The 57,420-nt window shown below is 41.0% G+C and overlaps 3 protein-coding genes and 1 long non-coding RNA gene across 19 annotated transcripts; 2 read left to right on the forward strand and 2 right to left on the reverse strand.

Annotated features, from left to right (window-relative positions):
* Nucleotides 1–4,137: 4,137 nt before the first annotated feature.
* On the forward strand, nucleotides 4,138–5,816 carry LOC144990920 (uncharacterized). Its single transcript, XR_013654784.1, has 2 exons — nucleotides 4,138–4,859; nucleotides 5,467–5,816. It is a non-coding gene; the product is annotated as an uncharacterized LOC144990920 (long non-coding RNA).
* Nucleotides 5,535–16,693, reverse strand: LOC144990919 (uncharacterized). Of its 16 annotated transcripts, none has more exons than XR_013654783.1 (9): nucleotides 15,450–15,980; nucleotides 15,237–15,308; nucleotides 13,245–13,323; nucleotides 13,082–13,169; nucleotides 9,782–12,966; nucleotides 9,621–9,709; nucleotides 8,390–8,527; nucleotides 7,841–7,970; nucleotides 5,535–6,212 (listed from the first exon to the last, which is right to left on the reverse strand). XR_013654783.1 is itself a non-coding variant. In XM_078944173.1 (6 exons), exons 1-6 carry the CDS (start codon nucleotides 16,507–16,509, stop codon nucleotides 12,672–12,674), a joined length of 546 nt encoding a protein of 181 aa, XP_078800299.1. In that variant the 5' UTR covers nucleotides 16,510–16,693; the 3' UTR covers nucleotides 11,648–12,671. The 16 variants fall into 16 exon arrangements, 4 of the variants coding, with proteins under 4 accessions (XP_078800299.1, XP_078800301.1, XP_078800302.1 ...); XR_013654780.1 differs by having other exon boundaries at nucleotides 13,268–13,400; XR_013654781.1 differs by having other exon boundaries at nucleotides 13,245–13,400.
* An 11,255-nt stretch (nucleotides 16,694–27,948) lies between these two features.
* Nucleotides 27,949–37,744, forward strand: zgc:153993 (apoptosis regulator BAX). Its single transcript, XM_004066802.5, has 6 exons — nucleotides 27,949–28,286; nucleotides 32,306–32,354; nucleotides 33,389–33,550; nucleotides 34,691–34,823; nucleotides 35,191–35,295; nucleotides 35,600–37,744. The coding sequence occupies exons 1-6, from the start codon at nucleotides 27,953–27,955 to the stop codon at nucleotides 35,696–35,698; spliced, it is 882 nt and encodes a 293-aa protein (XP_004066850.4). The 5' UTR covers nucleotides 27,949–27,952; the 3' UTR covers nucleotides 35,699–37,744.
* A 6,462-nt stretch (nucleotides 37,745–44,206) lies between these two features.
* fgf19 (fibroblast growth factor 19) lies at nucleotides 44,207–52,551 on the reverse strand. Its single transcript, XM_004066803.5, has 3 exons — nucleotides 52,238–52,551; nucleotides 52,042–52,145; nucleotides 44,207–46,390 (listed from the first exon to the last, which is right to left on the reverse strand). Exons 1-3 carry the CDS (start codon nucleotides 52,443–52,445, stop codon nucleotides 46,076–46,078), a joined length of 627 nt encoding a protein of 208 aa, XP_004066851.1. The 5' UTR covers nucleotides 52,446–52,551; the 3' UTR covers nucleotides 44,207–46,075.
* Nucleotides 52,552–57,420: the final 4,869 nt, after the last annotated feature.

Below are 57,420 nucleotides of genomic sequence, written 5' to 3' on the forward strand. Positions count from 1 at the left end.
AGATAGTGTTCACACACGCATACTTATGCCTTAAAACCAACTAGTGTGAAATATTTCAGTCATTCAGTCATGCAAGCTATTAGTGCAAAGGTGAGCTAACACCAGTGCTCAGGTGAGGTTTTATGTTCTTCTAAAATGGATGGTGGAACATGAAAAGAAGGAGGGAGAGTGCCCAGCCATCCACACCCCAAGACCCCCACCGCAGCAGCAGCGGCAGCCGGAATCCCCCCAACGCCACACGGGAACCGGCAGGGAACAACCGCCGCCCGGGCGACCAAGCCCGCCACCCAGGCCAGGGCCAGCAGGGCCGCCGCAAGGCCCCCAGAGCCAGAGGCCAGGGAAGCACGGAGGGAAAGAGAGCGCCGCCCCAGCCCAACCAGGAGAGCAGCCCCCCCGCCGCGCCGGGAGAACCCAACGCAGAGCCCCACCGGAGAAGGACGCCCACAGCCCCAAACGAGCACCCCACCACCACCCAGGAGTTCCGGGCATCCCCCCGCCCCAACCCCAGGTACGAGCCAGGACCCCCCAAGGGAGACCCGCTCCGCACTCCAGGCAGCCATCCGCCCGGCCCACGGTTGGTCCAGGGAGGAGCGAGGCAGGGGGCCCGCCGCCCCCGCCCAGGAGGGGGGAACCCCAGGGAAAAAAAGAGGGCCCACAAGGGGTGTTATAAATATGGCCCGACCAGGCTCGGCCACAGTTGGAAATTTGGCGGGGCCCAGCACTCAGGAGCAAGGACCAGAACCCACCCCCCAGGAACCAGACACCCCCGGCTCAGATGTAATGTGAACTCCCCCACCGCGCGGAGAGAGCACCGCCGGGCCCAGGAAGCCGGCACCCCGGGGACACGGCCGCCGTTGCAAAGGGGCCCGCACCCCCCACCAGGGAAGAGGCAGGGGACAGATGGACCCAGGTCCCACCTTCCTTGCAAAATGTGTGTGCGTGTATGTGTGTTTGAGATGGTGTGTGTGTGCATGTGTGTGTGTTTATGTTGGGATGTATATATTGAGGGGGGAGGGGTGTGTGTACTAAGGGGGGTGCAGTTAAAATTGGCGGGTAGGGCACTAAGGGGACATCTCCTGATTACTCACAGTGACGTCCCCTCACCCTCCCCACCAAGGGGCCCTAAATGTCTAAGGTGCGGTTAAAATTGGCGGGTAGGGTGCTAGGAGGACATCCGCTGCTTGCTGGCAGTGATGTCCAAGCACCCCCCCTACCAAGGGCCCTACATGTCTAAGGTGCAAATAAAACCGAAAGAGGGGGGGCCCACTCCATACGGCAACCATAGGAGGGGGGCCACTGCCTAGTAAACCCCCCCCCAAGGCTCATCGCAGGCTAAGCCCCCCACCCCCTCACCCTATTATGAGGTTATATGAGGAAGGGGGTAAGTTGGGGACAGCTGATAGACTGTCCCCCGGTGGTCAAACAGCTGTCCCCCGCCCCCCCCCCCAGCAAGGGGGCCAGGCCCACCCAGCCCAGGGGCCCCACCCCCGGAGGCGCCGACACCCCAGGCCCAGCACCACCCCCCCCCCACACAGAGAGAGAGGAGCCAGAAAGCGCCGGCCCCCCCTGGAGCAAGCCCAGGCCCCCACCCCCAAACGCCGGCCCTAGAAGAGCTCTGGTCAGGCCTCGACGGGACCGAGGCAGCCAACCGGCCGGGGAAACCGCCGATGGCCTCAGCGGAGACCCCGACCCGTCAACCCCCCCTGCCCCGTACCAATAGTGGACCCCCCCCTCCCCCAGAATGCCCCCCCACAGGTCAGGGCCGACAAGACCCCCCCCCCCCCCCCCCCAGACCCCGCAGCCGAAGCGGAGGACACCCAGAGCGACCGGGGGCCCCAAGAGGGTTGTCCCGTCCTGCCCCAGAGCCAGGGAAGGGCCGATCCCAGCCCCAGGCGTAGATGGGAAGCCCATCCAGCGCCGCTGGCCCCCCCCCCCGAGCAGCGCCCCCCGCCAACCCCCCCCAGCACAGGAAAAGGGACCCCCCCCCAAGCCAGGCCAGACCACCACCCCACCCCCCCCACCACGCACCCCCACACCCAAGCCCAAAGGACCACGCAGCGCCCCAGCCCGCCCCACCCAGGCGCCGGACCCGATCCCCCGACCAACGGAGCCCCCAATAACCCCCGCCAGGCACCGGAGGCTTGCGGAGACCTGCTTGCCAAGCTGTGAAGTGGATAATTTTTTTGTTTATGAGGATGTCTGGTTTGTTCCAGATGGGTGTCATTTTGCACGGTTGAATTGATGATTTTGATATTTTGAGAAATTCCCACCAGGCTGTTAAAGTGGCATTTATATTAATACTTTTGAAACAATCCTGTTTTTTAACTATTTGGCTAATAAATGGAAGATCTGACAGGTTGATCTTTCCACATAACGCCTGTTCCAAGTCTAACCATGAGTTGGTTTCTGGGTTATTTTTTAACCATTTTAAGATATATTGTAATCTATTTGCAAGAAAGTAATTGTGGAAGTTAGGTAATTCTAATCCTCCACAGCTTTTTGCAGATTTTAAAGTTTTTAGACTAATTCTTGCAGGTTTATTGTTCCATAGAAAGCTTGATATGGATGAGTCTAATGTTTTGAACCATTTTAATGGCGGTTGTGTGGGAATCATTGAGAAGAGATAATTAACTTTGGGTAAGATTTTCATTTTTACCGTGGCTACCTTTCCCCATAAGGGACCAAGGCAGGTTGGTCCAGCGTGTTAGATCGTCCTGTATGTTTTTCAGTAATGGGGTGTAGTTTAGCTGCACCAGTTCTGAAATTTTGGGGGAAAAATAAATACCTAGATATTTTATATTGCCTGATTTGACTGGTATTGTGAGTCCTTGCTCCGCATTACTGTTCAGTGGTAATAAAACAGATTTATTCCAATTAATGGAATAGTCTGATATAGAAGAGAATTCATTAATGATTGTTGCCGTTTCATTTACAGAATGTATATTATTTAAAAACAGTAATATGTCATCTGCATAGAGACTAATTTTATGATGGCTGTGTTTGGTTTTAATTCCTTTAATACTCTCATTCTGTCTTATTGCTGCAGCTAGAGGCTCGATAAATATTGCAAAAAGAGAGGGGGAGAGTGGGCAACCCTGTCTAGTTCCTCTTCCAAGAAAAAACCTGTTGGAAGTCTGTTTATTAGTTCTAACTGATGCATTGGGGTTGTGATATAATATTTTGATCCAATTGATGAATGATTCTCCAAACCCAAATTTATGGAGGGCAGCAATGAGGAACTTCCAGTTTACTCTATCAAAGGCTTTTTCAGCATCCAGTGATAGTATAGTCATTTCCTGGTTTTTGATGGTGGCAAAGTCTATTATGTTAACGAGTCTGCGGACATTATCATCCGAGTGTCTGCCTTTGATGAATCCAGTTTGATCAAAGTCAATTATGTGAGGAGTGACTTTTTCTATTCTCTGTGCTAGTGCTTTGCAGATAATTTTTACATCTGCATTAATTAAAGAAATGGGGCGATAGCTTGAAGGACTCGTGGGGTCTTTGTCTGGTCTTAGAAGAAGGATAATGTTGGCAGAGTTCATGTTAGGTGGTAGAGATTGGCTTTCATTGATAAATTTTACCGTTTTATAAAACGTTGGTGCCAGTTGTTCCCAGAATTCCTTATAAAACTCTGCAGGAAAGCCGTCAGGCCCTGGTGCTTTACCATTAGGCATAAGTGACAGAGCTTCATGAAGCTCAGACAACGAGAGCGGAGAGTCTAAATTTGTGATTTGATCTTCGTTTAACTTGGGCAGGTTTATATTGTTGAGAAATGAGTTGATGCTTTGTTCTGATGGATTGACAGATTCTCGCTTTCAGTTGAAGGGGTGTGGATTTCCAATATGCTCACTCCTGATTGGCAAATGATTCTATGAGTTGTCATAGAAACCTTGATTCAGACCGACTTTTACCAATCACTGCTTACTGACATGGTCTGGCTCCAAATTGCGGCGTCCATGTTGCAGAAAAATGGCAACAGAATTAAATTCATTTTGGAGCTAGAAGTAAACCATTTTTTACGGGTGACATCACGCTTACTTAATCCCATTTTCATTGCATGAGCTGAATACAGAACGTTCTGATCAAGCAGTTCTGCAAAGTAACCTCCTTCAGCATGAACACTGATCCTCTCTATTCAACCCAGTCTCATCCTAAAATGTGTAGTAGCTACATTTGTCCACATGGAAATGCGTGAGAGTTTTACAAAAACGCCCCCTAAACTGTGAGGGGGATACGTTTCATTTTTCTATTCATTTTCTACGAGCCTTCTCAGGATCACGTGACTTTGGAGGTTTGGCCTGCCGTGAGCAAAAAACATGGCGGATGCACGTTCATTTTTCGGTGGAATATCCCATAAAACAAGATATTTTGAGGACTAATTTTTATTTTGACAACATTTCTAGTGAGAAATATACCATTTTCTTTTAAAATATGCTTTCATTTTGGACATACAGTTTGTAGTTTGCTTGTTTCGTTCAACTTTTTCTCCCAAAGGCTCTGTTACGTTGGAGAAACACGTTAACTTTCATTCATATCTGCAGACGTGCGCGTGGGTCACGTGACTAATATGATTCTCTTTTTTTCCCGCAGAAAATGCCATAAAATAAGAGTGATTGTGGACTAATTTATTTTTGAAAACATTTCTAGCAGTATATATCCCCTTTATTTTCATAATATCCATTCATTGCAGACATGCAGTTCGTAGTTTGTTTGTTACGTTCAACTTTTCCTCAAAGGATCTGAAGGCGTTTGATCTTTCAGCCGCATATATTTTTCCATAAATATATGCGGGCTGACGTGGGTCACGTGACGTGACCTGAGTTTCTCTTTTTTCATATAGAAGATCTCGTAAAAAGGTACGTTGCTATTTATTAATTATTTTTATTTACATTTCTACGGACCCGTGTATAGGTTTCATGCTGTGTAGTTGCGACTTTGAAGGACATTTAAACAAACCGGAAGAATGTTGTTCATGAACGGACTGGAGAGTTCTCTAAATTTACTTAGCGATTTTTTTATTCAATAATCTTTTACATGTTAAAGTATTCACACTACAAGTCTAAATGCTGTGTACAATGTCTGATCTTTCCCATCATATCTGTGGGCTGACGTGGGGTCATGTGACGCGAGTTTCTTTTTTTTCCCGTGGAAAAAAAATCTCGTAAAATAAGATCGTCTGAGGTTTAATATTTAGGTTTAACAACATTTCTAGGGACCGATGTACTCTGTCGTAACGCCCATGCAAGCGTATTTTTTCAACATCAACTGGTTGAGTTAAGAAATACACTGTAAATAATAAAAAAAAAGACGTTTGGCTCTAAACTGGTTTTGTGATTGCTCCCAGTCCCACGTTTATCGGGAAGATTAAGTTTTAAAAATAAGCCCAGCGACAAACAGGTGTTTATTTTTATTTTTTATAGAAATTAATGTTTCCATTGCTAATGCAAACTTTTTGTTTTGCAGGTACTTAAAGAAACAAAACATCAAATGTTTTTCAGAGCGAAGGTATCATGTCGCATGACAGATTGCAGTTGTTTTTTATACAAACTTTATTGACTGTAACAATTCAAAACAACAATTCCAAAAAGCAACAAGAAAGAAACAAACCAGGGGATTATTATGAATTTTTTCACAAAAACATTGAAACTGACGCACAGATTGAATGTTTTAAATGCTTTCTTATTGTCAGAGTTTCTTATTGTGTTCATGTTTTGTTTGAACTCATTGATAAAGTTAGAAAAATGGGGGGTATGATTTATAACTTTGTATTTATGAATGTGCCATATGAATAAAAATAAAAAAAGGTTAATGATGTAGAATTGTTCTTTTTTATGGGATGGACAGTGGGTGAGGCACGACAGATTACAGTAAAACAGTCAAACTGCTACCACAATAGCGTTGAACTTCTGTTGAGAATAATTCATTCATAAATCTGTCTATATATTAGAATATCAGCATCTGGATCATTTACGTCTATTTTAACATAAAAGGGTCTAAAAAGAACTAACATCAACAAACAACAACTACTAATAAATATTATAGGAAATAAGGAAACTAAGTATAAAAAAGTAAAACAAAATAAATATACATATTATATTATTTATTATTGTAAATAAAAAAAATAAACATGTCCGACTAAGAGTGGGGGTTGAGGGCGGGGTTTTTTTGTCTCTTTTTTGGAATCCAGCGTAGAGGCCATGACCCCCCCCCTGCAAGAAAAGTAGAGAAGGTTCAATCAAACAGTGATAGACGATGGGCTACAGTTTGTTCACTCAGTGCTTACAGGACGACTGTTTTTAATTTGATTAGTGTCAATTATCCTTTGTAGGAAATATTAGTATTATTCAAATATTTATGAATAATTACAATATTACATTGATTTTTAACGCATAGCACAAAAGCATCAAATAATCAATATCTAACAACTCGTAGAACATGAATAATAAAACTTGGACATGCATCCATCATCTACCCCTTTTGTCCTTTTATTGACAAAATTAGAAAAGATTTATATAATTTTAAATAAACAAAAAAACAAATTAGGCTGATTATTATTTGGACTTATTTATTTGCGACCAAGCAAAAAAACTGATGGAAATTCATGTTGAAGAGGCACGTTGCTGGATTGTCCGCACGTATTTTAACCATAACCCCGGCTTCTTTACTTGCAAATAGGCACTTCAAAATAAATAAATAAATTCATTAATAATATATACAACATAAAACATGACTAGCACTCCATTAACTCCATCTGGGTTTCATAAATAAAATAAAAACGTTTACCACTCAAAACAATCATCAGAACTCTAACACAGTAAATATGCCAAACAAATTAATAAAAAAAGCATTTATATACATTAGAGTTCTACTTTAAAATAGTAATAATGTAAAATAAAAACTGCTCCTTTTTTCTTTAAATGTCCTCATTGCATATTAATCTTTTCCTACAATCACACGGCTGCATTCTGAAAGATGAAAAGTGTAAACTTGTTTAAGAGATGTTTAAGAGGACTACTGTAAACTAAGATAAATGTGTTAGTTAAAATAAAGTAATAATGCATAGTTATTTTATAATAAAAGACTAAAAAAGGCAAATTAATAATACAAAATCCAAATCTTTACAAATTCTGCAAGTATTTTGTCGTATTACTTTTTACTGGTGGAAATGCAAAGAAAAGCGACAACTTAGAAGAACTGGTTTGAACATGAATTATTGCACAAAGACGGAAAGGTGGGCGTGTCTCCAGGAAAGAGATCCTCATGACAACCAACATGATTTTTGATACGGAGGCTGATGCTTCAAGGAGAAAAGAAACGTCAACAGCCAGTGCTGATCAGAACACAATCCAATGTTCTCATCATTTGAATAAATCCTGAAATGTTCATCTGCTGGTGTTTGTCTACATTTCTTGATGAAGTTTTGCTGCAAAATAAACCCATTAACCATCACTGTTCTGTCTGTGATGGAATAAACGCCAGGGCTACTATGGGAAGATATACGGTAGTCAACATTTTCTTGGAAAGGATTCTTTTTAAATAATATTTTATAGAATCTTTTAATAGTGTGTAAAATGTTTTTAACTACAAAGCATTTTAATTGCATGTTATATGTTTTATATCAACTGTAATGCCCATTAAAAAGAAAAGCTAAAGTAAACTTGAACTGAATTATTTCTTTCTTATTAAATATTTGAGGAAAAGTGTAAAAATAACCACCAGATGAATAATTCTGTATTTTCACATTTCTTTGGAGAAACATTTGTTGAGGATAAAAAAACACAGGAATTTCTTAAAAACATATCATTTTTGCTAACTGTGCAGAAAAATAAGATTGTACCAGGATAGTTAAATGTCAGGAGTTGGGACACTGGTGGACGGCTGTGGGGCTGAAGTGGTGAGAGGATGGATGTCTGATACGGTTGATGGTTGGACGGCTGAAGCACTGGAGGGCTGCTGGTTTTTCCAACCTTAATGGATGAAAATGATGAAATGATTAGTGTGGTTGTTTTGGTGAGACATGACCAGATCTGCTGACGGTTCAAAAATGACAGTTTCTAATCAAACTAGAGTTCATGCAGATAGAAAATGTCGTGTCATCAAGCTTCCATGAATAATGAGGAACAACAACAGACTGAGGTGAATGTAAAATTATTATTACCAGTATACCTGATACAAGGCCTTCATCCAGTCAAAGCACGTTTCTGCTTGATCAGGTAACTTAGGGCAACTTAGGGGGCACAACATGTGTGTGGTAAGAGGCGGGACTTTTTGGCAGGTTTGGCAGCAATTTTTGTATCGTCATCGTCAAAATTTAAATTATCATACAACACTGTGAACAGATCGACAATTGGTTAATTACCCTGAGTCACAGATGGTAAATACATACCAATACAGACACTTCATCACATGTGAGGCTTTCTCTTTTGGCCTGAAATCTTTGTAGCCCGTCTTACATTTGGATGTTTTGGCGGCCACAGCGATCACAGTTGATGGAAGACGTTGTCGAGCCTCGTGGCAGATTCAGCTGAAAATAGGAAAAGCAGAATTTTTATGTCTCCAGTTCCCCATTCTGATAAGATTTGGGGAAAATATTGCCATATTAATGACAATTAATGGTTGTTAGTTTTACAATTAAATTAAGGTAGCAATTGAAGTCTAACAGTTTTGTAAGAATGTGCAGGTTATTATTTCTGAATTTTAAAAAGAAAAGTTATAAAAAAAGGTCATGAAGACTTGGTTTTGAGCTGAAGATGTCTTTCCTCTTATCCAAAATGATTTCTGGAATAAAACTGGTAAAAAAGCAGTTTGACTGGATCAGAGAAAAGGTCTGAGCGAGTGTGACGTCACCCATTTCCTTCCAGATCCATCATAACAAATTCAATTCTGTCGTCGTTTCTCTGTGATACAGACGTCACCACGTTGGAGCCAGTTGACAGTGATTGATCTGAGTATCAATTCTATGGCAACTACTGTCACCAATCAGGAGTAAGCTTGTTGAAAGTCCACACTGCTTCCACTGAAAGTGAGCTTGGTGGAATTTGTCAAACAAACATTCAAGGTGGCACATGCTATTACTGAGGCATCTGTTGGTCAGTCTATAATTTGAATAACTTGTGATAAAGAAACAGTTTTGTAAAACAAATAACTGGAATTAGCAAAAACATGTTGAAAAGGGTATCACAACAAGAATGGTTAATCTGACCCATAGAATGACTAACTAACAGCTGTTTGTTTCTCTTTAGAAGTCTACAGGATTTTGGCTCCTTGGAGCCAGCGGGTACTTCCTGTTTGGAACGTGAGGGGGAGGAGTCAGTCAGTCCAGGTCTCTGAGACAGAGACTGTTTTAAAATATTTACAAAACCAAGTCCAGATGATCGTTGTTACAACGTGTGTGTAAATTTGGAGAAAAACCCTAAATAGGTCAATCATAACACTTTAATATATCAGTAAATTACTGTTCCTTTTTTTGCCGGGAAACCGGCGGTGGCGCGAGCGCTGCCATAATCATTAGCTAATGTAACCCCGATTCTCACAAACCTCCCTTCCTCTGCTCCACCACAATAACTATACAGTCGAAACAAATAATTAATACATTTTTCTATGATGATCATAGTAACCTGCAGTCGTGTTACGTTCAGTCTCTCGATGGAGGCCGTATTTTTAAGCACCGCTCTGCCGTCACAGTGATAACAACAGCTGCATTCATCTGTCAGATGAAAATACATTCAGATGACCATAAAGTATTTTCATTAATGCCTCTTGTGTTTACATTTCTTACCTTTGAGACTTCTTTAGCTCGTGCAGAGATGCAGAACGCGCGACAACCAGATTACCTTTATTGACGCCCAACACCCACCGACCGGCGCGCGGATACGTGGGGGTGGGGTGGCTTAATGTGCACGGCGCGCACGCATGCGTATTTGCACTAAAATTTTCACATGGCCTCTTTGACATATAAACCAAACATTTCTATCATTTGTGTCTAAATTACGTGCATTAAATAACACAACTTGATGTGTGTCTGTCATAAAATATTCCATGTTGGGTCTAAATCAGATAAGCATTGTTCATCACATCAAATATTTACATATTTACTGTATTATACTGTTTTCATATATTTATTACTTTTATCATCTAAATTTTCCTAAGATTTATGAAAAAATGAAAATCAGACACTGAAAAATAGGGTTTGCTTTATCAGTTTATTCTGCATAATGGAATGTTTGGCTCAAAACTGAGCTCTTTGGCGTCAACTCAACCATTGGTTTGGAGAATTGCTACCTATGACCCCAAGAACAGCTTCCCCACTGTCAAACATGGAGGTGGAAGCATTATGCTTTGTGGCTATTTTTCTGCACAGAGCTACGTCACCACGTTGATGGAGCCATTAATGGAAAATCCTGAGTGAGAACTTCCTACCCTCCTTAAGCAAGGACCCTTCAAATCAGTCATGGATGGGTCTTCCAACAGGTTAGTGACCTAGAACCTACAGCCAAGGCAACCAAGGAATGGCTGAAGAACAATCATATCAAGGTCATTGAGAGGCCCAGCCCATGTCAATCCTATGGAGAGATCTCACAGTTGCCAAGCAACAGCCACCAAATATTCATGATGTAGAAGGGTCAAAAGAAGGGCAAATACATTTATATAAATTCTTTCAACTTGATTTCTTTCTAGGTTTGCAATTCTGCACAACAAACAAAGGCCAAAAACTTTTTTTCCTCCAAATAAAGGGAAAAACCTTGAAACTTCATGCGAGTATTTGGCAACTGCCATTTCCCAAATCCTGCTCATACTGGACCCACATCTCCATGTCTTGGATATAAGTAATTAACTTGCCAATAACAAAGACTTATTAAAGGTCACTGAGGTGAACTTTGTAGACAAGTGCGGAAACTGTATAGTGTAAGGCTGATCGGCAAATAAGACCATGAAAGTCATCTTGGACTATAGTAGGCACAGAGGAGGGTTCACAGCTTCCCTTTCCTGGGCATCCCCATCTCAGCTGATCTAACTTGGTTTCCTAACATCCAGGACGTTATCAACAATGCACATCAGCACGTCTGAAGCTGCTGGCAACCTACCGCTCAGCCAGTCCAACTGCATCATGGTCTGGCTCTCAGATCAAACTGAAGAAGAGCAACAGAAGCTTCAGTGCTGAAGATACTGGAGCAGATCATCGGCTACCCCCTTCCCTACCTGTCATCCTGTCTGAGTAAATGAACGTGTCAAGGACAGCACCCTTCCTGCAGCTAACATACTGATACACATATCACTCCACACTTCTAATATTCTTAATTTCTCATGTCATTTACCCCTAATTTAGGATAACTCATTGTCATTTTGTTACATTTTACTTCAGTCTTGCTACAATTAAAATGTAGTCTGTACCCTGACAAAGGATTTGGAGATGCATAGCACATTATATGAGTTTAATAGGTCAGTGTTTCATTCTAAGGTGTTGGACATACAAATCAAAGGCCAAACGTTTGAGATAAAATGAGAAGTGTCTTCAGCACAGGTGTGAGCACTGAAATGTTTAGCTAGTGTTGTAGAAACTTGAACGGAGGTAAAAAACAATGTAATTGTTGAAATTTAGGTTGAAAAACCCTTCATTGGTGCAGTTCAGAAAAAAAATCTCTCATTTCAATTAAAAGTCATTTATTGGTACAAAAATGAAATGAGGTTTTCCTTTATATAAGCCTTTTTTTAGGGGTGGAGCTGGGGCTTGAACTGCAGAAAGTCTCCTCCTCAGCAGACAATTAGTCCCTCATGTTCTCTCTCCATCAATGATTCTGTGCTGCCTAAAAATGAAATGAAGAAGAAAACACATAAATGCCACAAGCCCTGGACATCCATGCAGATCACAAAGAGAAACCTCCTGGCTTTGCGGGGCAGAACCATCCAAAAGCTGGGAGGAGAGCTCTTCAACCACACTTCAAGGACCTGCAGTGCTGCTGGACTTCACCAACCACAGTCTGGTCAGCAGCATGACATCCTAGAGCCTTTAGTTCTTTACCATGGCACCATAACCTGCAATCCATCACATCATGCTTGATCAGTTATGCAACAACTTTAGAAAGTGTAACCCTTGTGCTATCCTAGGCACTTTACCATTGGGAGTTGGGTCATCTAGACCCACTAGACAGTGCTCTGAACCTTTTTTCTTCAATGATTTGTGATCTTCAGTGGTGTCCATGGATTACATGAAATCTTTCCACCTTTATCCACCTTTGTCATGGTAGGGAGAACACGTCAATGTGAGGGTGGGGTCACAAGATAGCACAAAGGTTACAAAAGATTTTTAACAATTGTTGATGACAGCTGATTCTTGTTTTCCTGATGCTCAGACAAAGCCCTTCAGTGTTTTTCTCTGGGTCATTTTGATTGGTCCTTGTGGGAAGAGATTAATGTATTAATAATACTGAAGAAATCAAGAGATATTCCACATCAACAGCATGAGAGTAACATGAAAGAAACAAGCCAACATTTATCTACAACATTACCACAGTCTTTACCTGGAGGTATCATTCCGTTCACGTCTGCTCCAGCTTTTCTGACTTCCGCTTGTTCCAGCCACCGGGCTGAACGGCGAGGATGTCTGTGCAGAATGAAAGGATCAAAATGTATTAAACTGAGAAAACAAACTACACAAAAAGGATGCATCTTCAATGAGTATTGATCACGCTGGGGAGACTACGTCTCTCAGCTGGCCCCGGGGTCCCCCAAGAGGAGCTGGAGGAGAGGGAAGTGTGGGCATCTTTGCTTAGACTGCTGCCCTCACAACCTGGTTCCTGATGAATGGAAGAAGATGGATGCATGGATGGAACATGTTCAGGCCTTTCAGCAAAACTCCACGACGGTAGACTGCGATCCTTCCTCATTTACTTTGCCAGAAGACTTGTTGGAGGACTCTGGTGCTGCCACAAACTTTCCTGCTCCACATCTCCCATCTCCAGGATTCTATCAAAACAAATAAATGTCGTAAATTAACATGATGATATGACACAAAATACAATAAAACATATATGCAGGCATGTTCATTTTCTTAAGGAAGAGGCCATGAAAATAACCTTACATATTCTATTTCCCCATGAATGCAGTTCACAAAGGAGGTCACCACAGTGTTTTTGGTCAAAAACGCATCTTCCAAATAACCACTGAGCCTAAAAGAACAGAAAAGTTTACATAAGAAAAACATTTACCATCAAAAATGTAGGTGGAAAAGAATTTTACACAACCCAGTTGGATCTCAAAACAGTACATTTAGCAAGTTCCATCCACTGCTACAGCCAACATGGAGGGAGAGCATGCAGGACCCTGAAACAGATGAACCTGACAGCTTCTGATCAGTCCAGGAACTATTTGTGCATGTTGTCTCAACATAACTGACCAGTCTGAGAGAGGAAAGGGAAAAAAACACGAGGTTCTTTTATGTATATACATACATACAAGAATCAGGAATCAGACATTCTGTTGGAGTGGGACTTTAAGTCCCACTCCAACAGAATTTTTAGCTATTATAAAATCGTTCCCAGAGTTTTTTTTAATTACGATCATTTTGTTTTTTTAAGACATTTTTCTGCAGCACAGCAGCTCATAAGAATTTCACCTCAGAGCTGTGGTGCAGATGTTTGCCTCTGCTAATTTCCCATAAACCATTTGTTGATTCTCTCTCCCGCTAGCTTATAGCACCTCACAAGCCCTAGCCGACATTAGCATAGCAAAAAAAAAAATCAATGAGCAACATTGGAGCTATCCATGTGTACACTTTTGAGCCAGATACCAGCTCAGACAAGGGAACTCAGGACATTAATGGATCTACCGGTATTTGTCTGCAAGTGGATGCATCAGAATTGGAGCGGAGTAGAGACTTTGGCCCATTCATGGCAGTTAGAGCGTCACAACTATAAGCTTTTTGAGACAGTTTCATCTTCTCCTGATCCATTGAGATTTGAATAAATACTCAGAAACAGTTTTAATCTTATATTATTGTGTATGTGTTTATATTTTTGTTAATGTTCTCAATAAAGAGAAAAATGTTTGATCTTAAAAACATGACTTCCATTGGAGCGGCTCTTTAACTTTGTTGACAATGCTAGGATAAATACATGTGGTCAGCCAAATCAGCCATAATTGTTTAGACCAGGGGTCTGCAGCCTGAGGCTCCACAGCCACATGTGGCTCCTTGACCCCTCCTTTGCGGTTCTCTGACAAAAAATAAAAATGTTTTTAATTCAAACAAATATCCTATTTTTCAGACGACACAGCGCATCACGCAAAACAAAACAGTCAGATAAGTCAAACTTTACTCAACTTGGTGATCTACTCAACAGTTGAAGCAAAGTATTACTGTGCCAGGCTCCTGACTACAGTACCCATAATGCTTCAATAATCTATCAAGCGGTGATGCACAATATTTTAAGAAATTCCAGCATTTATGAAGAATTTTTTTAAACCTGACAACGTACCACAAAAAATCAATTTGAGGTCAATACGCACAATTTAGAGGGCCTATACCATGCTAGCCATTTAGAATAAACTATTTCCTTGATCTCTGAGGCTCCGCCTTTCTCTTCTTGTGGGTGTCGCCTATTTCATGACATCAACCTAGAGTCGGCGTCGGCAGCGTTTCTTCCACCCAAACTTTTGCAAAGATGGATGTGAATATTGTGCAATGAAAGCATTTTGCTGATCACCACTAGCTCCATTGAGAAAGTGGGCGTGTCTGTTAGCCTGGAGGCGGTTTTAGCTGCACAGGCTCTTCCTAGAAGAGGCTGCTCCTCACTTATGATGACGTCACAATGTGAGGACCCTCTTATTGTGAATTGGGAGGGGCTGGTGCTCAGAGGGTTTCAGAGGAATGCTGAGAGATGCGTGAATGGATCAAAATACCGCTGTGGATTAGTTTTTGTGAGGAATTAACATTATAATACACTTTAAAATTTTAAAACGTTGATGTTGCATGATATAGGCCCTTAAAGAAATACTGGCTGAGATGTACTAACAACATAAAATCTACAATGTGTAAAAAAAAAAGCCTTTGTAAACCCCAGTAGTTATCCAGTTTCCAAAATAACATAAATGCAAATGAGTGTTTGATTTTCTAAAGGCTGAAGAGACACCTTGTGTGTCCTACTGAGTTCTGGACAGTGAGACATTTGAAAGGCTCTTAGCTGTTTAAAGGGCTGCAGACCCCCGTTTCTGGCTAAATGACCCAAAAGGAAACTTACCTCTGCGGAGACCACGTGACGTTTCCGCCCCCGTCCTCTATACAGAAGAGGCCTTCACCGTGATCCTGCGGCCTTTTAAATTTAAGATGGAAAAACGCCTCGTCATTCAACGTTAATCCTAAACAGCCAACACGTTTTTACTAAAAACCCATCTCTGGTTTCCCAAATCTAAACATTACATTTCTACAGAGAAAAGTTCAAAGCATCGCCCACCTTCCAGCTGTCCAAGAGTTCTTCAGCCGCGCGCCTTCCTGCGGGTTCATCCGGGGGTTTCCGGGGGAGTGGGGTGGGGGTGCCCGTATGACGCTGCGTTCACTGGCTTTTCGAAATGCGCACTTCATGTCAATTGGGGCAAATTGAAGGCTTAAAAGCCTGTTTACTTTAGATAATATATCCTATTTAATATATCCTATTTAAAACATTATTGAGAATTACTACAGGAAACAGTGATGAAACCTTTTTTAACAGATAAATTAGAGCACTTCATTGTAATTCTATAATATATGAGATACGTCAAAAAATTGACAGTTAAAGAAAAAAGAATATAATAGATCCTAATATTTTATAAACTCCATCAAAATAATTGTTTCATCTCATTTATCATAATATTTATAGTTTTTTTTTATCACACACCATTAGACTCGTAGTGTAAATTTTTCCGGTTTGTTGTCACATGTCAATCATAGCCTGATCGCCGCAACAGCAACACGGAACGAGAGAACCTATACACGGATCCCTAGAAATGTAAATAAAACAAATTAGTAAATCGCAACGTACCTTTTTACGAGATTTTCCACAGGAAAAAAAGAGAAAGGCACGTCACGTGACCCACGTCAGCCCGCATATATGAATGGAAAAGATCAGACGCTTACAGATCCTTTGAGGAAAAGTTGAACGTAACAAACAACTTCATGTCTGCAATATTACGAAAATAAAGGGGATATATACTGCTAGAAATGTTTTCAAAAATAAATTAGTCCACAATCACTCTTATTTTATGGCATTTTCTGCGGAAAAAAAGAGAATCATATTAGTCACGTGACCCACGCGCACGTCTGCAGATATGAATGAAAGTTAACGTGTTTCTCCAACGTAACAGAGCCTTTCGGAGAAAAAGTTGAACGAAACAAGCAAACTACAAACTGTATGTCCAAAATGAAAGCATATTTTAAAAGAAAATGGTATATTTCTCACTAGAAATGTTGTCAAAATAAAAATTAGTCCTCAAAATATCTTGTTTTATGGGATATTCCACCGAAAAATGAACGTGCATCCGCCATGTTTTTTGCTCACGGCAGGCCAAACCTCCAAAGTCACGTGATCCTGAGAAGGCTCGTAGAAAATGAATAGAAAAATGAAACGTATCCCCCTCACAGTTTAGGGGGCGTTTTTGTAAAACTCTCACGCATTTCCATGTGGACAAATGTAGCTACTACACATTTTAGGATGAGACTGGGTTGCTCTATTTGTGCTGTAAATGCAGAGAAACCAAACTCTGGTTACTTGAATGGTATCCATTAATAACACTAAGTCGCTTTGATTCAAACAAATATTTAATCAAGTTAAAGTCAAAAGAGATCCAGATAATTAGCAAGCATGGAACAGTGATGGGGTGAGAGCTTTAAAATGCCCACCCCTGCAGGAGGGCTCACTCTTTGTCAAACTGAGCTCCTCCATCTGAGGCCTGGGAGCTTCTGGAGGATTTCAGCTGTTCCTTAGACGGTGCTTTTCTGACGCCGAGACATTGTTTCCCGGGTCTGGCAGAGTTCTTCTAGTTGGGGTGGGGGCACAGTTCATGCTCTGAACCACTAAACTGATCACCAGTGCCCACTTAGATGCTTGTAAGGCAGCGTAGCTACAATCAGTGTGTGAATGTGTGTGCATGGGTGAATTGGGCTAAAAAGGACTTTGGGCCTTGTAGCAAAGTGCAAAAGTGCTATAGAAGAAGATCATTGGCCGACCTGATCAACCGCCTGGGCCACTGCAGCCGAAAAGACTACTGGGCATGCTTTAAAAAATACAGCAAACTAGGGCTGTGCAATTGATTGATTGATTTGAATTTGTTGTTTTAGACTATTTATTTTTGGGAAAATCTGGATTTTATTTTCCCAGCTCTCTTGCGCTTCAGTTGTTTGGAGTAAAGTCAGTCCGCTGGTCTCTCGCAAAGCGCAGATGTGAAAACAGCAGCAAGCAAAGAGGAGCTACTTCCACGAGGCTGAGAAAAAAAAGCAGCGGACATGTGAGGATTTTTAACAGGATCCAAGAACTGGAAAATAAACCGGTTGGACTCACAGCAGCAACAGAAAGTTGAATAAAAAGTGTTGTTTTGGAGACAGCGGTGTCTTACACACTGATGTTACTGTCACAGGTGTGGGAAGAAATGAGGATGCTTGATATTAGCCAACTTGTAATTTATTTGGCAGCAAACGTTTGATACATTTTGGCAGTGAAAACAGTCAAACAGAGTCGAAAACAGTATACTCTGAACATGAAATGCAGCATCTGGTGTCTCACACTGCCATCTAGTGGAACATAACAAACTCGTTTTGACTTACAACATCTATGTCGTCTATTTACACTGTAACTAACTTAACTTAAAAGTATCATGACATCCCCTCTTTTAATAACAAACTTGCTTAACTTTAAAAGGGACAGTATAAGTTTATCTACTCATTAAACATTAGTGGTATGCGATTAATCCTTCCAGATCTATTACTGCGGCTTCTCATCTGATTTCCTTCCTTGTTGTTCATCACTGGGGGTTTCTCTTTTGGGTTCTCCACATCTCCTGACTTTTGTGGGTAAATAAGAGTGGTCTTCTCCAGTGAGCCAGATAGGGTAGATGTGGTTGCTTCTGGTGAGTGATGTGATGAAGAAGTTGGTCTTGATTTATCTATTGGAGAGGATTTGAACTGCCGATTCCCACTGGGTGTCAGTGTGTCTGGGTTTCAGATGTTCCCTTGTCTTGTGGTAGGTTTTCCCTTCAATGTCAACAAGGTATGTCCTGGGCTCTCTTATGGGATTAGGCCTGTTCAAGATAGCTCCTGGCTCCCATTTCTGTTTTAGCGTGTTTCTCACATGTACTTGTTCTTTGTCCTGAAGGTCACTTCTCTCGTTCCCAGCACGCATGCCATTAAACACTTGCTGCTTCGTTCGCTTTGCTCTGTTCATCTTCAGGTGGTCGTCAGCGTGTGGATGGTGTGACAGAAGAGCTCCTTTGCTTATTGGCAGTAAGGATTTTAGTTTTCTGCCATTTGGCAGCTCATATGGTGATGACATATTGTCGTCCAGTGGTGTTATTCCATCCATCTACGGTGCTGTGTAACGGCACGTGTTATCCTACTGTTATCCTACTACTGGCACTTGGTGACCACTATGAAGGATGTCTAGAATGTAATTTCTCAGTGCCTCTCGAATGACAAATTTCTCTCATTTCAGGATGAGACCATCTTCCAAAACAAGATCACATCTAAATGTCCAATATTCCCACAGTTGGGGTGGACACTGCTTCCTGTATTGAGGCCAGCATTTGTCTATGGCAGGGGTGCCCGCACTTTTTTGGCATGTGAGCTACTTTAGAGACAACAATGTCTTAAAGATCTACCTACCTATACACTGTGTGTGTGTGTATTTATATACAGAGAGAGAGAGAGGGAGAGAGAGAGAGAGAGACACTAAAATACTGTTTAATGAACATATTATTAGGAACTGTTAGTACATGAGTTGTTTATGTACTGATAATTCAAAAACTACACAGTAAGAGTACACAAATATTGGTGAGGAAATACTTTTGTATTAATAGATGAGGCGTTTTATTACAAAAACAGAAAGCAGTGACTGTCGTTTTTCATACTCTGCTGTAAACCATGCAACTGGCGGAGCATGGCATCTCTAAAGTGTTGCTGGCTCCGTGGCCAGCGCTCGAGAAGCGCATGCCACAGGAAAACACTGCTGCCTCAGTAAGCTCGGATCCATTGGGCGGGAACTTTGGAGGCACGCGAGGAGAACCGGGCATCCAAAAAACACCCCAGTGGGCCACAGTGGACTTCTGCCGGGGACGTGACGTGCCGTGGGGCAAGTAGCGACTTTCCGATGCAGACAGAATTTGCGATCTGTGTCCTTAAACACGGAGGTGCAGTGACTTATGTTATCAGAAGATGCTCGATTAGCCGTTCTGCCTGTCAATTAAGTCGCGTAATTCTCAGTGAGGATTTTAATTTGCTGACAGAATTTTTAGAAATATGTTTTTATTTGTTTGGTTATTTATCTTTGCTGGCCTGCGATCTACCCTCATGTTCTTGAAGATCAACCGGTCGATCACCATCAACGTAATGAGCACCCCTGGTTTATGGTATCTTTAAGCATATTTATTGTCGAGTCATGTGCCATTGCTTCTCTGACGTAGTAGTAAATTTGAAATGGACATCAGACTGGTGGCTTGATGTTGTTTCTTTTTTTGTCTTCTGGCAGATTTGTGACAGAGCATCTGCCAACTGGATTGACCGCCCTGGTTTGTATTTAACTTCAATGTCAAATTTAAGACATCTGAGGATGAATCTCTGGAGTCTTGTGGGTGTGTCTCTGCAAGGTTTTTCTTCTATTACTTGTCTTCTAAGCAGGTAGTATTCAAACTTTTCTAGTTCAAACATAACTGTGAGGCACTCCCTCTCAACGTTGGAGTATCTGGACTCTGTGAGGCTCAAACATCTCAATGCCGTACAGACCATTTTTTTCTTGTCCATGCTGATCAATTTGCCTGCTGATCCAGGGTTCTGGCATCACACTGCAGGATGGTTACTGTATTTGGGTCAGAGTCATAATAGCTGATCAGTTGCTTTGTGCACAGTTCTTTTTTGACCTCATTGAGAGCTTGCTGATGATGGGGTTCCCATCCGAAGTTGACATTTTTTTATTGAGTTCTCTTAGTTTGGTTTAGAATCGGTTAAGGTACACGACCATTCCCAGGAGTCTTTGGAGTTCCTTAGCGTTGGTTGGAGCTTGAATGTCTTTAATAGCCTGTAGTTTGTGCTTCTGAAGGCGAAGTTGAAAAGGAAAAAGAATTTTGAAGGATTGAATTTTCATTTTAATTTTGAGTCAACAAATTCAGCTTCATTTTGAAAATGAAAAAGCATTTCTGTTCATCCATTTTTTTTAATTGTCAAATTAGACATTTTTGAATGAATTTTGCTACAGAGAACTTTTTGAAAATGAAATGTCAAATACCGTTTTCTTTATCATTTTAATTAAGTGACAGAATAATCGATGTTGAAAAAGAAAAAGCATTTTGGCGGATTGACTTTTCTTTTTAATTTTGAGACAAATGCAGCTTAATTTTGAAAATGAAAAAGCATTTCTGGTTTTGACTTTTTAGTTATGCTACACAAATGCTTCCATACTTCTCATGGGGGGGGGGGTTCAGGAAGAAAACAGAAATGATTAAAGCCAATTTCCAAAGGAGATATATTCTGTAATTTGTAATTTTTGTTAAAGAAACCAAAAGCAGAAAGAAAAAAATGGATTAAAACCCAAAATGTAATTTTGAATGAAAAAATTGGAGATTTTATTTTTTTGGCCACATCGTCCAGCTATAAATCAAAAGATTGTTACATCAAAAGATTACTCAAATAGAAGAAAAATTGTGCAGTGAAACTACTACTACTATACATAATCCCCCTTGGAAAGATCATCCAGGAGTTCAGCAATGTCTCTTACCACTTCTTTTCTGATGATATCCAGCTATATTGCTCTTTTAAGCCCTCTGAGACACATAAGACGGACTGTCTGATGAGCTGCCTGATGCAGATTAAACAATGGCTCTGTAATAACACTCTGCCACTAATCTCAGAGAAAACAGAAACACTAGTTATTGCCGCTGATGATGCTATCTATAACAGGGATTAAGCAGCACTTGGGTTCTCATGGCCAGGCTTTCAGACCCAGCCTTAGAAACTTGGGTGTCATTTTTGACAAAGATCTGTCGCTGGAGCAGCACTCCAAATGGCTGACCAAGTGGAGGAATATTTCTAAGCTCAGGAAATTGTGTCATATGAAGATCTTGAACTTCTTAGTCATGCCTTTGTGTCTACACGGCTAGACTATTGTAAGATTCTGTTTTCCTGTCTGAATAAGAAGGAGCTGTCTTGCCTGCAGTTGATCTGGAACTCGGCTGCCAGGATCTTGAGCCGAACTAAGAGAAAAGATCACATCTTCCCAATCCTCAAAGCTCTTGATTGACTTCCGGTTGCTTACCGCTTTCAATATAAAACCTTAGTGTTGACTTTTAGGGCCCTCCGTGGTCAAGCTCCTCCATATGTCTGCGATTTTATTGACTCCTACAGTCCATCTCGTGCACTGAGGTCAGTGGATAAAAACACGTTGATGGTCCCCTGCACATTGTTCCTTTCAGGCTGTTGCTCCAAAACTCTGAAATGAGCTCCCATTGTCCCTGGACTCTATAAATTCTTTTAAAAGTCAACTGAAAACTTTTGTTCTTGCAAAGCATTTTAAATTAAACTGTTTGTGTCTGGGCTTGGGATGAATGGAACATGCTTTTTGTCTTTTATGTTATGTATATATATATATATATATATATATATATATGTATATATATATGTATATATATATATATATATATATATATATATATATGTATATATATATATATATATATATATATATATGTATATATATATATATATATATATATATATATATATATATATATATATATATATATATATATATATATATATATATATATATATATATATATATATATATATATATATACAAGCCCTGAGCACCAGAGCAATAGAGGCTCAGATCTACCACACCAGACAAGACCCAAGGTGTAGGCTGTGCAAAGAGGCGCCTGAAACAATTCAGCACATAACTGCAGGGTGTAAGATGCTGGCAGGTAAAGCATACATGGAGCGCCACAATCAAGTGGCTGGAATAATATACAGAAACATGTGTGCAGAATATGGCCTGGAAACCCCAAGGTCAAAATGGGAAACACCTCCGAAGGTGGTAGAGAATGAAAGGGCAAAGATCCTGTGGGACTTCCAGATCCAGAATGATAGGATGGTAATGGAGAACCAACCAGACATTGTAGTGGTGGATAAAGAACAGAGGAAAGCCGTTGTGGTGGATGTGGCAGTACCAAGCGATGGGAATATCAGGAAGAAGGAACATGAGAAACTGGAGAAATACCAGGGAGTTAGAGAAGGACTGGAGAAAGCCTGGAAAGTGAAGGTGACAGTGGTGCCTGTGGTAATTGGAGCACTCGGGGCAGTAACCCCCAAGCTGGAGGAGTGGCTACAACAGATACCTGGAAAGACCTCAGACCTCTCAGTCCAGAAAAGCGCAGTGCTAGGAACAGCTAAGATACTGCAGGACCCTCAAGCTCCCAGGCCTCTGGTAGAAGACTCGAGCTTGGAGGAGAAACCACACTCAATATGTATTTTTTTAACCTGGGAAGCACCTTCTGAACTCTGTCTGTGACAGGTGCTATAGAAATAAAATATAATGTGCTCACTACCTTACGAGTAGTGGCAGTAGGGTGACACCAGCTAAAGTGGGCTACATAAGTTTAGAGCACATGTGTCAAACTAAAGGCCCGTGGGCCAAATGTGGCCCGCCATATCATTTTATGTAGCCCGCGAGAGCAAAAACGTTTTTAATTTCTTAGAATAAAAAGTAAAAATTTGTGTGTATTTATTCATATCTAAGGGGAATTGGACTTGTAATATCGGATTGGGCAACTATACATTAGTACTTATGTAACCGGGACATCCTTTATCTTATTTTATAATAGCACAAAATCTGTTCAAGGGTTACCATACCTGAGGGATCTCCAACAAACTGCTGCATTACACTCCTAGTCATAGCCCCTCCTTCCCGTCTTCTTCTTCTTCTACTTCTTTTGACTCCCCTACATATTCCAAAGGCTACTGTTCCCCACCCCTTTTGTATGACCTCCTGTCAGAGAGGTGGGTGCCATCATCCTAAAATCCTTTTACTATCCCAATCCATCCTATTGTTTATTGCCCTTTTTGGTTTTAAATTTTATTTGTATAATTACAGCAATATGTGTTTCTAACTTGTGATGTGATGATTAAAAGGGATTGATGGTTTAGGAGAGATATTTTGGGGATTCACTGTTAAAGCTTAAATTTTGTTTTGTTTTGTTTGTATGGGAACTGGAGTGGGCAGGATCACACAGTGTATTGTTTTTCTGTTTGTTTATTACCAGAATAAAGGGAAGCTTCTCTCCAAAAGGTAATACTGTATCACACCATAATTTTCATTTCATTTTTTCATTTATTTATTTGTTCCTTTCATGAAAATTGATGTTCAAATGTTTACATATATCTCTTACATATTAAACATTTTCATGATTGGAAAGGAGCAGAATTGAAGAACACAATTCTTATAATTATCTGCTCCCTTTTAAACATTACATTTACATTTCTCACACCATCACCTGTGCTCAGATTTCACAATGTACAGTTCCACTACACAGTAAATACATTCCATTCATTTATTACATACATTCCAATAATTCCATTCAACAGTTAAGTTTGTACAAACTAATTTGTTTAGCTTTATACATCCGTTTAAATTGAATAATACTTTGACAACTTTTTAACTGATTCTCCTGGGAATTCCATATTTTTACCCCTGCTATAGACAAACACTTTTGCTTTAATGTTGTTCGAGCAATCTGTTGTTTGAAATCAAATTTTCTCCTATGATTTTCATCTCCTGTGGTAAAAATAAAAAGCTTTTGAAGGTCTTCTGGTAAATCTCTGTTTCTGGCTTTAAACATAACTAATAAGGTCTGCAATTCAATTAAATTTTTGAGTTTTAATAAGCCTGACTTAATAAAAAGTTCATTTGTGTGATCTCTAAAATTAGCTTTGTGAATAATTCGAATAGCTCTCTTCTGTAGCAGAATTAAGGGCCTTATATTTGTTTCATATGTATTTCCCCACACTTCAATACAATACGTAAAATAAGGTAAAACCAAAGAGCAATATAACATGTGCATAATATGACATGGTAAAACATATTTAGATTTGTTCAGAACAAAAAGGCTCTTGGCTACTTTATTTTTTACATAAAATATATGAGATTTCCATGTTAATTTGTCGTCCAACATAACCCCTAAAAATTTAAATTCAGACACCTGTTCTATATTTATGTTGTCAATGGACAAAGTCACTTCTGTTCTGTTTTTATTACCAAATACCATAAACTTTGTTTTAGTTAGATTCAAAGATAGTTTATTGTAGTCAAACCACATTTTGAGTTTTATCATTTCCATTTCAATACTTTTAGCTAAGGTTTTCAGATTATCCCCAGAACAGAAAAAGTTAGTATCATCAGCAAATAAAACAAACTGTAACAACTTAGAAATATCACAAATATCATTTATATATAAAATAAAAAGTTTAGGTCCTACAATTGAGCCTTGTGGGAGTCCACAGATAATATTCATGAGATCAGACTTCTTACCTCCAAACTGCACATATTGTTGTTTGTTTTATATATAACTGGTGATCCAGTTCAGGGCGATTCCTCTAACCCCATATGCATATAATTTAGAAATCAAGATAGAATGATCTATGGTGTCAAAAGCCTTTTTTAAATCCATGAAAACTCCTATTGTGTATTTCTTTTTGTCAATTGCTGTTGAAATTTCTTCAACTATTTTCATTATAGCCAAACCAGTGGACCTATTAGAATGAAACCCAAACTGATTCTCACTTAACAATTTATTTTTTTCAATAAAGCTGTCTAGTTTGTTAACGAACAACTTTTCTAAAACTTTAGAAAATTGTGAAAGTAATGAAACTGGTCTGTAATTATTAAAAGTATGTCTGTCTCCATTTTTAAAAAAAGGAATAACTTTAGCTATTTTCATCTTCTCAGGAAAAATTCCTAATCTAAGTGAAAGATTAAAGATATGATGTAGTGGTTTTACAACACAATCTATGGTCATTTTTATTAATTTCATGTCAATCCCGTCACTGTCCTTTGAGGTCTTGTTTTTTAGTTTGTATACTGTAGTCAAAATATCATTATCAGTCACATCAGATAAATACATAGATTGAGAAATCCAATTTTTATTTTTAATAATATCTTTTGATTGTAAATTACATGTAATATTTTCTGCTAAATTGGGTCCTATATTTACAAAAAATGAATTGAATTCATTTGCCATGTCCTCTTGCTTTTTAATGACCACATTGTCTTTAAGGAAGAAGTGAGGTAGTTCCATTGATCCTGACTTATTTCCTATGACCTTATTCAGAATATTCCACGTAGCCTTTAAGTTATGTTTATTTTCATGCAGAATCCTATGATAATATTTCTTTTCAGCTTGTCTCAATACATTTGTTAACTTGTTTTTGTAAACCTTATAACGTTTTTCAGCTGCTGCTGTTCTTAAGTTTAAAAAGTCCTTATAGAGTTTGTTTTTCTTTTTACAAGCATTCTGTAGGCCCTTTGTTATCCAGGGTTTTCTTTTATTTTTAGATTTAGGTCTACTTAGAACTTCTGGACAATGTCTATTGTAAAGATCTAAATAACATTTCAGAAAAGCCTCATATGCACCATTTACATCATCTGTATAAATAATAAATAATATTAACTAGCACAACGCAGAAAGCAACCGGTTACACTTAAACTCTGTCCATATAACCTAACCTGACAGAATCAAATTTAAAAGGATTTATGATAGAGTAACAAGCAAACATATGTTTTCTATACAACTGTAATTGTCACTTTAAACAGTTATAATAAATAAATATTGAGTAATTTAACATTAAGGAGTAATAACTTGCCATGGACTAATAACTTGGGGGTTTCATTTATGAACAATTACATTAAATCTACACCAATTTGTTTGTAATTTTATTATTTATAAATCAGCCACGTTTTCCATGATCAGAACACAGCAGATTCATAAATAGTCTTCGTAAAATGTTCATACTTATTATGTTTTTACTTTGACAAAGAGGTGTCATTCTCCGCCTTAAATAGAAGTAGTTCGCCTCCAGACCAGGTGGTGGCGGTAATGCGCCACTTTGTTTTCGTGTCAGGCGCCTTATGAACAACACCCGAAAAAGAAAAGCAGTGAGCATGGTTGTCCGAATTGCTTTGAAAATTGAGAGAACTGTGTAGAGAACTATATAGTGCCGCACTATATAAGGTTTTAGTAGTTAGGGATTAGGACACAGCCTATATTTTCAAAAGTATCGGCTCACCCATCCAAATGATCAAAATCAGGTGTTCTAATCACTTGGTCTGGCACAGGTGCATGCACTGTTTTTACAAACATTTGTGATAGAATGGGCCGCTCGCTCTCAGGAGTTTAGCGAATTCCAGCGTGGAACTGTCATAGGATACCACCTGGGCAACAAATCCAGTGGTGAAATTCCCTCGCTCCTAAATATTCCACAACTGCAACTGTCAGCTCTATCAGAACAAAATGGAAGAGTTTGGGAACAACATCAACTCAGCGACAAGTAGTAGACCACGTAAACTGATGGAGAGGGCTAAGCGGATGTTGAAACGCAAAGAGGTCACAGACTTTCTGCACAGTCAGTTGCTACAAAGCTCCAAACTTCATGTGACCTTCAGATAAGCCCAAGTACAGTAGGCAGAGAGCTTCATGGAATGGGGTGCCATGGCCGAGCAGCTGTTTTTTCAAATATTTACAGGCCTCCATACATTTTCTTTCTTAATATATTGTGTCGAGGTGCATCGTAAGCTAGCTCTCATTAGCTAATGCCTAGTCTCCCACAAACACGAGAAAAGGAAAGATGATGGGAGGCCTATAGGGGGGGGGCTTGGAAGTAGTTTTTACTTGTAAGATATGCCAGGCCTTTAACGGTGACGCCAGGGACAAAAAGGTTAAAGAAGATTGGGTTCACTGTGGGCCCTGTGATGCCTGGTCCCACGAGAAAATTCCTGAGGACATCGGAATTTGGGAGGACAAAGGCTTCATCTGCCAGGACTGTCTTTGAAAACCTTTTGACCAAGAGTAACGTAGTTGTTCAATTATTGAGGTTTAGTTTTTATAAGCTTTGAACACGTTCGTAATTAGGCCTATATTACTGTGTTATTGTTATAGCGTCAGGCCTTTGTTTGTATTTTTTTAATTTAATGACTTTAATTGTAATGTTGCTCTTAAATATAATTGATTTTATTATGAAACATGACTGTTTCACCTTTAGTGGCTCATTTTTGCTGATCAGTGGGACCATTTTACCTGAATGTGGCACATCTCAAAATGCGGGAAAGTTGATATTTCAACAGCCGAGGAGTTTCATCAATAATATTTTATCCCATAAATTAAACACAGAAACTTCAGCTTCCCAAGCGATTAACCAAAGGGTGGCCCAATTTACCGGATGTCACTATAATAATGATAATAATAATAATAATAATCACAATTAAAAAACGTAAGTAAATAGAACGCATTCCTTCTGTTCTGCTCAGAGTGAAAGTGTGAACTGTCCCCCACCTGTTGCAGGTTCGGGTAAGTTCTGCCCATCGGAGGCTTGAAGAGAAGTTCTGATGAGGAATTCTGGTCATTTGAGAAGCAGAAGGGGTGACGTCACAATCAGGAAAAAAATACCTCCAGCTTCAGCTCTGCATGTGCAGACTTATAACCACAGAGGGGAACATTAGATACATTTGAACATATGCAACATGATTCCATCAAAAGGATGGCGCGCGCGCCGCCCGGTTTCCGGTTAAGGTGTGCGTGTCTGAGACGCTGCAGATCAAGGCTGGCCCCGCTGGCCCTGCCCCGCCGCGGCCCGGCCCGGCCCCGCTGGTCCTCACGGGACTTCCGCGTTCAACTAAAAACGCTCGACATTAGCCGCGGACACCGCGTCTTCCACGGCGGCTTTACTGAACCGGACTCTAAAGTTGGAGGCAGAAGTCGGACTTCTCCGTCATCTGGGTCCATGGCTGACGGCGGGGGGGAGGACAGGGCGGAGGGCGCGGAGCCGCGGGGCGCCGAGGGCGGGGAAGGTGAGTGGACCGGCTCCGCTCGCAGACCAATGCCGGCCTTCGAGGGAACACACTAGTTCAGGAAACTCTGGGAACTTCAACGTTCCTCGCGGGTTTTTCCTCTAGAAGTCAGCGGTTGGTTCTGTTTCGAACGAGGGTCTGAGTCTGTTCCCGCCCGTCCGTTCCATTCCAGTCCAGGCTCGGAACCACACAAGCGGAAGACGGCACAGACAGGCGGGGCTCGTTTTAGCCGAAACGTTCGAAGAGGATTCATGACGTCATGTTCCGTGAAAAGCCGCTATAATCTGCCTCTAAAAAGCGGGGCAGGAGGCTGATCCAATAACATTATCGATCACGTCTAGGGCCCTAAGCCATGACATCAGTGACGTCATCACCGGGACAGCATGGCGACGTTAGCGCGTGCAGCTCAAGGACTCAGGGTCCACTTACTTTTCTTTAGGTTGTAACGTACAGCAGTTTCGGTTTCAGTGGATTTCAGTCAGTGCTGTGCCAATGTGTAGAACATGGCGTTCTTTTGCTGTTGGACTTAAGAATGAGTGGGACTTCAATGACCAATTTTCTGACAAATACTGTACTTTTGGAAATTACAAAGATTTGAAATGCTTGAACCAGAGAACCACAAAGGAGGGGTCAAAGGTCATCATGTCATTCTGGGGCCTTAGGTTAACTTTTTTCGTTTGAGAGTGCACATGCAGCAGAAACATCCACACACACTCTCTTTTCTCCATCTTTGAAAAAAAACACCCTGAGGACAAAAACAACGTTTTAGTGCACACATTGGTGTGACATTCTGAAGAAAAGTATGAGATTAACTGGCCCTGAACTGTTTTTCTGGCTGAAGTGTGTTTCAAAGTTTCAATGAAACAAAGTCATTTCAAACCTGAAAGCCTTTCCTGATACAGCTGTACCCTCACGGGGATCAAACACACAACCTGCTTAATGCCAGCTCTGAGTTCTGCCCGCTGAACCACAGCCTCTTCATCCGTCCATTTTCAGAACCCACTGATTACCTTTCAGGGTCACAGGGTTGCTGGAGTCCATTCCAACTACTGTCGGGTGAAGGTAGGGTACACCCTGCCAGGTCACCAGTTTGCTGCATTGCCACACAACTACAGACCGAGGGTCAATTTAGAAAGACCATTGACTGTGAATGAGGACTGGACTGAGTGATCCCTAACACTTCAAACAGAAAGTATCTGGTGGCTCCAAGAAGCCAAAATCCAATAGAGGTCTAGAGAGAAATTACTCGGTCATGAAACATCTTCTTAATAATCCCTTTTTTCCATGTTTTTTTTCTGTAGCAGAAGTTATTCAAGTTAAAAAGAAGTTCTTTAAGTTATGAACTGACCAATCAGAGGCCTCAATAAAGGTAAATGGTTTTGTGTCGAACATTCAAAGTGTTTGATTGACAGATGCTCCTGAGCCGCTTTCAGTGGAAGGTGTGCGGCCTTCTAGAAATGTAGACTCAGACCGACACGGACCAATCGCAGCTTACTGAGGACATTGGTTCGTGGAAAAATGGCTACTGAGTTGACTTCATTTCGTTGGAACCAGAAGCAAGTTCTTTTCTTTGTGTGACATCACACTCGCTCGGTCCAGTTCGTTTATACAGTCATTGAGAGACCAAATAACATATGAAGCATGTTTTGGACTGTGGGAGGAAACGCACGCATGCACAAGGAAAACATGCAAACTCCACTCTGAAAGGACCTGGTCAGGATTCAAACCAGGGCCTTTTCGCTGTGAGGCGTGAGCGCCAACCACTGCGCCACTGACAGATAAGATGGGGTGATGGCTGAGAGTTTAACAGAAGTGTTTGCTCATCGCAACACGCAGTCACATAGGAAATAAAGGACTATAAAAAAAAGTTGACATTTGCGTAAATCCATTTCTTTCAGTGAGATGATGCTAATCCTGATGCATCTTTTAGTTTCACGAGTTCTCCACCTGGTGAGGGTCCTGCGCAGTATCTTAGCTGTTCTGGCACTTTGCTGGACGGGGATGTTTGAGGTTCTTCCACGGATCTGCTCCAGCCACTCCTATAGTTTCGTGGATACTGCTCTGACTTGTCCGATCACCACGGACACCACTGTCAACTTCACCTGTTCAGAATCATTCAGCTCGGATTTATTTATTTTTCCGTGTTCTCGGCTGCACTTCAGAGATGGAGCTGATATGTTTCACTTTTGTTATTGCTCCGAGGCGTTTTACGTATCACTTCCTGAGACAATTGGAGCAGTTTGTTGTTGGGGAGTAGACTAAAATACCCGCCGGCAGATGCAAGCGTCTCACGACTCATTATTGTTAGTTTGCAGAGACTGAAAAGACTTTGGGTTAGAGGTACCATCATCTTTGTCCCGGCCTGTTTCCTTAGTTTGATATTTAACATAATGAATTTAAATAACAATTTAGAAGGAATATTGGAACTTCTCCTTACAGGCAGAAGAAAATTCCTTTGTGTCTGGCACCAGATACGTTTTTGGTATGCACTAGAAACTGGTTCTTGAAATTCCGATTCTTTAACGTCAGAGCTTTGTTTTGTTTTCAAATCAGTTCAAAAGAAAAACGTCTCTGGAGTTTACTTGGTGTTAAAATTAGACAACTACAGCTTCAGAAAAACAACATGACCTAACTAGTGACTGTATATGAGAACTGGACTGAGCAACCTCTCTCCCCTCCCAAACAGGAAGTACCCACTGGTTCTTAGATGCCAAAATCCAATAGACTTCTATAGAGAAATAAACAGCTGTTACTCAGTCCTTTTACTGGTCAGAAGAACCCACAAGATGGCACAAATTAAGGAGGCATCTAAAGGAAATGGCCAAGCCACCCCCCCCCCCCCCCCAATGTGGAGGAGCAGAGGCTCCTCCCAGTTTCTCCCAGCCACACTGAAGGAACCTGTAAACATCCAAAATACCTTTGTGGTTCAGGCCACTTGTTGAAATCACTTGTTTGAACCACACAAGGTCCTCCATGTTTTTAAATAGATGGACTTATTTAGTTCTGATCCATTTGGCTTCATGTATATCTTCCTGGTTCTTGTTCAAGTTGCTTCGGTGCTGCTTTTCTTCTTTTTATTTATTTTTCAAACTTGTCTTGTCCAACAGCTGAGCAAGCAGATCAGAGCTGAAGGCTTCTTGTGTTGGACAGATTTTACTGTTACAATAGAGGTTTATGGATCTTTAGACAAACGGTGTATATTTGTGTAAACCCATTTTGTGTTTGAGACTAAGCTTTATTTATAAAAAATATATTTATACGCATTCCTTGTTGGACCGGATGGGAAAAAAGAGAGTGGGATGTTAGGATGGGGAGATTGGGCCGGGGAGTTGATAAGACAGAGTCATAACATACAAGTGTCAGAAGTAATTTGCATGACTTAGTTCTCACATACACACACCAACAAATGAGGCTTTTCTTCTTAAGAAACTGATTTCTTCCTGTCATTCTTCCCAGTTAAATATTCATAATGTAGACTTCTATGCTCTTTAGTTTTTTCTGTTTCAAAATTTCAAGTTCTCATTTTGTCAAGTAAGAATTCATGGTTATACAAACAATTAAAGTTGTGATTCCAAACTGTATTTGACTCTTAAATGATTTTTGTTCATATTTAATGTGGCGTCACACAGCACAGGCAGCCTGGTCCTGCAGCAGTCATCTGTTGTTTTGGCCTAAATCTTCAGCAAGTTACCGGCTATGTTTGAGTATTTTTCTGACCTTTGACTTGTTATGCATCTTATGGCATCAGGAGAAGTTGATCTTTTTTTTTCAAAGGTTTAGCTTAAAAGGTCCAGGCTTTCCTCCCCTATACAGCATTTTGCTAAAAGATGTAACAGTTTCTTCAAATTGTGATCACTGTTAGAGTACTTAAGTAAAGTGCAGATGTAATATACAGTACAGACCAAAAGTTTGGACACACCTTCTCATTCAAAAGAATGGCAACGTGTGTCCAAACATTTGGTCTGTACTATATTCTTATTCACAGAACAAGTTATTGATCAATGATCTTTAATTTCCAGATGTTTTTGATGATCCCATCTTGGAGCAAGGAGCGGTGGTCCTCAGAGGGTAAGTCTCTCTGTCAGAACTTCTCTGAAAACACAATATCTTACTCCACATTTGTTTCTGATCTGCCGCCGGTTCGAGTCCTGACAGCTCCGCTCAGTTCTTCAGTCTGTCACTGCTGGTTTTCACAGCAGGGGTCCACATGTGGGTCGGTCTTAAAATGGGAATCCCAGAGTGAAAGCCTAAGATTAGTCAACCTGTTCAACCTAAGATTAGTCAACCTGTTCAACCTAAGATTAGTCAACCTGTTCAACCTAAGATTAGTCAACCTGTTCAACCTAACAGCTGAAGGTCTCTTTCTAAAAAGCACATTTATTTTATTTTTTGTGGCCCTAAAACTCCGTCGTACCTTACAAATACATACAATGATTTTTTGCATAGACATCTGGGAAATTTCTAGGGCTGTGGATTTTGGAATTGTAGATTTGGACATCGCTTAAAAATGGCGTACGCACTATATAGTGCACTACGTAGTGAGTAGTGAAGGAATACGGACACACTCGATACACCGTCATCTGCCACAAAAAAACAAAAAAGTACTAAATGTTTTCAGAATGTTTTAAAACTAAATTTCTTGTTGAAGCATTTCATTGTGAGCTTTTCAGAAACTGGGAGATAAAAAATTGTACACGGCCTTTGGCCCCGCTCAGACGGTCTGTGAAAATATAGTCTGACATTAAACCCGACAAAGGTTGGGGACCTATGAGCAGGTTTGGGCGTGTCCACATCCCGCAGGGCGGTGCTCATACCAGCAGGTGTCTCAGATTCCCTCATGGGTCAAAGTGAAGTTTTCTGCAGCCAGACTCTCATTCCTACTTTGGGATGTAGAGGAAGTCTTGCCACTACGTGTTGATTTCATAGTAGATGTCATGTTATTGGATGCCAAACCTCTTCATCTTAATTTAAAAAAACAAATCTTCAGCTGCAAATATATATACCTGAAAAGAAGATGACATCGATGATGCATAATGAAACATAAAAGCAGCTATAATATGATTAGTAATGACTTTGATGGCTAACCGCTGCACCTCTCACAGGTACGTGATTGAAAGGATAAACTTACAGGACCCTGATTTATACGTGTCGTCTGAGGATCTGGGAGGAAGTCCAAACGAACAAGAAGATCCACAAATCAAAGAAGTGGTGGAGCAGCTGCTCAAGATAGCAGATGACATCAACAGGAATGCTGTGCTACAGCAGTAAGTAGTTCAGTGTTTAGTTCCAAAAAAACTCCTCTGTCTGCAGCCAAAACTATTTTCTTGAATCATCAAACTGTTCTAGTAAAAAATGAAAGAACGGCAGTTCAAATTACTACTGAGCAATTCATAGAATTTAGAATTGCGATCAGTTGCATGATTTTCTGTGATTTAATTGTATTACTGACTGCGAAAGACCTAACTTGTTTGAAAGATGGTAACATTTATATGAACTTGACTCCTTTTTTTGATTAGAATTCAGGAACAGTCTCCCCACTTAAAAGACAGGCCTTTTTTTTTTTTTTACTGTTGGGTGAACTCCGCCTTCACCCAACAGTGGCAGGATAGGCTCCAGCAACCCTTTGACCCTCTAGACCAGTGGTCCCTAACCCCCGGGCGTCCGTGGGTCAGTTGGTACCGGGCCGCACAGAAAAAATAAAATAACTTACATGACTTTCGTTTTATTTATTTCGGAATCTGAAAGATATTTTATTGTGAAAAACCGCCCGATTCTCTGCTCCATCCGTCTATGTCACTCTTGACGCAGGCCAAGGCACTCGTCTCGGTCACGTGATAGGATACCGCTAAAATAAAACCCAGGAGCTAGCAAAATGAGTAAAAAACAAACGTCTTTGGAAAGTTTCTTTGCCAAGTGTCCAGCCAGGAGAAAGAAGGGGAACCTTCCACTTCTAAAAAAGAAAGCTACATTTAATAGACAGTACTTCTTTTTTACACCATGAGTGTGGGAAGGGGAGAGGATGATGACACCTGTGTGATGCACAATGACATGTGTGTCAAAATAAAAGCTCAGAGTTCGTCATGTCATGTCTCTGTTCCTACTTCACGTAGCGTTGCTAATAATCGTCCGCCACAGCCTAAAGACCGGTCCGTGAAAACTTTGTATGACGTCATACCGGTCGGTTCGCGGTGTTAAAACGGTTGGGGACCACTGCTCTAAGGGATTCAGCAGATTCAGACAATGGATGAACAATAAAACTGTCCATCCATCTTCCTTACCTCGTCTAATGCATCTCCTGAAACACACAGAACATGTTCCTGAAATCAGAATTTGAATGTGAGCTGAAACGAACATGAACCAAACTCACTTCAGCTCTCTCATCTTTGGTCTGTTTTTCTTGTCAGATTGATCAACCAGGCGTCTGGTAGCGGTGCACAGGACATCTTCATGGAAGTGGCCAGGAGCATCTTTGCTGATGGGATCAACTGGGGTCGAGTGGTGGCTCTCTTTCACCTGGCCTACAAATTCATATACAAGGTAAATGGGTGCAGGCATTTCAACATTTTACCTGGTTCTTGTATCAAGTCTTAAATGACAACGCACACATGCTATCTCAAGGTTTGTCCACAGACTATCAGCCTTTCTGAATGTTTTATTTTAAGAAGCGATAATTGCCTTGTAAAGACTTTTGTGCGGACATTTCTTGGGGGGCTCAAGATGATCTGGAATGAAGGAGGTTTCATTTTTTTTTAAAGATTAACAAGCAAAAAGGAAACTTAGATTTTGAAATTCACCAAATTTAAAGTTTGTGTCAAACCATTCTGTCAAATCAAATGTAAGTTTGACTGAGCAGAAAGCTGAGTAGCACAGAGTTTAGTTCAGATTCTCTTGTTCTATTTCAAAGGCACTGACCAGCAACCATCTAGAGACCATCAGAATGATAATCAGCTGGGTACTGCAAGTCATCAAAGAAGTGCTCTATCCCTGGCTGGTGCAGCAGGGAGGTTGGGTGAGTGACTCATGGCTAAAGGTGTGAAGCTCAGGTCTCAGAGTGCTGTTGTCCTGTTTTCCTTTACAGCTTCTTCTGCATTTGTAGTTACATACGTACATGTACCCCATTAGGGTTTGTGTGTTTTCAGCACTATAGGGTGCACCAAATTATAAGGCACACTGTCAATGAATGCTCCATTTTTTAATTGATATCACACATTGTGAAGAAGTAGCAGGACACTGGCCCTCTTGACCCAGAGTTTGACACATTTGACAAATGTCCTACAATTCTGCAGCTCCTCACCCTGCTGGTGTTTCCTCAGGTGGGCGTTATCCAACGTTTTTCACGCTGGAGAACATTGACCGTTGCAGCGTCAATAGTATTGCTTGCAGCCTTTGTTTACTACAGGAAGACGCGCTGAGACCATCAGACCCAACTTCAGAACCAGGACTGCCATCCCTGGTTCTGGGCACATGGAGGACATTAATGATCATCCTCTCCCAACCTGTGTCTCGTTCTCAAGAGGAACGTCAACCTCTCATCTCAGGTTTTCTACAACAAAAAGGTGGAATTGACCTAAAACTTGACATTTTTACTCCGCATTCACCAGCAGACCATTTGTGCCGTTTTGCAGCTGCCATGGGGGCTCCCAGTGGAAAGTTAACTCTGTCAGGGAGGGGTCTGGAGTTAAATAGACTTGAGTTGACTTTAAAAACATTGGCAGGAGAATTCTGCTGTCAATGTGTTATTGTAATCCTATTTGAAGTGTTTGTGGGGGGTTGGGGGGGGGGTGTTATCTCAGGTTTATCCCAGATCGGACCACTTTTATCTCAGTTTTAAAGGGAAACACCGTGAGCCAGTGACAAGGAGTCTAAGCAGCTAAATGTAGAGATATTTTACAAATGTGATGTATGACTAGAGTGTCTTTTAAATTCCTTTGTGGCGGGGTCCCGCCGAGAAAGGATGCAGAGGAGCCAAGGTGAGGAGGAACTGCCTCTGTTGCCGTCACTGTTGCTACACGCAGGGCCATGCAGCACACAGCACACACTGTCACTCCTCTCTTTCACCACCTGCAGTGCTCACCTTTAAATGGGATGCCACGCCCACGGAGCGTTGCTCTCCATTCCCTCCAGGTGGCACCACAGGTAGCAATCATTAAATACCAAAATACAACAATACACAAACAATAAAACCTGGTGTGGCCCCCCCTCGGCATCTGACGGTGCCACACCGTCACACCCTTCCTTTATTACTTAAATGAAAAGAAAATGTGCGTTCATTTTTTATTGACCAAAATGATTATTCAAAAAATGTCACATACAGCAAAATGTATTTCAACACATTTGTTCAAGAAATTCTGTCCAATGTGGTTCTTTTTATGTGTAGATAAGAGGACGATCCTCTGTTGGGAGAAGTCTTCTGCTGTGATCTCTGCTCTGGACTTTAACGTACAGAGTTTCAACACTAATGTCATTCATGCTAACATATTTATGCCTCCGGACGGTTAGGAAACGAATGTCTTGCCGCATTTTGCATGGGATGTCCTTCTCAGACGTGGACGTTGGTTCTCTACAGATGGTGACTGTTCCTGTAGAGCTGAGAGCAACTATCTGTTGATCATCCCTGATAAAATCACTATCAGAACACAGACAGCAATGTGGCCACCAGGCCCTGGTACAGCAATGCATTTGTATTTGGAATAGAAGTATTTTCAGCTCTAAATTCAGATTTTACAATTCTAACTTTGCAGGGAGAAGCTGTCAAAGTTAATAGGCGAATTCAGCAAAAGTGAAGTCAAAGGGTTGTTGCTTCGTCTCGACCTTTCTGAGCTTTAATAGCTAAGATGTTTACCAGGAAATGCCTTATCACCAAATCACATCATTGTGACGATTATTGGCACTTTATTTATCAGTATAGAGGGGGAGTATGCAGATCAGTAGCAGTTTCCGCTTTCAGTGTCCGTCTGAGGGATATTTCTGTTTTTTTACCAGGATATAGTTCGGTTTTTAAAGACTACTCCACAACTGCTGTTATTGTCCTTTTGTTTTTCAAGACGTCATTACAAAGTGAGCATTTGCAGCAATGTTTTTAGCCTTCAGTTTGTCATTGGGGCCTTTGTGGAGAACCAGAGGCTCATGGGAGACGGCTTTTAATATTTACATGTGTTCAGTAGTAATCTCTGAAAGTTTAACGAGTATTTTATAGCCGAGATCCTGGTTTGTTTCACAAATTACTTCATGACTTCTTTATCATGAATAGACATGTTTTGCTTGTTTTTTCATTTTAATTCTGAATCTCTTTAATAAAGTTATCTCTATTTAAATGTGAACAGGTGTTTGTATGCGAACAGGTTCCTGTCCAAGGACTTGGTTATCGTTACTCTTCTGTAATTTTATACAAACTTTTATTGATAAAATAATTATTTTGAATTTGACAAAAGTAATAAATAAAACAGTTTTTAAAATCAGCCAATAAGATTCAAATGTTTCTTTTTGAATTGATGCTCAACAGAACAATCCATCCATCCATTTTCTTTACCCGCTGGACCCCTTTCGTGGTCCCGGGGCGGCCGGAGCCCAACCTGGCTACTGTTGGTGACGGTTGCCAGCCTGTTGCAGGGTCATGCACTCACACCGAGGGACAGTTTAGCGAGGAGAACATGCAAACTTCCCACAGAAAGTTCCAATTTTGGATTTGAACTGGGGCCTTCTCACTGTGGGGGGAAGGTGCTAACCACTGCTCCACCATGCAGCCCTCAACAGAATAATAACTGTAAAGAGTTCAACAGACTGGTATCAAAAGGTGTTTCTTAAATTTAGTCGCACAGCCTTTTGTGGCAATCATTGCAAGTAATTTCTTTTATGGACCACAGAACTGGTTATATTTTCCCAGGCCGACCTTTATGATGCGGAAGCTGTAGAAAGGACACCTGTCCACAGAATCGGACCATCAAACTGTCCAACATGGAAAAGACCAAAGAGCTTTCAGTGGATTTTAGGGAGAAGATTGTAGACCCGGACTGGACTATAAAGCCATCAGCAAGATGCTGAAGGTTATGGTGAATACTGTTGGTGTCATTGGGCCAAAATACAAGAACATGACCCTCAATCCACCTTTAGGTCTGGGGTCCAAACCAGATCCACCTTTAGGTCTGGGGTCCAAACCAGATCTGACCTGGTGGGGTTTCAATGATCATGAGATCTGTGAGAAATCGGCCTAAAATAACACGGCAGGAGTTAGTTGATGATCTCAAAGCAGCTGGAACCACAGTCAGAGAAAGGCATGGGTGATTCTTTACACTGCAATGGTTTAACATCTTCTAACATCGTTTAATCAGACCCCCCCCCCCCCCCCCCGAGGTGTCCTTGGCTCCAACAAAATAAGATATTCGCTTCCAGAGTGTGAAAGCCGATGTTGTGTTGAAGGCTGATGCTGCTTCTCACACCCCCCCTTGACCTCAGCATCACCCCCCCCCCTGTGAACACTGCCTGAGACGCGCTCTGCAGCTGCGCTCAGAGTGTATCACAGAGGGTCCGCAGCCCCCTCCTCGTGTACTGTGTTGTCGTGTGAATATGTGGTTCTGTGTTTAAACTGTGTAGTTTTTTTTTCTTGTATCAACACATTAGAACAGACAGTGTTGAGATATGACTTTTTTTTGTCACCAATGCCCCCCACCCTCCCCATTCGTAACCCATCTGCACCCATCCTAGTAAGGCAGCGCATTTATTGCTGCAGCCTCAGTCAACTCTGAACTGTATATGTGTATTTGTTGTATGTCTGATCTTGTTCAGGTTGTACTGGAAAGTGATTTCTGTGTGTCAGTGTAAAAGCTGTGCTAACGACAATAAACTGATTCTGATTCTGAGATACCCCTGCTTAAGAAGGCGCACGTGCAGACCTGAAGTTTGAACACCTTCATGATTTTGGCCGCCTTTACACTGCAAGATTCAAGTGACCCAATTCCGATTTTTTCCTCTCATGCGGCACAGATCGGATATGACCGATGAATGTGTAAGCAGGACAAAAGCGCATGGATTCCGTTTTTCTCAGATCGGATACAGGCCTCTCTCGTATGTGGAAATAAATCGGAAACGAATCGGATACGTGCATCTGCGTGTGCCATGTAAGCAGACACATCGGATATTCCCCAGTAAAGTCGTACCTCAGTGACGTCAATTCAGGACACCACCAACTGAGATCACATGACTTGTTAAGGTGCTTTTTGAGCGCTGATTTTGCTGTCAGCGTGTTACCTTTCAGCCTCAGGCTTCAGACCGTAGTCGGAAACCGCTGTTATGTCCGGTCCGGACGCAAACGGTAACTAATGAAGCGGGACACCGTTCCTATGGACCAGGCTAGAAGCAGTTTATTTCTTTGGGGGGGCATGTATGATGGGGACCGTGTGTGTGAGCGCGCGCGTGCTTGCGTGTGTGTGTAATGAGAGAGGGGGTGTGAGTGCGGAGCGGGGGACTGTCTGAGAACCGCCGTAAATTAAAAATGTGGTGTCTCGCCCAAAAGTTTTGGAGTCTTTCTTAACCCACTCTGGAGGCTGAGGGTTCAGAACGGAAAAGTGAACCCCGAGGAAATCTCCTGTGCGTTTCTGACCACCAGGGCCGGCCCTGGTCTTCTGGGGGCCCTAAGCGAAATTTTATTTGTGGGCCCTCTAACTGATGAGCAGCACCAAAAAACACAACTGTTGTTGTAATATAGATGATAATAATAATATAAAATCTCTCCATTAATACATTTGTGAATTATTGTTGTTGCCGAAGAATTGAATACAGTATGTTGTCTGCATGTTGGATGCACATTTAGTGGTGCACACAAATTTTAAATGCAAAGAAATAAATATGACAAATGCATATAAATATATTTTTTTTAATGTAACATTAGGCACTCAACAAATGACATTCACAAAACTCCAACTTATTTAAAACAGCAACTTATTAGAAAATCAAATAACGATAAAACAATCCAACATAAAGAACACAACAGCTCAATGAGGGGATTTTGGAAAGTCAGAGTCTTTCTCAGTCTGAAAAGGACCTCTTTGCACCAAATCCATTCTTTCTGGATCAGAGAGTGTGGTTGGCCATTCAGCTGGACCAACTGGATTTGAGGTACCGGTAGGTGGAATTTTGGATCCAGTCTGCTCCTATTCCATACACGCCTATTTTGGAGCCTCTGGAACATAAGATACAGAACTTCAATAAAAGCAAACAGTGAAAAATAAAACAGTAAAATGTTCCCCTTTCAACAGTAGATGTGGGGACAGCAGTTTCTTCTGCAGCTAAAAAACAAGAATTATTATTATAGAATAATCACTGATAAAGCCAATAAAATATCTATAGCAGAATATCAATATTGGCTCATTTTAAATCTGTGTGCAGGTTTTTCACAATTTCATTATCTTTTTATATATTCATGAGAGATTTATTGTTTGATTATTTGCATGAGGTGATATTTATTAATTTAATTATGAAGAACTTGGGACTCCATACTCTTCAGCTGCTGTTTATGAACATAAGGGTTTATGCAGACACTGTTTTTTAAATTACTTTACATGCTATTAAAATTACCTGAGATGAAATCTTCAGTGAAGTCAGGAACATCTTGGGATGTGGACGCTGCACCACCTCCAATACTTTTTGAGAGCAGAAGAAACTGTCGGCTGAGACGGAACTGTGCAAAACATCACCGTTATGTAGAACCAAAACTGCAAAATACAAGTAAGAAATAAATGTACCCATTTATAAATAATAAATGTGAACAGTAATTTGAGTATAAATGGAAATATAAGCATTTATACACTTCTTTATCTATTATTTTGTACGTTCATAATTTAAAAATAAGTACATTTATTTTGTTTATCATTTATAAATGAGAACATTTATTTCCTATGTATTTGGCAGTTTTGATTCTCCATATTTAATGCCAATGCAAGATTTTAAGACACGTTCAATGTTGAAAAAGTAAGTCAGACTACCTGACCTGCTATAATAAACAGCAGTTTTTTAATGACATAAACCGGTGTGGGTACCGGATGTTCTCGGGTTGCCGGATGTTCTCGGGTCCTTCGGGGTCCTTCCAATGAGTTATATCACTAGAGGAGACATTACGAGGAGAGCACCGCCATCTTGGTGAGGTCAAGTTTTGAAGACCAAACCACTTTTTATAACATTTAATAAAGAGCTCTGTTTTTACTTTCAATCACTTCATTATATGAAAAAGAAGAATGGCTTGAAATATACTTAGTTTTGTTCAGAAATACAAACTTCACGAGTACCCCTAACTTAACTAGTATTAGACTATTTAGATTTTTTCTATGTTCTTTTATTTTATTTTACTTATGTTTTTATTTATTTGTGTGTTATGTTCATTGTTTCTTTTTTCCCCCTCTGTTCTTTATTTTCTATGTTAATATGTTATGTTTGGCAATGGTGACTGATCTTCGAGGCAATATTGATTACATTGTTATTGTTCGTTGTTAACGTTAATGTCATTGTTAATGTATGATACCGCAATTGTCAATAAAGTTTAAAAAAAAAAACTTAGCGACGTTAACTCATTGGTCGTGGCAACTTACAGCCAATCAAATAGTGTGACGTCATCATTGGTCGAAGGACCCCGAAGGACCATGAGAACATACGGCAACCCGAGAACATCCGGTACCCACACCGGAAAATGCAGAACGCACTATATGTGTTAGCAAAACAATTAACCAATACGATTATAACATGAGTTAAAACATTTTTCAGCCACCATACCATAATCATTACTTTTCTCTGCTATTAGCCGTTTTGGAAGGTCATGTCCGACCTCATGATCTTGGAAACTTGTATATCAGAATTATTTTCGAGTTTTCCATTGGAAATGACGACAAACGGGATTGTTTATGCAATCTTCACCTCGGATCGATTATTTGACGTAAATTGCGCAGCTGCACTGAAATACGGCTCCAACATACTCCAAACTTTCCTTGTGATTGATGTTAAAGTTAATCTTTTTTCAGCTCCTAATGATGGATAAAGTATCTTTGGCATGAAGTTCTCTTGTCGTTTTTGATCGGTGTGATAAAATGTGCTAGTTTTTTTTTCTTTTTCCCAACTTTATTGAAACAAAAATGCGCACGTAAATGCACACTGTGTATGGCTCAGATGGAATGATGTTGACCAATCGTTGCTAAGACGGACGTGACGTCCTTATTTGGGTTGCCAGATTGGTTCAGGTGTGTTGAAGGGGGGATCACAAAAGTGCAGGCAAGTTTCTTTTGCACAACATTCAGAGCGCACGTTGGTACGGAAGTTCTATGAAATGGGTTACCAGATTTGGGTCTTTCTTTATTTCATTTTTTTCGCCACTTCGGGGCCCTGGTGATGATGGGGGCCCTACGCGGCTGCGTAATTCGCGTATAGGGAGGGCCGGCCATGCTGACCACGGTCGGAAAAGAGAAGTCATCGAGCAGGAAAGGTTCAACACTTGGATCAAACTGTTAGTACAGCACGTCTGCAAACACTTCCTCATTCAAAACTCAGAGAAAGCACATAAGACGGCCGACCAGCCCTCCCTTTTCCTCCCCCGCGCATCATCTCAGGAGATCCCAAGGCAACGCCTCCTTCGTCGCTGCGTTGCCTCCATGACAACCGCAGTCACAACAGTCCGAAAGAGGTCCGCGGAAGGCGGAAATACTGCTACGTAGTCCTCAGAACGTCTATGTTTGATAGTTTCAGCATTGTATAGTGTAAATGCAAAAATCAGATACGGGTCACTTTTAAAAGATTATGTAAGCGGGTCGTCAAAAAAATCGGATATAGTCAGAAAATCGGATATGAGCATCAAGACCTGCAGTGTAAAGCCGGCCTTAAAGAGCGATTGGGAGAAGGAGCTGTGGTCAGATCAGACCAACATGGAGCTCTCTGGAATCCACTTAACCCGCTGTGCTAGGAGGAAGAGAACTACTGCCTTTAAGCCCGAGAACACCACCCCCACTGTCAAGCATGGAGGTGGAAACATCATGGCTTGGGGTGATTTTCTGCACAGGGCTACTTCATGGTGTGGATGGGCAGAGCCATGGATCATGACCCAAAACATACAAGGCAACCAAGGAATATCTGAAGAAAAAGCATATCAGGGTCCAGCCAGTCTCTGGACCTCAGGCCTATAGAAAACCTAGAGAGAGGCTGAAGCTCAGAGTTTCTAAGCAACAGCTACCAAATCTGTCATAACACACCCCTTCCCCTGCCAGTAGACAGCTTTGCCAGATAAGTGAAGTGCTTCATCTGACCTGTGTTGCAGTCTTTAACCCTTGTGTTATCCTAGGCACTTTAACATTGGGAGTTGGGTCATCTAGACCCACTAGACAGTGCTCTGAACCTTTTTTCTTCAATGATTTGTGATCTTCACTGGTGTCCATGGATTACACTTTCCACCTTCATCCACCTTTGTCATGGTAGGGAGAACACGTCAATGTAAGGGGGGGGGGGGTCATCTAAGATAGCACAAGGGTTCTAGCAGGTTCTGCTTTGCTGCTCAGTGCCAGAGAGTCTCCTGTTCCTGAGACTCTACAGAGTGAAGGTTCCCTGGATCCCGGAGTGAAGGTTCCCTGGACTTTGGATGGATTTCTGTTTGTGTCTCTGAAACTTGAGTTTTTCCTGGATTTCCTGCTTGTGCATCTCTTCCTCTCTCCTCCAATAAACGTTTTCCAAACGTTCAACCTTCATCACAGAAGTGATTGACCAACTGACTCTTCAGTTATCTCCCATGGCTATGTCTGAATTCCCACCCTACTCCCTAAATACAAAAACTATAAAGTGGGATTTTAAAATCAGTTTCTGATTTTAAAATCAGTTTTTGAAACCCCACCAGATCAGATCTGGTTAAATTCAGAACTGTTTCAGTCTGAACATAAAATCCAGTAAAAACATCCAAATTTATCATTTCAGTTGATGAACATTTTATTGAATAAAAAAACAGATAAATAACAGAACACAGCACAATATACAACCACAAAAAGTTAAGAATTTGATTTTAATTGTGATATTCAGTTTAACATTCTATACTTTTATGTTTTGTTTTTTTTAAATTTTCAAATCGATTAACACATGAAAATGTCGCATTGATTTTATCAATATTGCATCTGTCTTTTTAGTGCAAGGATGAAAAAGAATGTCGTAGTCATCTTTGGAAAGTAGAGGGGCTTGCATCACAAACACATGTTATTATCAGGCCTTTGTGGTGCTTCTCGAGCAGAAATGAAATCCAATTTTTAGACTAGAAAACATAAAACAAAGAACTGTGCATCATCAGAAGAACTTGATTAAAAAAAATTCTTAAGGACAACACAGAGTGTGCAGAAGCAGCTTGGATTACAACATGTCTGTCCAATGATCTCACAGCACAGACGACAATCGTTTTGTTCCAGTTCATTCAGGATTTCAACATAAATCTTCTGAGTGATTCCTTGGAATCCCTACCAGGAGTCTGGTCTAACACAGTTACTCGTTTAATACTTAAAAAAAACTTCCTTTTTTTGCCTGTGTCCTAAAGACAGAAATGAAGAGTTCTACCACTATAAATGCTTTCGGCACCTGTATTAATTCCAAAGACATTTGTGATCCAAACTAATTTCAACAAAAATCTGCAATTATTTAGTAAGATGTTTTGCCTGATGAGTTTCGTTGAGACAGACACAGAACCATGTCCACACAGAGACTTTAGAGTAGAACCACCGACCGTCAACCTGTACAGTGGGATTACCATTCTGTACAGTGGGATTACCATTCTGTACAGTGGGATTGCCATTCTGTACAGTGGGATTACCATTCTGTACAGTGGGATTATTATTCTGTACAGTGGGATTACCATTCTGTACAGTGGGATTACCATTCTGTACAGTGAGATTATCATTCTGTACAGTGGGATTACCATTCTGTACAGTGAAATTATCATTCTGTACAGTAGGATTACCATTCTGTACAGTGGGATTACCATTCTGTACAGTGAGATTACTATTGTGTACAGTGGTATTACCATTCTGTACAGTGGGATTACCATTCTGTACAGTGGGATTACCAATATGTACAGTGGGATTACCATTCTGTACAGTGGGATTACCATTCTGTACAGTGAGATTACTATTTTGTACAGTGGTATTACCAATCTGTACAGTGGGATTACCAATCTGTACAGTGGGATTACCATTCTGTACAGTGGGATTACCATTCTGTACAGTGGGATTACCATTGTGTACAGTGGGATTACCATTGTGTACAGTGGGATTACCATTCTGTACAGTGAGATTACGATTTTGTACAGTGGGATTACCATTCTGTACAGTGGGATTACCATTCTGTACAGTGGGATTACCATTCTGTACAGTGGGATTACCATTCTGTACAGTGGGATTACCATTGTGTACAGTGGGATTACCATTGTGTACAGTGGGATTACCATTCTGTACAGTGGGATTGCCATTGTGTACAGTGGGATTACCATTCTGTCCAGTGGGATTACCATTCTGTACAGTGGGATTACCATTCTGTCCAGTGGGATTACCTTCTCTCAAGGGTGCAGAGTGTTTTTGTTTTTCAGGAGAGAAGGACCTGATTCACCGTAACGCTTTGTTTCCAGGTGTCTACCTCCTCTCTGCAGAACACTGCACTTGCAGTCATTCGTGTTTAACTGGAAAGTTGCAGTTCCTGCTGGTTAACCACAACTTGAGTTGGACCCTGGTTGGCCAGGGAGGGGTGCATGTTCACCCCAAGGCACCACTCTTGACAGCCGTCGGAGAGGTCCTGCCTCATCTTTTGTTGAAGCTGGGACTGTGAATGATTTTAGAGAGTTGCCCAAATGTGTCCGTGGCATCTAGAGTCTTCTCTGTTTGCATTGTTCTCATCTGGTGGGGGGGGTCTGGCACTGGGTACACGCCCTGCTGCAGGGTGCTGATCCTGGGGAGGAACTGAGCCAGGGCTGGAACATCCCGGTCTAAACCCTGCTGCCTTTGCCGGTGGTTTCCCAAACTAAGCAGGGTTCCATGCTGATCTGAAATGTAGATGTTGTAGCCGTCTGCCAAGATCTGCTCTCTGAAGACGCAGTTGTCCTTGTCAAATGTGTGCTGAAAAAGATCAGGCATATTCACATCACAACTCCATTTCACAGAGTATTCATCTGATGAAAGTCTTAAAGAAATGATGATGGTTATGCTAATTGTCTGTTTTAAAGTGTTTGAACTCCTGTGTTTTGGGGTGTTTTGTCTTTGTACTTGTTTATTCTCTATGAATGAAGCCTTTTCTTTAATGCACTTGAGGTCTGGTGCTTCAGGCACGCTTCCTAAATTTATCTGCACTGCATAATCAGCATTTTTAAAAACCCAAAGATCCCTACTGTTTTAGTTGTTAATGTTATTAGTCCTGTTTTTGTGCGTGGTTCAGACCCTTACAGTCATTCGTCTGCTAAAATGTACGATCAGATTATTCTGTAAAGAAGAAGAAGAAAAACATGAATAATGTTCCATATCTTTGAGGATTATTGACTTTGGCAAGAAGTAGGCAGTTAGAGGCCAAGGTTGTTGTTGCTGGGTCTTTTCATTCAGTTTTTTTGCTTTGCAAACACATCCTACCCTGCAACATCCTGGACAAAGTTCGGTTAACTGTTTGAATGGTTCACTGGCGAGCAGTGTTTTCTGTTTTTCTGATGACGGCAGCTAAATGTCATGAAGACAAAGAAAACTCAAATGAGTGGGTTTTCTGTTTCTTCTCCTGCAGGTAAACATACAGTCAGCCTTACATGTTTGTGTTTAGCAGTGACAGCAGTAGTTAAGACCCAGACACAAAAAAAGACTGATAGGAATGGAAACAATTGCTAAAATAGTTTTTGTTGGGATAAATGATGAAGTACATCCAGGTTCAGGCCAGGCCTATAAATTCAGGGTCCTTTGAGCAGCTTCAGGTACCTGTGGAAGCTTGGATAGGTGCTGCTGGAACGTGAAGTGCCCTACACTTCATGACAGTTCTGTTTTGTTTGTTTTTGCATTTTTGTGGTAGCGTTTTTTGGTCATTTCTGTTCTTTAGTTAATTGTGGACTTCTGCAGGCCGTCATATTTTAGAGGGGTTAGGTCATGGCATCTAAGGGGGCACGGCCCCCCCATGCCCATGACTATATCCGGCCTTGGTGGACAAACACTAGCAGTAAGTAATTACACATGTTGGGCTTTTTTAGCAATGAAAATTGATTGTCCCAAATGTTTTTTTTCTTTAACATTTGATTATTAAAACTATTGACCAATAACATAAAAAAAATCAATTTTTTGTCTACTGATGTGTTATGGTTCATGTGATTTTGAATATTTTATGACTTTAAAGAAAAGCCTTTGAGGATTTGCACACCTCTCAATCTAAGATTGGCGGATCAGCCTTTATAAAACGGTTTACTGCATGGAAAATAGGGTTTCTGTTTCAAAGCACACCGCCAATATAGTGATCACATGCATAGAAAGATCATGATAAACCTATCTAAAGTTATCAATGTGTAGGAAAGGATTTCTTGAAATCATTGAAAAAAAAAACCCAGCAGAGAAACTGACTCAGAGAGTCTCTGCTGCCCCTTCAGGGGGCCTTTCTGAGTCAAGTGGTTGTTGGGATTGTCTGTATCATAGGCAGGGGGACTCATGAGTCTAATTTTAGAACAAAGTCAGAGGATGTTAACAACATTCTTTCTGTTTTGGGTGCAACCACCTGTAGTCTCGAAAGCTCCACGGGAAAAAATGTGCTTTAACTTTGGTAATATTTGTATAAATTGTGTTTCTCAGAAGAAATTAATACTTTGAGGATCTATATCTCAAAAGACACTAAAGCTAATGTTATGTCAGTTAGTGACTACTAATCTTCACAATCTACATCAAAGCTCGTTCAATTGGCCAGTAGGTGCTCCAACAGGTTCCATTACCTTTTGTTAAATATCTCTGAAACTATGACAAACTGTGATGTGTGGTTTGGTGTTGTAGTCTTGAATAACATTAACAAAACTGCCTTCCCAGCGCCACCTTGAGACTTATAGAGGACGTTCCCACTTTGGCTGTTTGATTGTATCTCTTGAATGGTCATAGAGACAAAATCTCTGTTTCCTCTTTCTTTTGGAACGATCCATCTTGTGAACCCGTTGAACCCCTTTCAGGGTCACGTCTCCTGAGGTTGCTGGAGCCAACCCAGCCACCGCTGGACAAAGCCACGGTACACTTTCAACAGGTTGTCAGCTTGTAGGGACAATTTATTGTCACCACTGAACCCATGAAGCATGTTTTTGAGCTGTTGGGGGAAATCAGCGTCCCCGGTGGGGTTGGGCGATGTCCCCTAAATTGGCAGTTGACGATGTTTGCAGTCAACCATCGGGATGGACGATGATATCGTCGGAGGGGGGGGGCTATTTTTAATTTTTCGTTCTTTTATAATTGCTATTCGTTATTTTACTTTATTACTTTATTTATTTTATTTACCAAATAATGACTCATCCGCGATGATCCAGTCTAAACTGAGGGAAGTGACTTTAAAAAAATAAAATAAACTAAATAGAAAAGAAGTGGTCCTGTCCTGCACTTGATGGACCGGTGGAGCGAGCGACCGTGTCTCTAGCAGAGCAGACGGACTTACAGTTTTGTGTTTTAGGGGAAGTAAGGATGCTTTGTTACGTGTGGGAGACTTGGGACTGTGATCCGTTCGCTATACCCGAACGAGCAACCGGAATTTAGCAGAGTTAAATTTAGCTCAGTCCTTAGAAACCATTCAAACAATAACGTGGATTTGTGTTTCCAGTCGTGTCCCGACAAAATAAAGGCTGATGTTATTCCCACATGTTTACGTGCAGCCAAGATGCAGATTGTAGCGTTTCACGCATGGATTTATGTTCATGCTAATGTTGTTAGCCCGTCTTAGCATACTGCTAATCTTGGCTTCCGGCTCCGTTTTTCAACAGAAAAAGCACTGACCACACGGATTAAAATTAAAATGATGAGCGAACAGGCGCTTCATAATAACCATAACATTAATAAAAGCCCGTTTAGGAGATCATCTTGTATAATACTGAGCTGACGTATCTATGTATGTAGCCGCTCGGCGGAACTAAGTTTCTCTTCCGTTTTTTAAAAACACTACTGCCCATGTGCGAATGATTTATTCCGCCGAAAGTGTGACCCATGTGAATGTTTTTTATAATCTGAAAAAGTTTTTCTGGGCCCATCTACACGGTTGGATTCTAATCCGACCAATAATCCTTATCAAGATATTTTGCACATGTAACCGCGTCTTATGGTGTCGAGTCGCAGCGTGGCGGGGGCGTGGCATCACGATGGAGAGACACCATCGTGATGTCAGTCACCCATCATGATGGACGATGGTATCGTCCATCGGCACAACCCTAGTCCCCGGAGAACAACCCACGCATAAACGGGGAGAACATGCAAACTCCACACAGAAAGAAGCCAGCTGGGATTCAAACCAGTGCTTTCTTGGAGTGAGAGGAGAGCACCAACCCCTGTGCCGCTGTGCAGCCCTCTTTTGGGAACCTTTTAAGGTGTTTGATTTAACTCAGCCTACTTTGCAATGATGCAGTTGACTTGCATATTGCATTTTTCTTAAAATACTATTTCAGTTCCCAATATCATCTTTTAAATGATCCTAATCTTATCGGTTTTGATATTTGTAAAGAACTTCTAACACAATGTTGTTGTGCATTTAGATCAATTATTTACTGGTTTCCCAAAAAAAATGCAATGCAACGTGCCACTTGTGTTTAAAATGATACAACTTCAAAATAATTGACCATGAAGTGATCCTCACACCGTCTCAAGGTGATTAACTTGAAGCTGTAACGGAAATGCTTTCATGTGATATTGGCATCTTTCTAGTTTACCTTCATTCACTAAGTACTAAATACATTGTTTATAATTTCAGTCAGACAACTCATACAGTAAAAAATTATTTTCACATTCTTTTCTTTATGCATAAGGCTCTGTACATTTCCATGAGATAAGATTTCCAGAAAACTTTTGGGTAATAACTACCCCTAACAGAGCTCACAGGTGGAAGCCGGGGAGGAGGGTGGGGCGAGGAACGCAGCGCTTGCAGTAAAGAAAGAGAACGAACAACTGCACACCTGGACTTAAATAGGACGCTGAACAGGTGAGTTGATTAACTGAACCGCCCTAGGGGAGTAACCGAGTAAAACACTGCTGAGTCATCTGCCTGAAAGGTCGCCCATTTCTGGCACTCTAGGGGTTAAAGGTTTTAGTGTACAAAATATTTTTTTATGAATGGCAGAAAGATAAAATGATGATTAAAAGTCAAAATTCTTTATGTGCTAAAATAATATTTTTGCTGTCTACCCCCTCTGCTCAGGACTTTTCCGTTCTAAATCCCACAAGATGCTGAAATTGGTGATGTTGCTTTGAGATTGTTGTAGCCCTATAGTGCCAGCAGTTTACAAAAATTAAGAATAGCTTTCAGCAATCATACACAATTTATTTAAAGGTATTCAGTAGGTCTTCTTCAGATCCTCCTTTTAATTGTATAGAATGATATTGAATAAAGGACTGATCCAGGACAAAGCTCTCCCTGCAGCTGAGAGACATAAAACTAAGAGAAAATGGTGAGGACTTCTAATTCATTTTAAAAGTTGTTGTGGTGGAGGAAGATTGACCTTGCATACAAAACATGAAAGCAAAACCCAGTAATTATTTAAAAGTACATTTTTCTCCTAAATCCTATCCTATTTTACATTATTTTGGTTTTCATATTCTTTTAAGTTTTGAAAGCATATGTATGTATGTATGTATGTATGTATGTATGTATGTATGTATGTATGTATGTATGTATGTATGTATGTATGTATGTATGTATGTATGTATGTATGTATGTATGTATGTATGTAAATTTTTGGTCTGTATTCCAATCATGCTATTTTGTGTAATATTCTCTGATACTAATCAATTACTACTATTTTTTTTGTAACTTGATATTATTATTTATGACTATATTAAATGATCTGTGCTTGGATTCATACATTGTCAAAAATAATATAGATCTCTTGCTATGGAAGTTATTTAAATAATTTAAGTAAAACATTTTGGGTGTGGGACTATATATGAAATTGTTTCTTCTCCCTCCTTTTCTGCAATATACAATATTTAACAGATTCAATGCATCTTGTGTGTTAACTGTATAAATGTATGTATGTCTATTTATGCAGAAAAATGGATTTCTAATGGCAACATCTGCATATATTTTCTAACTCATGTAAAAGATAGTTTGTTCTGTTTTTTGTTTAGTTTAATTATTCTTTTTGCTGTTCATAAAAATGTTTTACTCTTTGTCCCTGTAAATGGAAAACGTGTTTTACCAGCCATGGACCTCACCACAAGCCACTTGAGAAAACTGTGAAATTATTTGATCACAAAACAGGCCAAAGTGAAGCTTGGTGACTGCTTGCCAGCAGATCTGGAATTCTAATGAATTCAGAACGTAAGACTTTTATTGTGATCTGTTTGAACATTTTGTAAAACCTTTAAAAACCTTTAAAAACTACTGCAGTTTTCCGTTCAGTTTGGTTGGTTTTTGTGCTTTTTTTATTGTCATCTAAGAATCGTTCTGCATATTTTGTTTTTCGTAAGTTTTTGTCTTTTGTGATTGCTTCTCATTGATTTGTCTGCATGCTTTGTTTTGTCACAGAAAGACGGACTGTAGAAAAATCTGCTATTTTTCTCATGGTAGTACTTACTGAGGAGAAGAGTCTGCCGTCGCTCTCCATGCACAGAAACCTTGAGGTGGCTACTCCTCTGAAGACCACCCGTCCCGGAGCAACCGGACGGATCTCCAGCAGGCCTGTGGTTTGAGCAGTCATCATTTAGAATCCAGAAGAAGGCAGCAGCCATATGTATGTCAGATTGTGGAAACTTTTATAACGCAGGACTTACTGTTCAGAGTTTGTTCTGCTGAGCCGTGGATGTGTCCATCCTCTCTGATCTGGACATGTTGTCCAGGCTTGACCGCGTACAGGTGCCGGAGGCGGACCACTTGGCTCCAGCTGTGAGTGATGTGGGGTCCATGATCAGAGAGCGGCATGCTGGAAACTCCAGAGTCAGAAAACACCATTGTGGAAATGGTGACCACAATGAGCAGCATGGTTCTTCAAAGTCACGTGTCTCTTCCTGCAGCTGCAATGAGGCAAGCCAAGTTTCATCCAAACACGACCTTTTAAATGCAGTCCTTATCAGCTGCAGATAACCCTGTTTCCCACAGCCAATTCTCAGAAGCAGACCGCAACACACCCCTGCACGTCATCCAACTGGATCCCAGCTCTCTGTTGGCCCCCGTGAGCCCTGCAAGGAGCCAATGCCCTCGTCACTCATGGCCGCAAATCAATAGAATAAGAAAGTGACCGTTTCTAGCTTTTTGATCCATAATCAGATTGAGCATTGATCAAAGAAAAGAAAACAATTGCATTTCAGTCAAACAACTCATGCAGTAGAGAAAGCTTGATTTTCCATATTATTTTCTTTTAGTTTGGCATAAGGCTCCATTCAGATACATTAAACAAAGATCTCCATAACTTAAAACTTTGGGAATAAAACTACCCCTAACAGAGCTCACAGGGGGAGGAGGGTAGGGCAGAAATGTGATGAAGAAGGCGTGAATCAAATCAAATCAAACTTTATTGATAAAATAACGCTTCTCACGCATTTGTGCAGCTCGAAGCACTTTAACATTAAAAACAGAAAACACAATTATACTGTAAAAACCCAACCCACCATTCACCCTTCCCACTCCCCTCTTAAAACATATGACCCATGGCCCCCACGTACAATGAATAATGACTATGTAACTGTAAAAACAAATAAATAAAGAAATAAACAAACATGTAAGGCTTGGCTCTGCTGTGAGGAAACAGTATATGGGAATCTCCTCATAGCAGGAGCCAGCTTAGCCATGGGAGCATCGCCACAGCGCCCACCCAGACTGGGACAGCAACCGAGTCCACTTTACAGCCGTAAGGCTGCAAAGTAAAACTCCAGCCGCCCAAGCAAGGGCGACAAATGCGGCAGCAACCACCGACCAAGCCGGCACACCTGGTGAAGCACACACCTGCTTCTTAAGTAGGTCGCGCAATAGGTGAGTTATTGGGCTGAACCGTCCGCGGGGAGGAGTAAACGCACTGCTGAGCTGCCTGCCTGAAATTCTCCCAAGGTCTTTCATTTTCATTTAATATATACCTTCTGCAAAATGTTTGATCAGGGACACTCAAATACGTATCGTACAGGTACTAAAATGTATTTTTTTTCTGAGTCTAAAGCAGGAGTGGGCAAACTGGGGGTCATATACGGCCCATTAAACTATTTAATCTAGCCCACCAAGCTGTATTTACTAAATTACTACTCCTTATTAAAAACGCAATTAAAAATCCTTATTAATGTTTTATTTTACTTGTATTTCTGGTGTCTCTCTGTAGATGGTGCACTGCAAATACACTGACTTTTGCTTTCATGAGCATGTCGGAGGATGTGTTGTTTTTCTTATGTTCATGTGTTTTTCTGAGCCAGACAGTCATATTTCTAAACATTTCAACACAACATGAACCCAGAATTTCCACTAAAGTGAGGACCAATGTAAAAACTCCAAAATGTTCTCTTTTAAATTGTATGAATCACTTAAAAAATAAATAAATTGTTGTCGTGTTTTTGTCCAGATTCCATGTTATTTCCTTCTCTTTTGAGGTGGGTCACCAAAACACTCCATGCAAAGCTCCTGGTCTGGTGTTCTGGCCCTTCTGTCAAACTCTAGAACCCTTAATGCCCCGCCAGTCAAAGACTCTATTTATCATAGTTGACCAAGTCAAAAGTCACATGCTGTGATGATCAAAGCAAAAATCCCAACTGACATTTTCATTTTAAACTAAACTAAATAAAACTTCTGTCCAGGGTTAAAGGCAAATCAGGCAGTGGTTGATGAACTTGTCTCTATTTTCAAATGCAGACCCAAAAAAAAAAAAAAAATGTGTTGCTGTTTCAATGTGAAGCAATGATTTGTGAAGAACAACTAATGCCCTGATGTGGACACGGATGCAAATGTTCTCTTGAGAGTCGCCTGCAGTTCTTGTTCTTCACTGTGTCTTCAATGCAGATTGCCAGCTGAGAACGGGAAGCAGAGTCCAGCAAAGCAGCTTTGGCCCAGCGAGAGGTGGCTTGTGCTTCTGACCAGAAGTGGAATGCCTGTGAACAAAAGGACTTGCTCTACCAATACGCATATTTCAAAGAGTTGCAGTTCCTCTTTTTGATAAAAGTTAACACACAATCAAAGCTGCTTCAAGAAGGACCTAAAGCACTACAAAGATCTTAATTAGAAGGCAGATTGTTTGTGTGGCAATAAGTGTCAAACAGCCTGTTGTATTTACATGTAAAGACCTCCAGTTTCTTAGGAAGGGACACATTGCTGACACCAGCTCACATTAATCTTCTCTCGTTGCTTCACACTCAGGCAAATAATGAGATTACCCACAAACCACAAATGCTACAGCTTTCCTCTTTGCAGGGAGTTCATGTTTTGCTTTTGCACCCGTTGGCTCCCACAGAAACACTTGTCGCTCTTTCTCAATCGATCCGCTCCAAGACTTTGCCTTTGCTAAGAGATCTGATGTGTTGGAGAAAAGTCATCAACCTCTGTTAGCAAACGATGCTGCAGTGCAGACGATGCTCTCAAAACGAGTCTCATCATTGTTGACAGGATTTCAGAGAACATCTCTCCAAGATTTCCTCGACACAACAAGATGGTGACGGTGTGTTCAGCTGTCCTTCCATCTCCCATGACTGACTGTGTTTTATGCTGCGATTTTCATCACTTTAATCCCTGGAACCTGTTTGTGTTCTGTGGTACAGTGGCAGAAATTAAGCGGAACTGTGATCAAAATGGTGGACTTTCATGTGTGATGTCCTGAAATTCTAAAGAACTTTCTGGATCTTCTGACTCTTTGAATCCTCATCAGGGGCGAATGGACCCACTTGTGAACATGGACACTGTCTTGAGCTGGTGATGTCTTTCAGTTAGCCTGGATTTAACACTGAGACTGTTATGGATTATTTGAAATTTCACTTGAACATAACTGTTCAGAAACCGCCTTCTCACCTCCTTGGTCGCATCATTTCAACCATTTTGCTGCTGATCACTTTTCCAAACCTGGGCTACACCTGTAATGAATAAAGGAATTAATAAAAGAATAAATACTCCAAAAACTCATATTTAGTCTTTTAATCCACATTGCTTTGTCCAAAGAACAAAAAATATCACCAAACCGATTGCCGGTAAAAGAGACTAAAAATGAATGAAATAAATATTAAAACAATAGTAGCTATTAAACGTCCATCACAAAGAGGCTGATGGAAGTTGTAGTAAAAAGGCGGGCCTGGGGCACATCCTTCGCGTCCTTAGTCACAGCAGCAGTCGTAAGCAGTAACAGTAGAAGTCTGTACCCCTTTCTGGACACGCCCCCAAATCCTCTCGAGAGAGTTCTACCCCGCCAGCAAGGCCAAGTGGGCCCCATATGGTTAAAAAGTCAGCAGAAAATGGTGTCTGCAGTTTCCGTGGCGCCACTATATTTTGCCCACATTTGTTTAAGTGGGACACTCAGTGGGGTAGCTTGCTACGCTAGCCAGCCGCCTGGTGAACAGTGTTGCGAGGTAGCGAGCTACACTGTCCAGAGGGCCAGTGAATTGTAGATGTCTCTAATTGTGGGGGTTTGTGGTTCAAAATGCCTCTGCACATTTTTAGAAGAAGGAAGTAGGAAGACTTCCCCTCAATTTGACCTCCTTTGCACTGGCTGCCTGCTCATTTCAGAATTCCCTTTAGTAGAATTAGTAGCGGTAGATGTCCTTAGTGCCCCACCCGCCAATTTTAACTGCACCTTAGACATTTTAGGGCCCCTTGGTGGGGAGGGTGCTTGGACGTCACTGTTTGCAAGCAGAAGATGTCCTCTCAGTGCCCGCACTGCCAATTTTAACCCTTGTGCTATCTTAGATGACCCCACCCTTACATTGACATGTTTTCCCTACCATGACAAAGGTGGATAAAGGTGGAAAGATTTCATGTAATCCATGGACACCAGTGAAGATCACAAATCATTGAAGAATAAAGATTCAGAGCACTGTCTACTGGGTCTAGATGACCCAACTCCCAATGGTAAAGTGCCTAGGATAGCACAAGGGTTACACACACCCATTAGTACACACACCCCCTTTACATCACAAAATACACACACACCCAGACACGCACACACACGCTCATCAACACACATACATCACACAAGGAAGAGGAACTTCTGGTCTTTTGTCCCCCGCCCCATCCCTGGTGGAAGGAACTGGGGCCCTCTGTAACGGCTGCCCTGTCCCTGGGGTGCTGGCTTCCTGGGCCCGGCGCCCCTTTCTCCACGCAGGGAGAGGGATCCCTGAGATCTCTGGCAAGACCGGGAGCCGGGGATCACATCACATCTGATGCCGGTGCTGCTGCCGGTGCTGCTGCAATGGTGGGGCCTTGGTGGGGGGTCGGCTGGTTACTCTCCCTATTTTTACATTACATCATCCACCCCAGAAGAACATAAACACTCACTGGAGCACAGGTGCTATCTCACCTTTGCACAAACAGTTTGTGTGACTAAATGAAATGTTTCACATGTGTTAGTCTGAATGCATAAGTAGGCATGTGTTAATGTTAGTGGTAGTATGTCCATGTATACTTGTTTGTGTGTGAACACTTTTGGAGCCAACAGGTGTGTTTGTAACGTTTGAGTTTGTGCGTGTGGACAGGCCCCGCCCATTTTATCTTTTTCATGCATCTTAACCTGTCAGTTGTGATTATAACGCTCCAGCAACATCCCTCTCTCTTCTTTCCTCTTTGTCTTTTCCATCCGGTCCAACAAAAACATATTTACAAATTTAATCAACATGAATAAAGTTTAGCTGAAATTACAAAAGGGTTTATTTAAATATACATCTGGTGTATCATAAGATTCATAACCCCTGTTGTAAAAGTAAAATATGTCCAACACAAAAGGCTTTCAGCTCTCATCTGTTTGCTTAGCCGTTGGACAGGACAAGTTAAAAAAACAAAATAA

This window comes from Oryzias latipes, chromosome 3 (assembly GCF_053564925.1).
Source record: "Oryzias latipes strain Hd-rR chromosome 3, Olatipes_Hd-rR_3.1".
NCBI lineage: Eukaryota > Metazoa > Chordata > Actinopteri > Beloniformes > Adrianichthyidae > Oryzias > Oryzias latipes.

What these genes read in the sequence shown, in the direction of transcription:
- LOC144990919 (XM_078944173.1), bottom strand. Translation starts at nt 16,509, where the DNA reads ATGCACGTTCATTTTTCGGTGGAATATCCCATAAAACAAGATATTTTG. An exon ending in TTATTTTGACAACATTTCTA is followed by an intron (nt 15,556 to 16,430) that starts GTGAGAAATATA and finishes CATTTCGAAAAG; the next exon opens with CCAGTGAACGCAGCGTCATA. An exon ending in TTCATGGGGAAATAGAATAT is followed by an intron (nt 12,967 to 13,081) that starts GTAAGGTTATTT and finishes TTGTTTTGATAG; the next exon opens with AATCCTGGAGATGGGAGATG.
- zgc:153993 (XM_004066802.5), top strand. Translation starts at nt 27,953, where the DNA reads ATGCAACATGATTCCATCAAAAGGATGGCGCGCGCGCCGCCCGGTTTC. An exon ending in CCTACAAATTCATATACAAG is followed by an intron (nt 34,824 to 35,190) that starts GTAAATGGGTGC and finishes TCTATTTCAAAG; the next exon opens with GCACTGACCAGCAACCATCT. An exon ending in TGGTGCAGCAGGGAGGTTGG is followed by an intron (nt 35,296 to 35,599) that starts GTGAGTGACTCA and finishes GTGTTTCCTCAG; the next exon opens with GTGGGCGTTATCCAACGTTT.
- fgf19 (XM_004066803.5), bottom strand. Translation starts at nt 52,445, where the DNA reads ATGCTGCTCATTGTGGTCACCATTTCCACAATGGTGTTTTCTGACTCT. An exon ending in AGCAGAACAAACTCTGAACA is followed by an intron (nt 52,146 to 52,237) that starts GTAAGTCCTGCG and finishes CTCAAACCACAG; the next exon opens with GCCTGCTGGAGATCCGTCCG. An exon ending in ACGGCAGACTCTTCTCCTCA is followed by an intron (nt 46,391 to 52,041) that starts GTAAGTACTACC and finishes GATCTTTTTCAG; the next exon opens with CACACATTTGACAAGGACAA.